This window comes from Chelonoidis abingdonii, chromosome 1, assembly GCF_003597395.2.
Source record: "Chelonoidis abingdonii isolate Lonesome George chromosome 1, CheloAbing_2.0, whole genome shotgun sequence".
Lineage (NCBI taxonomy): Eukaryota > Metazoa > Chordata > Testudines > Testudinidae > Chelonoidis > Chelonoidis abingdonii.
Window position 1 is genome coordinate 80,988,575 of NC_133769.1, and position 72,089 is coordinate 81,060,663.

At 41.1% G+C, this 72,089-nt stretch overlaps 1 protein-coding gene and 1 long non-coding RNA gene across 2 annotated transcripts; both read right to left on the reverse strand.

Annotated features, from left to right (window-relative positions):
* Nucleotides 1–2,856: 2,856 nt before the first annotated feature.
* SLC6A15 (solute carrier family 6 member 15) lies at nucleotides 2,857–32,802 on the reverse strand. Its single transcript, XM_032781376.2, has 11 exons — nucleotides 32,357–32,802; nucleotides 21,622–21,779; nucleotides 21,084–21,210; nucleotides 17,748–17,929; nucleotides 14,918–15,028; nucleotides 12,014–12,255; nucleotides 11,717–11,909; nucleotides 11,093–11,285; nucleotides 8,313–8,472; nucleotides 4,814–4,976; nucleotides 2,857–4,092 (listed from the first exon to the last, which is right to left on the reverse strand). The coding sequence occupies exons 1-11, from the start codon at nucleotides 32,643–32,645 to the stop codon at nucleotides 3,721–3,723; spliced, it is 2,190 nt and encodes a 729-aa protein (XP_032637267.1). The 5' UTR covers nucleotides 32,646–32,802; the 3' UTR covers nucleotides 2,857–3,720.
* Nucleotides 32,803–32,810: 8 nt separating this feature from the next.
* Nucleotides 32,811–56,357, reverse strand: LOC142046959 (uncharacterized). Its single transcript, XR_012656045.1, has 3 exons — nucleotides 56,204–56,357; nucleotides 53,029–53,140; nucleotides 32,811–32,836 (listed from the first exon to the last, which is right to left on the reverse strand). It is a non-coding gene; the product is annotated as an uncharacterized LOC142046959 (long non-coding RNA).
* Nucleotides 56,358–72,089: the final 15,732 nt, after the last annotated feature.

The following is a 72,089-nucleotide window of genomic DNA, read 5'->3' on the forward strand; positions in this document are numbered from 1 at the left end:
AATCTTGCATGGACGTGTGACTTGCCCGTGTGACTCCAAACACCATCTTCTCACCTGTAATTTTCCACAGTGAGAACAATGGATTTCCCTTCACTTGAAAGAAGCTATAAAAGGTGCTGGAAACATCTCCATTTTGCCTCTTTCCTCCTCAACCCTCTGGACTATGGACTTAAACTAATGGGAGCATTCTAACCAAAGGACTGAGGACCTTCCAGTGATTTGGAAGCAACCAGTACGTATTTGATTCCTTTAAACAATTTTCTCACCTTTCTTTTTCTTTCTTTCTTTCTTTCTATAAACAAACCTTTAGATTTTAGATACTAAAGGATGGGCAACAGCATGATTTTTGGGTAAGATCTGAGTTATATATTGACCTGGATATGTGGCTGGTCCTTTGGGATCAGAACACTTTTGATTGACGAAATTGGTTTTAAATAACCACTCATCTTTAAGTCTAGTGCCAGGATGTTGAATCAGGACTGGAATGCCCAAGGACACTGCTTTTCTGACTTCTTGTTAGCCAGTGTGGTGAAACCAAAGGTCTTTTTTGTTGCTAGTATGGTATATCTTATGGGAAAATGACCACCAGTTTTGGGATGTGTCTGCCCTATTTCTCAGCAGTTTGTCCTGAATTTGGTATTCTGAGTTGTGACTCATGGAGGCACAGTGACAGCATACAATTACTAACATCATCTGCTGACCACAGAGATCTCTGATGAATGACCCTTTTGAACAATTTCAGTTGCCCTGTGTAAGTTCCAACAGGTAAGCTAGACCTCATAGACCACATTTTATGCAGATAAGAGGCAGAACAATATTCAAAAAGGTTAAGTAACATGATATGTTTTTTTCTCTGAGCCACTGTTAGCTGACTTGAGAAGATCTTCTTCTTCATCATGATTAATGAAAGTTATTTCAGAAGATCTTAAGGGAGGTGGGGGACAGGCATGGGGTGGAACTATTCCCAGAGACAAATAATAAAATAATAGTTGTTCCTGGGCATGTTGTATGTTGCATAGCTTACTCTGGACCTTTATTTTCACATGCAAATATTTTATTCTGAATCACACACTGTTGTAGTATAGCTTACGGTTCAATTTTGAGCCACCTTATGCACCTGTGCAAAGAAATAAGCAATCATAATGCTTACCTATGTGGGCTATCAGAAGCACAGGTAGCAGCAGAGAAGCAAAGTAACCTTCATAACTTACTCTCCTATCTATGTAGACATAAAGAGGGGCAATCAGGGATAGGATGATAGCTGCAAGACAATCCCAGAGGAAGTGGGGGTGGGAGGAGAAGAAGGTACCAGATAGTGGGTTCTGACTTTCTTGCATTCCCCTCCCAGAGTCACAATCTGATTCCTTGTTCTACTCCTGGCTAACATAGCCATTCTCTACTCTTTGCTCAGGACTTGTGTTAAAAGCATAATTGATTTTATAGTTTATAAGTTCCTCGGAGCATGTAATATGTCTGGATTTGTAAAATGCTATGTACATTTACAGGGCTACATAAATTATTGTAGTAATAATAAAAAGCCTTATTCCTGATGCAGTAATTTAATGAAAACATGACCTCCCAGTTAAACATATTTTTGCTTTTACAGGCTTTGAGTTTGTGAACACTGTTCTTTCAGCTAGCCCAGCTGATAGGCAAGAGTGTTACACTATAAAAAACATATCAGGAGATAACAAATAAACATCTTTTTTTCACTCTCTTTATTCATAGATTAAAATGTAATGCCATACAGTTCTTAACAATTATTCACTAAAAAAAACAAGGATTTCTTTTTGCATAAACCAGAAGCAAAACAGAAAGAGACTAATTAAAAAAGCCATCTTGCTTCAAGTTTTGAAACCATTACATACAGTATTAATATACATATTTACATTACAAGTATATTATATAAATATAATATATATGTAATATTGTAACCACAATAAATATCAAGAAGAGTTTTTTCAGGCACACAGCTTAGAAAAAATGCAGAATCTGCATAATCCTTAAGAGTCTTGGAGTGACTCGCTCTTACATTATTTTCACACTGAAAAAGAAAATATTTTACATAAAATATACAGCCATAGCTTAAGCAGTCCTCAGTGAACTGGGAATCTTTCTTGTATTCCCATTAGAAGCCTCCTCCTTGGATTTCTAATACTACTTTTTTATACAGCTGTTACATAAGAAAATAGTTTGCAAGATTTTGTACTCAGCTAATAGCCTAAGTAATTATCAGTGCTAACAAAATAAGTACAGCATATCTACATAATGTATATACAATTGTGTGAAGAAATATGGGTTTGGTGAACTATTTTTGAGGCTCACTTCTAATATTTGGGAGTTAACCTGAAATCAAAAAAGAGATTTTCAGTTAAACCAAGTCAGAAATATTACATCAATTGAGAAATTGCTGCAAACTGAGATAACAACTGTACTTTATAGACAGAAAGCTTTCAAATTAAATTTAAAAAAAAATCTTGGCTATCTTGACAGACCTAGGCCATCACTGATTTTTTTTATGTGGTATGTTTTCCCTTCAACACTCAAGATAGTCAAGTCCAAAGCAGACTGCAAAGAGTTACAAAAGGGATCTCACAAAACTGGGTGACGGAGCAACAAAATGGCAAATGAAATTTTATGTTGATAAATGTAAAGTAATGCACATTGGAAAACATAATCCAAGCTATACATACAAAATTATGCGATCTAAATTAGCTGTTACCACTCAAGAAAGAGATCTTGGAGTCACTGTGGATAGTTCTTTGAAAACATCAACTCAATGTGCAGCGGCAGTCAAAACAGCAAACAGAATGTTGGGAATCATTAAGAAAGGGATAGATAATAGGACAGAAAATATCATATTGCCTCTATACAAATCCATAGTATGCCCACATATTGAATACTGCATGCAGATGTGGCTGCCCCATCTAAAAAAATATATATATATGGGATTTGGAAAAGGTTCACAGAAGGCCAACAAAAATGATTAGGGCCATGGAACAGCTTCCATATGAGGCATGATTAATAAGACTGGGACTTTTCAGCTTGGAAAAAAGACAACTAAGGGGGGATATGACTGAGGTCTATAAAATCATGACTGGTGTGGAGAAAGTAAATAAAGAAGTGTTATTTACTCCTCATAACACAAGAACTAGCAGGTCACCAAATGAAATTAATAGGCAGCATGTTTAAAAGAAACAAAAGGAAGTATTTCTTCACAGAACGCACAGTCAATCTGTGGAACTCTTTGCCAGAGGATGTTGTGAAGGCCAAGACTATAACAGGGTTCAAAAAAGAACTAGATAAATTCATGGAGGAGAGATCCATCAATGGCTATTAGCCAGGATAGGCAGAGATGGTGTCCCTGGCATCTGATTGACAGAGGCTGGGGTTGGGTGACTGAGAATGGATTGCTTGATGACTGCCTGTTCTATTCATTCCCTCTGGGGCACCTGGCAATGGCGACTGTCAGAGGACATGATAGTGGGTTAGATGGGCTTGTGGTTTTGTATGGCTGTTCTTATGTTCTAATGCAATATAAAACCAGAAGATCAATCCAAAGAGAATTTTCACTCTGTATGTACCGTCATGATATTTTAAAGAGTGTAGCTAGGGGGCACCTGAGATCGCACTCTAGTAAGTGAAGCAGACAACTTCTCTTAGAGACCCAATGCTTAGTGATACAGTATAAACAAAAAAAGAAGTGATTTTGTTCTCTAGCTACAAGTCAGACTCTGGCATATCTGGCATATCTGCCATTAGATAGCCAATACCATAGCGTCCATTGGGAGCAGTATCCAGAGTTGGGGATCCAGTTTGTTTCCGATATATGTTTTTACCAAAAGTTGGAGATGGCTGCTCACTTGGAATCTTCCCATGAATCAGACTTGCATCATCTCCTTCTAGATTAACAGGCTCCTTTATTATCCGTCCTCTTTTGTAGGATACAGCAGCCAAACTACCAGAGCTATCATCAATAAGATTGCAGCGGCGGACTATGAAGACTATAGGGACAGGAAGTATGGCCAATATCATCAGAGATATACAGACAATCATTCCCCAGGGTGGATAGCTCAGGAACTCCTCAGTAGCCTATGCGGGACAAGAGAAAGGATATTAATACGTTGTTACTTAATAAGAGACAAAGCTTGCAATCCTAACCCAGGCAAAACTCCTATTCATATCAAACATTAACTTCCCCCACATTTTGATTAGCTCTCAACCCCGGATTTGGTGTTGCTACATGAGATGAAATAAGCACTAAGAGCAGTGCTAACGTTGCAAAAAAACCCTAGAAAACAGAACATTACCAATTCTTTGCTGAAAAACAACATCGCTAGATTTCCTAGAAACTGACTGTCCTTATTCCACTATACTAGACAATCACAGATTGTTCTATAAAGTAGCTGTTCACTGATAGGCTGTCCCAGCTTCCAAGGGGAGTGGCCATTAAATGCCTAATCTGAATATTTAGTTCCATGATGAAACAACTGATGCTAGCTCAGTGCCACCACTGTGTATTCTGCTTTAATTCAAACAAACAAATACTTCCCCCTTTCACCCTATCTCTCACACATGCAACCCAACAAATCAGCACTGAGGAGTCAGCCAGTGACGCCCTTTTTTGGAAATGAAAGAACCAATGCTTATTAAAGGTAGTGATGGTTTTGTATCAGTATAACTAGAAACAAAAGTGGCTTTGTTCACATTTGTAATGAACTATATGAATTACAAAAGTGTCTTTTCATGGGCTAGCAAAAGCACTTTAAATACATGTTACATTATTCTGGTAATGGTGTATGTTGTTACGTACCTTCTCTTCAATCCATGCATTGTAACCAGGAGGACTTAATCCCATTTGGACAATACTAGCTACCAGCAAAAATAACAACACTACAGGGGAAACATACTTCCATATGTAGTAATAATACCGGTTTGGAAAAAAACCAAGCATATCCTTTAGGTCCTCCATAAATCTGGGGGGAAATGCACATCATTAGTTCAGAAACTGCGGTTTTGAGTGTATGTAGTTGAGACATATCAGCTAATTTGCAACAATCAGCACACACCAATAGAAGGTAAAATAGAAATATCTGCACTTAGATCAATTGTATGGTTTACAAACAGTACCTATGTTAATAAAGGTTGAATCAGCTCAGATCAGGTTCACTCAGAGTGCTAGAAAGCTTACGTTTGAATCCTGATTAAGCCACAAGCAGAAATGAGTGTGATCCCTAAATGATGTTAGGCCAATGTTTAGTTCCTGGTGTGTCACAAATATAGATTAGATGCAGCGGCGGATCCAGGCTCCAGAGCACCAAGCGTGTGCCTGGAGCGGCAAGCTGCAAGGGCCGCCCTGCCAGTCCCTGTGAGGGCGGCAGTCAGGCAGCCTTCGGCAGCTTGCCTGCGGTAGGTCCCCGGTCCCACAGCTTCAGCGGCTTGCCTGCGGGAGGTCTGCCGGTCCCACGGATTCGGCAGCAATTCAGCGGCGGGTACGCTGAAGCCACAGGACCGGCGGACCTCCCGCAGTCAAGCCGCTGAAGCCGCAGGACCAGGGACCTGCCACAGGCAAACCGCCAAAGGCAGCCTGCCTGCTGTGCTGAGGGTGGCAAAAAAGCTAGAGCCGCCTCTGAATAGATGACCCTAAAATAAGTAAGAAACGTATTTTGAATGTTGATGAATAATTGTGAAAATCCACAGTGTTCAGCTCAGAAAGATTTAACACTGGTGTTTAGGGGTGATACATTAGGAAAAAAAAACACTGTTATAAGCTTTTCCAACCCATTCTTGCAGCTGGCTGCTAGTTCTAAGATGCTACCCCAAACCAGTCTAAGTGTAAAAAGAAATATTACCCTGAACCCAACTCAAAACCTACTGAAGTGTTTATATTGTCCTGGGATATCTATTTAGGCACATGCCATTACTTTTGAATTCACATGCAAGTAGGGAACCAGAAAGGACAAAATAGATGTTACAAAACTAATTTTGAATTCATGTGAGCTATATATTATAATAATTTACATTATCAACAAGCTACCATTTTGCACCTTATCAGTTGTTGAATGACTGTGTGAGGTCTTGACTCTGCCACTGTTCCTTGGTAGTGCAACATATGTTCTGAACCAAGCCTATTGTTTTAGGACTTTCTGATGAAAAAGTACACATACTTCAATGCCAGCAGAAAATGAGAATGTTAACTTAGAACTGGTTCCTTTTGGGTTTGGTCAGCAAACTCTGATAGCATTTTAACTCCTTTGCTGTTTCATTTCCCTATTTGAATGTTACTGTAACAAAATGTTTCTACTGTAATTAACGTTGTGGAAGAAATGCCCCATACAAGGTTACTATGACATAAAATCTCATCTAATTCCTGGAAACATACCACTGAAAATATACTTCATTGTGAGCAAAGGACATAGTTAAAACTAGTAAAAATAACTGATTTCACAAATGGCTTTAACCCTTGGTATACAGCTCCTCTTTCTCCACTATAGCAAACATAAGCTACTTCTCTTCACCTTTAAGAGTCTTCATGACCTATCCCCACACTACCTATCATCTTTCATATAAGATCAAGATGTCATCTCCTGCCTCTGATCTGTCAATGATGACCAGCCTTCATCACCTACTTGTTACATTTTCAAACAATTTCTTACTTTCTCCTATGTTGCTCCTCATGCTTGGGAGGTGCTCCACATAAGCATCCACAAGGTCACCTCCCCGAAACTCTCCTTTGCTGTGATGCCTACAGAAAACTTGAGGGATAGGTGCTGTGCTGAGACCGCTGCCTATCAGGCTGATCAAATATTGTTTCACGTTTCCCTGTGTTCCCCCGTCAGTCTGTATCCACCTGTTGTCTCTTTTCTTACGCTTAGATTATTAGCTCTATGGGATAGGCACTGCCTTTTTGCACTATGTTTGCCCAGCATCTACCACAATGTGGTCCTGACCTTTGACTGAAGCTTGTAAGCCTGATAATTAATAGCTACTTGTCAATGACAGTTTGAGTGCTTCAGATTCAAGTGGACTCTGCAAATAATATTGGGTTCCGTACTAAGGTTAGTGCAGGAAAATATACACCATGAGTGATGTATAGAGCTTAGCAATGAATTCAAAGGTCCGTTGAATGCTGGACTACAGTACATGCCATGACTCACAGACACTTTCAGTTGAATCATCAGGATACCCTGTGGAACCACTACCAAAGTAATACCTTGGACTGATAAATCAAGACAGGAGATAAATGCATTTGACATATGTAGGGTCAATGCTTCATGATTATTAAATCTGAGACTAGATTTACAACAAAGCCATATTCTTTTAATCATCTGCGCTGACTGGTTGATTGAAACAGTTTTCTTTTAATTTGGATCTGGATACCCTGATCCATGCCTGTGACACCACAAGACTAGATTAATGCAATGCATTTTGCATGGAACTTTACCTTGACTCAATCTAGAAACTTTAGCTGGTGTAGTATGCAATAGCCAGTCTAAGTAATACACCTTGATGAGAGTGTGTGACATTACAGTTCCAGGATCTGCACTGGCTGACTGTTAGTTTCTGTATTTAGTCTAATTAATGTGTTGATTTTGACCTAAAAAGACTTAAATGAGCTGGCGCCTTCCAACTTGAGAGACTACCTCTCATGTCATATTGTCAAATAATTCAATCTGTTAAAAATCGTATATTTTTTCTCACCCGCTACTCTAAGTATGTTTAACTCTTCTTGAAATCCCTCCATTGGCTTCCCCTTGCTGTGTAGATCAAATTTATACTCCTCTTCCTTGACTTCAAGACCTTTCTCATCCTGCCCATCTCTCTGACCTTGTCTCTTGCCACTGACTTCCTCGTCTCTGTTGCACTGGTCTAATCAACCCTCTGTGTCCCTCTACTACTCGTGCTTGCAGGCCTTCTTCCATACTGCCCCATAGATTTATAACCCTTCTCCTACCCTGGTCCAATATATGCTCCAAATCCATCCTTAAAAATGCACTTCCCTCAGGAGTCCTACAAGCACAGGCTCACCCATCCTGACACCCATAACCTACCAGAAATAATGTACCTACACACACAAGAAAAAAACAACCCCAAGATGAAGGCTTGATTTCACACTTCAGTTCATCGTTCCCCTTCCCTTCTCTGTTTTTGTATGCTGCCTAGATCATCTGAAAGTTCTTTGAGGCAGGGATCTGTCTTCACCTCATCCAGCAGGCTGCTGATCCTATACAACTAAAACAATAAGGATAACGATGAATAGCATCAGCATATTAACAATCACCGAAAGGAGCGACTCCATTTCCTGAACTTACTTGTCTATCCCATAAACTTGAGAAATGGCAATATTCTCCAAAATGACCACAATAAGTAGAGGCAGAGTAGCAGAGTAATCATCAAACATTGTGACAAAATAATTTCCAGAGTGCTGCACAAAGATCAGGCCAATTAAAAATGCCACCAGACAGCAGATGACTGGAACAAAGGACAGAAATTAGAATTGTAACCATAATCATGCATCAGAAAAAGGAAGGAAGAAAGAAAGTTACCAAACATCAAAATAATTATTGTTTTGCTTTATTAATTATTTACACTAGTTTTCCCTTCTTTTCGTCCCACCTTTGCACTGGCACAGTAAAGCCATCAAAGGAATCTTAGCCGTTCCCTCGGCAGCTAGCAGTCAAAAATTTGAAGTAATTACCAGAATGTAAGGCAGCCCTGATTCAGCAAAATAAGTTCTTTGCTGAATCAAGGACTATTTATCATTAGACATTTATAGTGAATGTAAGGGTAGAATCCAGGAAAACGGTACACTTAATGCAGTGCATGCTGTGAACTGGTCCTTAGTTCTCTCTTTCCATCAACTAAAGTTAAGTGCGTCAAAATTTTAGACCACATTTTTCAAAACCAAACAACTATATAGGTTTACTAGGTAGACTCATTCACTGCCACCTTGATTCAGATTGCATTCACTTGCCATGGGAACTATGTTCATTTACTTGCTTTCAAAGCAACAGCATCACAACCTTTTCTTCTTCTAAAGTCCAGCTGGAAATCTCCATCCCAAAGTCAATGAAATTCAATGATGAAAGTCAATGGGATTTCTACCATTGGCTTCAGTGGGAACAGGACTGGACCCCACAATAGTAATACAGTGAGACAAATTCTGGAAGAATTTGAAGTTGGCTGTACTCCGAACAGAGAAGACTTGTAGGATTGGCCCCAAAGTGTAACAGTACCCCATAAGGGACACTGGTTATACTCCAGCCAATATATGTATTGACTTAAGTACTGTAAGGAAAGAGAACAATAATTTTGTAAATATAGTCATATAAAAATAAATTTATCTTTTTTTATCGTGTAACCACAGTTTACTTTATTAATATCTTTTGGAGAAAAAAGTTTTGAATTAAAGCATTGCAGAAGAAACATCTATTAAAATAAAAAATGGATGTTAATCATAGCATTCAGGGCCTAACACAAATTGACAAAAGCAGGGAAAGTTAGGGTGGAATCTTCAAAAGGGCTCAGTACTGGCCTAACTGCTCCCACTAAAATCAATAGGAGTTATCTTAGAGACTTCAGTGAAACAGATTTAGCCCCATACTGTGTGCTTTTGAAAATCCCACCCTCAGACTGAGATTATCCCTGAATCGTTAACTCTCCCCTCTGTGCCTTCATGTTGTATATAGCCAGAGTATGCAACAATATGTATAAGGAGACTTGGATAAGAGCACTAATGTCACTGAACACATACACCCCAAAGTATTTAAGCATGAGATAAGTCTCAGTGAAGGCAATGGAGATTCGGAGATACTTGAGTGCTTTGCTGAATCAGGCCCATAATGCTGCAAGTTACAAATGCAGGAACACTTTAATCAAAATTGCAGATTTGTGGGTATCTACGACTCTTCATGCCAAATTCTCCTGTTGGTGTTTATGCTGTGCAATTCAACTGGCACTGTATGAGACATAATCCAGAGGAGAATTTGGAGGTTAGAGATCAATTCTGAAAAAATTTTACTGTGAAGTGCTAAAACTGTTATTATGTGGCAACAAGGCATTTATATACACATTCAGAACAAGTAGCAAATTTTCAAACTATATTAATATTACACAAGTTATTTGATAGGGTTTTAAAGAAGCAAAAGAACTTAAGGGCTGTTTTTCAGAAGTGGTGAGCATTTCTATTCAACGGCTCAGCATTCATGAATATCTGCTGATTAGCCTTTGTGAAAATTGTAAGGCCCTGATCGAGCAAACAACTGAAGCACGTTTCCTTTTAAGCACTACTTATTAACTAAGTCCTCCAAGGCCAGATTTTTAAAGCTATTCAGGCACCTAAGATTTAGACAGGTGCCTAGTGGGATTTTCAAAATTGTATAGGAACCCATGGGAGCCCAGTTCATTACTGGTTGGGCCTAACTCTCAGTAAAAATGTATTTTTTGTGAATGGTGAGTGCAGGGATGCTATCTTCCTCACAAATATCTGACATAGAACATTTCTGGCAGTAGGCTATCAGAGTGAATGGGCAATTTGCTTAGTTCACTGTGGTAGTTCTATAGACTTTTTGAACTGCAAATTTCATGTCACTGTTGATTTCTTTACCTCATTTTTTCCTCTATTTAAAGAAAAGATTAGTAAAAGATGGTTAAGGATGCCCCATTAATCACTCATAAATCAGGACAAGCCACTATTAAGACTGCATGTGAAACTTTCATTCCTCTTTGTGCATAACTTTTAGCATCTTATATTTATTTTTTCATTCTTTTTTATTTACATTGTCATACTTGTCTATGCTTGAATGGTGAACATTTTGGGAGACTTAAGAATGACTGACTTTAAAGGAGCTCAGAATGGAAACTGTTATGCAACTTGAATTACACACAGTAAAAATTCTTTATGGAACTATGTTTTTGATGCTGGGGAATAGAGAGTACAGACTGGACTGCAGTTAAATTACACTATGCTATATTCTGTGGTGCAACTCTTCATGCCAATAAAAACATGAAATACCTCTTATTCTTCTCCAAAGAAATAAGCAGGAGACCTATTTTATTGGGCTAATGAGAGATGAAAACTTGTAAAACTCACCAGTAAGAATTTCTTTCCTCACTTTGAAGGCATCAACAATAGGTGTGATGATTCCTTCAATGGTTCCAAACATACTGCCAAGTCCCAGATTTACCAGCATGAGGAAGAACATCACTGACCAGAAAGGAGAAGCAGGGAAGTGGGTCATTGCTTCTGTAAAGGCAATAAAAGCTAAACCAGTGCCTTGAACAGCCTGTCAATAAGAAATCCACATGAGATGATTAATGGAGACAACAGAGCAAACTGAGTCAAAATAACAGTGGGTCAATATTTATTCACATATTTTTGTAAGCTTGTGTACACAAAATCTGCCTCCGTCCATAATATTGCATGTTCTAAATGTCTGAAAATCAGGCTCGTTATATTTTATGATCTCAGGAGCAGTATACTTTGACCATAGCATACAGTCGCTCAACGCAGAGACATTGATTAGGGGACTGATCCAAAAAATCTGATTGGGGCTTTAGATGATGCCCATTTGTTTACAGATGAAGAGCTGCTCAGAAAATAAAGCCAATTTTAGATATAGAATACTGCATTCTTTATATTTCACAGTAACAGATGGCTACTAAAATACCTAATCATTCATAATCTTTGCATTGAAGATACAAACATCATTCTAACCTTATTAAGTTCATCTTCAATCTGACAGGATTTCAGGCCAAGAGCCGGAAATTCTTCTTCTTTAACTTTTTGAATGATGTCATAAACTAAATTGTAATCATCTGCTGTGATGCTAGAGAAATTGATATGATGGGGGATCATATCCTGGCTCAGATTGCCTATTTTCAAAAGATTTAAAATCTTTTCTGAATTTCTGTAAAACACAATGAAATAGTGATAATAAATCAGAGGACTTCCTGTATGAATTCCTAAGTGAAATATACCATAAAAATGAAGAAAAGAAATGAATATTCATACTGGGTAATGCATTTCTCATTTATGATATTTGCTTTGAAGCCCAGAACAGCAAACACCACCAAAGTTGCCAGCACAGAAGTGAAAAAATTGATGAAGGACACCAGAACAGCATCGAAATGGCAGTTGTTGTCTCTCTTGTTGTAGCTTGAAAAGGCAATGACTCCACCAAATCCAAGCCCTAAGGCAAAGAACACCTGAGTAGCAGCTTCTCTCCAGACCTTGGGCTCCAGCATTATTTCAAGCTGTTTGAAATTAGACACAATATACGTCAGCTACAAAATACAGTACTTCTTTTGTATGGATAGACAACATACAATCTGGTAAGATAACCCATACAAACTAAAATGCTAAAGCACAAATTTATTTATACAGTATTAGAACAAAATCTGAATATTAATTATATCACTGGAGGAATGTATGGACCAAGATTTTCATTAGCTTTACACGCAGTCCAAGAGGAACATAATGAGCCACTGCTGGCCAGTTACGTTCATTGTTAAAATAGTAGCTAGTTGTACCCTGGTATTGGAGGCCACATTGTAGTATGTTTCCAATTTAACTGGATTAATTGATTTGAATTGCAATTGTTAAGATATTTTGGGATACGTTTCCTTATAAAATTAAAATAAAATATGTTGAAGATTGTTTGAATAGCAAAAATGAATTACATGCAGGATCATGTGGAATTGTGTTAACAAGGGAGAGTTCTGTGAATACACTTACGTTATAGTCTGTGTAGAAAGATTCAACGAGCAGAATAAACTCTGGCTACTATAACCTATGCTGATATCTGTGGATCAAATTCTGTCTTCAAATATACACATAAACCTCTCGCTGACTTAAATAGACCACATATCCAAGTGAAAATTTGGACCTGCACTGAAAATTGATTGTAAATTCCATTTGCATTGCTTCTTCAGCAAATCCAATTTCAATGAATGCCTTTGGTGAAACTAGATAATTTATACTCCATCACCTGTTTATCTTGGATCTACCCAATTAGTAGATCACAACAGAATAACAACACTGTCTAGTTCTTATATGTTGTTTTTCTTCCATAGATCTCAAAGAAGGTCAGAAGCTGATGTTAAGTTGGACACATTAGATTTGTCTACTGAGATCAAACTGAACCATACCTTCATAAATATGTTATGAAATTATATATAACATTAAAATACCTTAATTTTGATGATGTTTTGTATTTAAATTTCATTAGTTTTATAAGAAAATAAAAGCATCAAAATAGTTACATTAATTTATTGTTTTTCCTTACTTTAAGCAAAATATGCCTCAAGTTACTTCAATGCAATTTTAGAAAAGTTTCCAGCTTTCTGTAAAAATTGGAAAGATTACATATATATCATATGTAAACTGTAAAGGAGTTTTTTTCATAAATCTAATTATGATCCTGGAAGTCCTGATAAATGGATCTTTAGTGTGAAGGTGGAAATATATATTTTTCTGTAAAGATGCACAGTACTGTAATTACAAATGGTACAAACAGATATGCTGTACTCTACAGATACTTCAAATGTTGTGTGTTATCTATCACAGAATCATTTCTAGTGCTTGCTCACTAGATGGAGCGAAATATACACTCTTAATTCCTACCAGCATGTCAGAACATTTTTTTCACATTTTTATTTACTCTGTTAATACAAAGGATTTTCATTTCAGTTTTTGTAGGGTATAAGGAAACATTTCTCCACATAATGTGATATTTCTGCCCTAGTAACTGACTTTCATGGGCTTTGAATCAGGCCCATATATGTTTCGTTTGCTACTCTATCTACATCAAGCCAATGTTCAAGTGACAATCTTCTGGTTATATACACTGCAAACAACATTATCCCCTCCTGTTTTTACACCATCATTCAACAGTAATGAAAATCAGGTTTTGAGACACATATCTGGAGACCAATAGAAAATATTAAGAATACATTTTTTCTTTAAACATTATTTATGTGAACAATTTAATTACTGAACTCTTTTAATAAAAAAAATCATCAGTATTATTTGTAATGTACTCATCACTATGTTCAAATCATGATGGGACAACTCCTAAGAGATGCTGAATCCCTTTTGCTCAGTGGGAGCTGGGGAGCTTAGCTTCCTTCAGGATCTGGCCCCAGAGCATTTTTATGGTTAAAAGAAAGATAGTCCTGTGTTTGAAGCACTGAATTGCAAATCAGGAGTTCTCAGTTAAAGCACTGAACTATACCTCAGGAGCTCTCAGTTCAATTCCTGCCTCTGCTACAGGTTTTCTGTATGACCGTGGGCAAGTCACTTAATATCTCTATGCCTTGGTTTTCCATCTGTAGAAACTGGAATAACACTTCCTCACAATCACCCGGCAACTGTCTTGTCTATTTAGCTGGTAAGCTAATTTAGGGCACAGACTGTCTCTCACTATGTGTTTGTACAGTGCCTAGCATAATTGGCCTGGATCTCAGTTAGGGACTCTTAGCATTACTATCATGCAAGTAAAAAACAATATGATTGCTAACACAAGTCATTTTAACCTACTGATGGTGTTCCTGACATTCAAACAAGGGGTAACCTTCTTGTTATTTTTCTCTGGCCACAATGACCCCTTCAGTTTTCTCATATATTATTTAATATTCATCTGTGAGGGCCAGTCCTGCTTCCATTTAACTCAACTGTAGAACTGACTTGTACAGAAACAGGAACAGATCCCGTATGTATTTCTGAGCAGGCAGGCTCTAAGGGCTTGATCCTGTGCCACTGAAGTCAATGAAAAATGTCCCATTTATTACAATGGGAGCAAGAGCAGGCCCTGAAAAAAGGCTGCTAAGCCCAGTGTTTCATTATTCAAAGAATTCATAAATGAACAATTTGCCATTGAAGCAATATGTGCACATTCAATGGAAACTAAGCACATACCTTAGGTGTAAACATGTGACGAATTCCATCCATGGAACCATTTAAGAGCAGTCCTCTGACTAGAAAGCATATAAGTACCACATAAGGGAAAAGGGAACTAAAATACATGATCTGAAAAACATTAAAAGAACATTAAAAAGACATGCATGGCTTTTTTTTTCCAGAGTTTCATTTTCTATAGTCAATTGCATGACCAAGATTAAATTGCAAGACAGACTCTCTGTTCCCCTCTATGGTGCAGAAAGGAGCAAAAACAAGGTAACATTTCTCAAATGGTTCCCCAAATTGCAGAAACAGTTATAGTACAATATCTGCTCTGGTTGGTTGAACAACACAGAATTGGGGTTCCATGGAAATCCAATGAGTATGTCAGTCCTGATGAGAGGAGTGGGGAGCAGCCACTCTTAAGGACTTTGCTTCCGCTTCTAAATGTACTCTGTTTCAGGCAGAAATCATGATGAAGAAAGTGGCTGCTTTTTGCAGCATTGTTATTATCTGCAACTTGTACTCCCTTTGGAAGGGGGATAGCAGGTAGCTCAGTGGGTTCACCCGACCAAATAATGTGTATTGCCAAGAAGGAAGGGGAGCCCAAAACCGTGTGCAAATACCCCCAAATCCATGGGATTTGAGCCATGTTCCATAGGGATTGGACAATTCTGTCTCGCCTGAAGATCATATCTCACTAGGCTAGTAGGCACAGAAGTTAGTACACTTTAGAGCCCTAGAATACAATCCAGACCAACTTTCTGAGCTAGGAAAACCCTACTCCTACACTCTACAACACCAATGCAGCTAAGGACCAGGTTCTTGCCTTATACTTGAGGGCTGACTTCATTTGGTTTTACAAGCATATAGCTTAATTTTCAGGGGTACTTGCAACCCCTTGTGATAAATATCTTTTTGCTTTATTGTTAATTTATCTGATCTCATACTGGAAAGAAAACAGTATTCAATAAGTGAAATGCTATCTTTCATTCCTCATCCATTCTTGAAAAGGCTAGTAAATGGGTTTGGTGCTTGGAAAGCTCAATCGTTTCATTATGTGTCAAAACAGGCCACACTTAAATCATTTCTGTTACTGGAATATGCTAAAGAGGCATGTGATAATTCCCCATGACCTGATGTAAAATCCTATCACAAGATTTTCTGATCGCAAAGAACTAAGCAGATGATGCTGTCAACAATGAGGTGCCAGAACCAGCCAGTCTTAAGGGCAATTTTTCTTTCTTATCTGGGGCTGAATGTAGAGGAAAGATGAATTCCCTTAAATTTGGCTAGAATTTTATAATACAGTCTAACATTTGACTCAGTCCTCTTGCCTCCAGGGCAGCAGATTATGGGTGGAAGTTCTAGGTGAGTACTTCCAGTCATGTTAAATACAAATTTTGTAGACTCACTTAGGATCAGGAATAACTGGAGGACGAACCTGGGGGGAGGATTATTGCCATTGCCACCTTCTAGGTCCATCCCAAAATGCCCCTCCATAAACTTCAGACCTTCCTGCAGCATTCCTCAGGTGTCTCCTTCCTAAATGCTAGTTGAGACAGCCCAATTTAGGACCCAACCCTGTAAACATTTACACTCACGTGTAACTTTATTGACAGTCCCAATTTTAAGCTTTACTGTGATGCATAAAATTTCCACTGACCCCTGTAGGTGCCTAAACTCACTTGGCACCTAAGATTTTACTGTAAAGTATCCCTAGGCACCTATGATTCTGCCTCTGGAATGTACATTGCTGCCTCTCTCTAGGCACCTGCATGCCTATCTCCCATCTAATCCCCAGAACGATTCACATATCCGGGGAAGATTGGCTTTCTGTCTCCTCAGTCATGTGTGTGCCTGATGGTGGACAGCCTCCAAACACACTTAACGTATTGGGCCCTTCAGGTGAGTTTACACAAAATAGACAGGAGAAGGAGGAAGAGGACACGTACCCTCTTAACATTTAGCCCAGTGGTTAGGGTATTCTCCTGGCATGTGGGAAACTCACAGTTCAAGACCCACCCTCCCTGAGGAGCTGAAGGAATTTGAGCAGGGATCTGCCACGGGGCTATGGCATATTCTGATGGGGGAGCTCTCTTCTGCTGAAGCTGTGCACTCTGGATAATTAGTCATTAACACAGGAGGGCTGGACCCTCAGTCCCCACCTCCCAGTGCTCTAACTACTGGACTATAGGGTCATTTGCATGCTTGTGCTCTCTTTTACTTTCTTGCTGGCCCAAATGACTCTTTAACACAGAGAGTGCACATGAGAGAGAGTTCAAGCATGAGAATTACTCTGTGGCATCTATCGCTCTACTCCTCAGCAGCAGCAGCAAAAGGGGATGGCTAATCAAAAAGGTTGAAAAGAAAAAATGAAGGCTTCCAAAGGGAGCTGTATCTAGCCCTCATGATCAAGGATGTTACAGCCGCATGGACCCCTGTGAGATAGGGGAACAAAATGATAACGGATCATAAGGAAGCAATCTACCATCCTGTAAATGGGCATGGATGTGGTAGGAGCCATCTTATCTCTTTATCTGACACACAACATATACACATGTATCAGTGATGCAATAAAACAAAGGTGAAATTACCTGCATTATTTATGTCAAATAAAAAAAAAATGGGTTCTCAGACTTTAGCACTCTCTCTTTATAACCAAATATTATGTCTACAGTTTTGTGCTTAGGTATCAACAGTTCTCTACCTGAGATTATAAAAATGCTAGATGAGTCACAGCCTTTAGTCTGCTCGTGCAGATTTTATGAGACAGTAGGTAAAGGAAGTGGCAAGTAAGAATGTACAGAAAGTAAAACACTGTAATTAAGACAAAGAATATACTCACTTTGCCTGAAGACTGAATGCCTTTGATCATTGCCAGGCAAACCAGAATCCAGGCAGCCAGCAAGCACAGAGTCATTTTCCAGTTCAGACCCCCGCTCTCTGAGAGAGAGTTGGAAATGTTCAGTGCTTCTCTGTACCAGTAATAGGTGGTAGCAGAGCTTTTTTCACACTCAGGCTCCACAACTGGCAAAAAAGTCAACAAATCATTATTGATCTTTGGACGCTGGGTAAAAAGTACTTTCACAATCTTACAGCAAAGCATCACAGCAACCTTGAATTAGTTCTTATATATTTTATTACCATGGGGGCATCACTTTAAAGTCTATTAATATGAAAATATCACAGTTCAAAGATGGAATCTGAGACCTACTGAATGGAAAGTTTTGAATAAGGCCCTTGAAAAAATACCCAACTGTACTCCCCGGAAGAGAAATTCATTCATGTGCAGAACACCAACCCAAAGCCTATGAATCACTTAAATCCCATGTAAGTCCTCAAAATAGGGCTTTGAGTAGTGCATAGGCCTTTGACATAGTTTTCTGCACAAAGCTGAATTTAATCAATTATGCATAAATTAGACTTTCTGCATTATGAAGCTGTGAATCATGTGCCAGGTTTTCCATTATCATTATGGAAAGTAATTTACTATAAAGTTATTCTGAAATGTGGATGATGTTAATTTTGAAATAAATATGGTGAAGCCATTTTCAAATAAGGGTGTGTGATGAGATGTACTAGGCCAGGGTTTCTCAAACGGGGTCGACCCGCCACCCATGGAAACGGACTATACATGGCATGCTGTCAAATATGCAAAGCAAACTAACTGGAAAATACAGAGAAAATATATCTTTTTCTCTAGTCTCTTTCAGTTACATTAATCTTAGGTGTTACTTAAAGACTAGTAGGTTAAAAAAAAGTAGAGCTGTCAATCGCAGTTAACTCACGTGATTAACTCAAAAAAATTAATCATAATTAAAAAATTAATTGCACTCGCACTGTTGAAATTTAATATATATTTGTGGATGTTTTTCTACATTTTCAAAAATGTTGATTTCTATTAGATCACAGAATACAAAGTGTACAGTACTTACTTTATATTAATATTTTTATTACAAATACTTGCAATGTAAAAATGATAAAAGAAATACAGTAAAAGCTGTTTTGTCCAGCAGGTTGGGTGAATAGGGGATGCTGGTAAGTGAAAAATGCTGGTTAACTAAGAGGGAGGGAGTTTGGGTGGAAGAGGGGGTGTGGGGCACGGGCTCTGGGAGGAAGTTTGGGTGCAGGATGGGGTTTGGGGCAGCAGTTTGGGGCGCAGGACAGGGTGCGGAGTGCCAGATCTCAGGGCTGCTCACCTTGAGTGGGTCCCCGCAAGTGGTGACCTGTCCCAGCTGCTCCTACATGAAGGCACGGCAGGCAGCTTTGTGCACTGCTTGAGCCTCCACGCATGGGCGCCGCACCCGCAGCTCCCATTGGCTGCGGTTCCCAGCTAATGGAAGCTGTGTTGCTAGTGCTCGGGGAAGGACATGGGCAGCACACAGAGCTGCTTGCTCCGCCTCGGCCGAGGAGCAGCTAGGACAGGTCACGGCCCTCCCTCCCACGCCCCAAACCCCCTCCCACAACCAAACTCCCTCCTAGGGCCCACGCTCCACATCCCCTCCTGTGCCCCAAGCCCCTGCTGGCCCCACACCAACCAGATATAAACTGGAATTTCAATGAAGATCAGAAATGCTGGTTTATAGAGCTTTCCAGTTGGTGAAGTGCTGGATAAAACAGCTTTTACTGTAGTATTTTGCAATTCACCTCATACAAGTACTGTAGTGCAATATCTTTCTCATGAAAGTGTAACTTACAAATGCAGATTTTTTGTTACATAGCTATAGTCAGAAACAAAACAATGTAAAACTTTAGAGCCTACCCATCCACTAAGTCCTACTTCTTGTTCAGCCAATCGCTAAGACAAACAAGTTTATTTACATTTATGGGAGATACTGTTAACTGCTTCTTATTACAGGTCACTGAAGTGAGAACAGGCATCCATGGCACTTTTATAGCGGACGTGCAAGTATTTCGTGCAGATTATGCTACATCAAGTATTTGCATGCCCTTCATGCTTAGGCCACCATTTCGCTGAGGCAGCTTCATGCTGATGATGGTCATTTACAACATATGCATTAATTAACATTTGGTGACAGAACTCCTTGGGGGAGAACTGTAATGGTTCCTGTTCTATTTTACCGCATTCTGCCATAATATTTCATGTTTAAGCCAGCTCGGATGATGACTCGCACCATGTTCATTTTGAGAACAGCTTCAACACAGCAGATTTGACACGAATGCAAAGAAGGTACCAATGTGCGATTCTAAAATTAGCTACAAGCACTCGACTCAAGGTTTTAAGAATCTGAAGTCCTCCAAAAATTGAGGGATGAGGTGTGGAGCATGCTTTCAAAAGTCTTAAAACAGCCCACAACTCAGATGTGGAAACTTAGCAGAACCCAAATCACGCAAAGAAAAATCTGCGGGTGCACTGACTCAGACGATGGACATGACATGCCCTCAGTCCACTCTGCTCTGGATCGTTATCGAACAGAACCGTCATCAGCATGGACGCATGTCCTTGGATGGTGGTGAAGCATGAAGGAACATACGAGTGAGATCTTTAGTGTATCTGGCAACAATAAATATCTTGGCGACGGCTGGTTACAACAGTGCCATGAGAAACGCTCTCACTTTTAGGTGACATTGTAAACAAGAAGCAGGCAGCATTTATTCTCCTGCAAATTGTAACCAGACTTTTTTGTCTGAGCGATTTGGCTGAAAAGAAAAAGTACTTGTGGACTTGTAGGCTCTAAAGTTTTACATTGTTTTATTTTTGAATGCAGGTTTTGTTTATTTTTTTGCACATAACTCTACAGTTGTAAGTTCAACTTTCATGATAAAGAGACTGTACTACAGTACTTATATTAAGTGAATTGAAAATACTATTTCTTCTGTTTTTTACAGTGCAAATATTTGTAATAAAATAAACATAAAGTGAGCACTGTACTCTGTGTATTCTGTGTTGTAATTGAAATCAATATATTTGAAAATTTAGAAAACATTCAAAAATATTTAAATAAATGGTATTCTATTATTAACACTGTGATTAATCATGTGATTAAAGAAATTAAACGTGACAGCCCTAAAAATAAGTTGTTTTTTTTAAAATGCGATAGCCAAATAAGGGGTCTAACTCAAAGCCCATTGAAATCAGTGCAAAGACTGTCCTTGACTTCAGTGGATTTTGGATCAGGCCCAAAGTGACTATAAAAAAAAGACTATACCCAAGACTTACATCTGTGAGAAATATTTTTCACCAAAGGACACTGATCCCATGGCAAGGGGTGCTGAAATGACTGAGAAAAGTAAAACAAACTCCATCCAATGATGACATTGTAGTAGAGGGCCACAAAGAAACATACCTGAAGTATAAAACAAGATATTTTAAAAGCTTTATTAAACAATTGCATATCTTAAGTTAAGTAAATAAAACAAGCTAAATCTTGCACTACATAAAATTGAGTAAGGAATGAATAAAGGCTCTGTGATTTGGCCCTTGCGGATATACTTAAAAGTCCAATATTTTCCAAATCTTATTTTTTTGTGTGTTTATCCTGCATACCTTGCTAATATTTTAGCAGACTCTCTTTTTCCCAAAAGACTAATAGTTTTATATATTAGAATATGAGTTTTACGGATTCTGTAAACATTGTAAATTAGCCCTGGAGCTAGGACACAAATTATTAACCTTTGGTTAAAACTAAGCAGAAAGTCCCAATGTATTTCATTGTGATGTTCTGGAGAACATCAAACTATGTAAATTACAAACTTACTACACAGCTTGCAAATCCAATTCCACCGAGCGTGGGGCTGATGTAATTCCATACGCCAATGCTTCCTCGTCGGATTCTCTGGCCCACAGAAAGCTCCAGGAAAAAAAGTGGAATCCCTATTATCATCAGCAAAATTAAGTACGGCACAAGATATGCACCTATGAAAACAAGAGGACATCAATCACTATTAGAATAAGGAAGAGTCTTCTAAGACAGGGGCAGGTGTAAATTTCTGAAAGGAGAACAAATAATGGATGACACAAGTGGCTGACGTCTTTAATGTGTGTGGTTTTTTTCTTTCAGTCCCCATTAAAAGATTAATTGTGACTAGATGCTTAACATAATATTAACAAGTGAGAACAATTATAGATCAGAACAGGGAAAGAACAGATTAAAGATGTTCTCTGTGTATATATATCTTCCTACTGTATTTTCCACTGCACGCATCCGATGAAGTAGGTTTTAGTCAACAAAAGCTTATGTTCAAATAAATGTGTTAGTTTCTAAGGTGCCACAAGTACTCTTCATATTTTTTAGATAAATTAGATATCTTCAAGTCAGCAACGCCAGATGAAGCTTACCCCATACCACTTAAGGAACTAGCTGAAGCAAGCTGAGCTATTAGTAATGATCTTAGAGAACATTTAGAGGACAGATGAGGTTCTAGAGGATAGCAAACTTTAATAACTGTCTTTAAAAATGGGAATAAAGAGGTCCTGGTGAATTATACACCAGGCATCCTAACCTTGATACCCAAAAAGATACTGGAACAAATTACTAAACAATATATTATTAAGCAGCTAGCGGATAATAAGGTGATAAGTAATAGCCAACATGGACATACCAAGTATAAATCATTCTAAACTACTCTAATTTTCTTCTTTTTTTTTGACAGGGTAACTGGCCTAATGGATAGGGGGAGGCAGTAGATATGATATATCTGGACTTTAGTGAAGCTTTTGAAACAGTCTCACATGACAGTCTCATAAGCAAACTAGGGAAATGTGGTCCAGATGAAACTATTATAAGATGAGTGCAGGGCCGACGCTTCCATTTAGGCGACCGCACGATTTGGGAGGGCGGCATTTTGCGACCCTCGGCAGCAATTCGGCAGCAGGGGGTCCTTCTGCACTCCATGTTTTCGGCGGCAATTCGGCGGCAGGGGGGTCCTTCCGTGCTCCGGGTCTTCGGTGGCAATTCTGCGGCGGGTCCTTCACTCGCTCCAGGACCCGCCACTGAAGTGCCCCGAAGACTGGGAGCGCAGAAGGACCCCCCTGCCGCCGAATTGCCACCGACTGGGAGCACGGAAGGACCCCCGCCTAGGGCGCCAAAAACCCTGACGCTGCTCCTGAGTGGGTGCCCAACAGGTTGAAAAAACATACTCGGAGAATAGTTCTCTGTAGTTCTCTGTCAAATGGGGAAGACATGTCAAGTGGGGTCTCACAGCTGTTACTCCTGGGTCTGTGCTATTAAACATTGTCATTAATTACTTGAATGTACAGAGTACACATGTAAAAACTGCAGACATCAAGCCTGGAGAGGTTGCAAGCAATTTGGAAGGTGAGATTGGAATTTTAATTTATCTTGATAAATTGGAGAATTGGTCTGAAATCAATAAGATGAAATTCAATATAGACAAGTGCAAAGTACTGCAGTTAGAAAGGAAAAATCAAATGCACAAAAACAAAATGGGAAATAAATGAGCAGGCAGTAATACTGCAGAAAAAGAGCTAGGGGTTATTGCAGATCACAAACTGAATATGGGCTAAGAATGTGATGCTGATGCAAAAAAAGCAAATCTCATTCTGGGTTGTATAAACAGTAGTGTCATGTCTACAGCAAGGGAGACAACTGTCTCACTCTAGTTGGCCCTGGTGTAGACTCAGCTGGAGTACTGAGTCCAGTTCTGGACACCACACTTTAAGAAAGTTGTGGAAAAACTGGAGAGTCCAGAGGGGCACAACAAAAATAAGATGTTTAGAAAACATCACGTGAGAGGAAAGGTTGAAAGAATTAGCCATGTTTATTCTTGAGAAGAAAAACTGAGGGGGGTGGTCCTGATAATAAATATGTAATTTTCAAATATGTAGCAAATTGGTATAAAGAGGATAGTGATTAATTGTTCTCCATGTCCACCAAGCGTAGAACAAGAAGTAATGGGGTTAATTTGAAGCAAGAGAGATTTAGGTTAGATATTAGGAAATACTTTCAAACTATAAGGATAGGTAAGCACTGGAACAGGTTATCTAGGAGGTTGTGGAATCCCTGTCACTGAGGATTTTAAGAATGGGTTAGACACACCTATCAGAAATAATCTAGGCATACTAATCACGTCTCAGTGTCTGGGGATAGACAAGATGATCACTCAGTGTCCCTTTCAGCCCCATAGTTCTATGATTCTATTATAGCAGCTGATAACCTTCCAGTTTTAATCTCTGCCTGGCCTGGTCTACACTATTCGTGTAAACCGAATTTAGCAGCGTTAAACCGATTTAACCCTGCACCCGTCCACATAGTGAGGCCCTTTCTATCGACACAAAGGGCTCTTTAAATTGGTTTCTATATTCCTCCCCGACAAGAGGAGTAGTGCTAAAATCGGTATTACCATATCGGATTAGGGTCAGTGTGGCCGCAAATCGACGGTATTGGCGTCCGAGCGGTATCCCACAGTGCACCACTGTGACCGCTCTGGACAGCAATCTAAACTCGGATGCAGTGGCCAGGTAAACAGGAAAAGCCCTGGGAAATTTTGATTTTCATTTCCTGTTTGCCCAGCGTGGAGCTCTGATGAGCACGGGTGGCAATGCAGTCCCAAATCCAAAAAGAGCTCCAGCATGGACCGTACGGGAGAATACTGGATCTGATCACTGTATGGGGAGACAAATCTGTTCTATCAGAGCTCCGTTACAGAAGATGAAATGACAAAGCATTTGAAAAAATCTCCAGGCTATGATACAGAGCCACAGCACTCAGTGCTGTGTGACAAGCGTAACGGAAAGCCAAAGAATCAAATGGACGCTCATGGAGGAGAGGAGGGGGTACTGAGGACTCCAGCTATCCCACAGTCCCCGCAGTCTCCGAAAAGCATTTGCATTCTTGGCTGAGCTCCCAATGCCTGAAGGGTCAAAAACATTTTCCGGGGTGTTTCAGGGTATATGTCGTCAATTTACACCCTTCCCCCCCCGAAAGAAAGGGAAAAAAAAAACATTTCTCGCCTTTTTCAATGTCACCCTATGTCTACTGCATGCTGCTGGTAGACTGGGGTGCTGCAGCGCTGAACACACCAGCATTCCCTTCCGATGGCAGACGGTACAATATGACTGCTATCCATCGTCATCATCAGCCCGTGAGTGCTCCTGGCTGGCCTCATGGTGAGGTATCCCGTGGCTGGGCGCTGGGTAAAAATGGAATGACTCCTGGTCATTCCCGGCAGATGGTACAGAACGGCTTGGTAACCGTCCTCATCATAGCAACTGGAGGCTGAGCTCTATCAGCCCCCCCCTTTCATGTCTAAAGAAAGATTCTGTACTGCCTGGACTATCATAGCAGCTGGAGGCTGCAGGCTCTCCCCCTCATTTTATCTCACTAAAAAGTCAGTGTTTCTTATTCCTGCATTCTTTATTACTTCATCACACAAATGGGGGGACACTGCACGGTAGCCCAGGAGGGTTGGGGAGGAGGGAAGCAATGGTGGGGTTGTTGCAGGGGCACCCCCTAGAATGGCATGCAGCTCATCATTTCTGCGGGATCTCTGGGGCTCTGACACGGAGCGGCTGTGCTCTCTGGTTCTCTAGTACACTTGCCCCATATTCTAGCAGGACTGACTCTATTTTTAGACAAAACATAAAGAAGGAATGACCCGGGGAGTCATTCCCATTTTTGTCCATTTGCCCCCCGGCCGACCTCAGCGAGGCCAGCCAGGAGCACCCATGACAGCAGCAGACAGATGGTACAGAACGACTGATAACCGTCATCTCATCACCAATTGCAAAATGACTGATAATCAACTGTCATCACAATGGCAATGGCAGATGGTGCAATAGGGATGGTAACCGTCTCTGCTACCTTGCAAAGGCAAATGAATGCTGCTGTGTAGCACTGCAGTACCCTCTGTCAGCAGCATCCAGTACACATACGGTGACAGTGACAAAAGGCAAAACGGGCTCCATGGTTGCCATGCTATGGCGTCTGCCAGGCAATCCAGGGAAAAAGGGCGCGAAATGATTGTCTGCCGTTGCTTTCATGGAGGAAGGGGAGGAAAGATTGAGTGACAACATTTACCCAGAATCACGTGCAACACTGTTTTTGCAGTGAGATCTCAACCCAGAATTCCAATGGGCGGGGGAGACTGTGGGAACTATGGGATAGCTACAGGATAGCTACCCACAGTGCAACGCTCCGGAAATCGAGGCTTGCCTCGATACATGGACGCACACCACCGAATTAATGTGCTTAGTGTGGCAGCGTGCACTCGACTTTATACAATCTGTTTTACAAAACCGGTTTATGTAAAATCAGAATAATCCCGTAGTGTAGACATACCCCCTGTCACTTGCAGAAATGGTTTTCCATCATACAGATAGTGTAGTAGCCACTGGAAAATGCCCATGCATCTTTTAAAATTTAAAAAAACAAGAAATCTCATGTTTACAAAGCACGTTCTGTTAAGTAAGTGCATATCATTTCAAGCCAAACCTTGCCAAGGAGTGAGCACTCTCTGACCTGGCTACTTGATTGTACTAGATTTTGTGTGCATATAACCACACTCAACAGAGTAGTAGTGATGTAATCACATGCTAAATCAACCTATCTTCAGACACTGTATGTGTTAACTGCCATCAGAGCAGCAAAAATGGACATTTTTGACCCATACAGGGATTGTGTGCTGTTGCAGAAAACTTTCAGTGAGATTTAGGCTCCTAAGTATCTAAGTCACTTTTGAAAATGAGACTTAGCTGTCTAAATTTCTTGGGCCTTGTAATGATGAGTGGAGCAGCACTTAAATAACTTTAAAACTGGACTTAACTGACTAATGTTACCCAGGATGTCTGAATTAAATCAGGACCTGAACCCATGTCTTCAGCACCCCAATCTACAAGCTTAACCACAAGGCTTTAAAGTTAAGCACATACTTAACTCCTGTGCTCAATTGGGGCCCTTTGTACACCAGTTGTAGCTTGGAAGGTTTATCAGTTAAACCAATGGGCCAAATTTACCCTGGCATAATTCTGCATTGTCTTATACTCTGTGCAACTCTGTTACTTTCAGTGCACAGGTGTATCAGTATCAGGGTGTTCAGTATCAGGGTGTTCCAGATGTCCCAGTTTTAGAGGAACAGTCCTGATATTCAGGGCTTTGTCTTATATAGATGCCTATTACCCTCCACTCCATCCTAATTTTTCACATTTACTATCTGGTCACCCTAGTCTGCAAAGAATCAGAACAAATATGTTTTATTTCAGCTTCTTTCAGCTTCTTGCAGTGTCATCCTCACACTGTCACAAACTGGAATTATATGAAAGCATTCTTTCCAATGCATGAAAACTTGGCACATGGGTGTTGTAGCGTACATAGCAAATGAGGATAATTCCTATTCAATTTGGGCAACATTTGGCCATATTTACTAATAGCATACCAAATTAGCACAGTATATAGGTAAAAGTGGCTCTACATGCCAACTTTCAAGATAGCCCTTTGAGTATCATCGTTTGGTATGTTTCTGTATTTTCATGCAACAGTTCTGTTTTATATCTTAAAAATATTTTTCTGTCAAATCACAGATGCAGCATTTTATGTATGATACCCTGGCCCATACAGTTATGTCACTTTTAACAGGACCTTCTTTCTGTCACTCACTGCTGGTATGTGCTGATAAATCTAGAAAGTATATTTTCAGATTTATTTAAATTATTGCTGCTGACTTTTCCCCCTCTTAATATTAAGAATCTGATTCTGCTCCCATTGAAACCAAAATGAGTTTTGCCATTACTCTGAGTAGGATTTGGTCCAAAACTTTACGTCTCCTGCTTTCTGTATACTCAGCATCAGGAATCATTGGTCTGGCAGACAGAGATGTGAGCCAACAAATCTTAAATGTCTAAAGTCTAATTTATGCGAGTTACAATAAATTGAGGTAAACTATCAAATACTGAAGTTTAGTGTCCTACTGGATTATATATTCTAAATTTGGTTGTTCACTCCTGTAAGATTAATTTTGCATACACACATGCGCACACACACATATAGGTATTAAAAACTACTAAATGTTTCACTTAACCGATCTTTCACAGTCTTAATTTGTTCAGTTACAGCTATTATTTAAGTAATGCTATGTTTAGGGTTGAAACTAGCCTTGAGCAATTAGCTTTAATGGAATGAGAATTAAACTTGCAATATACTCAAAAGTTCATTGCAGCATGCTCATAAATTCTCACACTCAGTAATACAGTTCAAACTACAATTTGTAAAGTTGAAGTTGAGAGAAACTCTTACAGTCACATGTTATAACTTGAAACCATCTATTACAAGTTAGTGATCAAGAATTCATTAATGAATCCATCTGTACTCAGACTTGGAAAATTCAAGGTTGTCTGATTTGTAGTTTATTTTAGTAAGATTAGTCAACGGAACTGTGGATTTGAATTACTGATCACTAAAATTTCAACATTTATTTTTTTCATAATTCTCAGAGTTCCAGTCAGTACAGGCCTTTCAAAAAGTAATGATGAAGTAGATTCTATAGCTTTCCTGCTGCTGCTGCTTATAGCTATCAGCTTGCTCTTCGTTACTTGCTGCTCTTCCTACTCTTTAGCTCAACAGGAATATTGAAAGGAGTGACATCCTAAATGCTAGGACAAGCAAGTGCTTAAAATTCATGGCAACTGAAGCCTGATCAGGCTACTAATAAACACATACAACTCCCATGGGACATGAATGTGTTCAGCATGCTTCAGGATATGATTATCTTAAATATGCTTAATACTAGCAGAATAGGTAATCTATATTAGTTGTACTTGGTATCAAGATGTACATATTAAGCAATTGAATTTGCTCGTATTTCCCCTAGAGAGAAAAAGTTGTGTTTAAATAATCATTTTGTTCAAAAAAAATACAGGAAGATCAGGAAGTAATGATAGGATAGCAGGGGAAGTTTGAGGCCCAAGACTGAGGTCTCGGTTAAGCTGGTACACCCTGAATGTGAGATTTGGACATTGAACTATAATCTATGAACTATTCCTGAAAGAACTCTTTGTAACCATAAAGTTCACCATCTTGTCTATGAATCTGAACCTCAAACAATTAACTCTACAGCTGTATGTATATTGATCTTTTAACCATACTCTCTCTCTCTCTCTTTTGTTTTTTAAAAAAATTTAGTTTAATTAATAAGAATTGGCTGTAGTGTGTATTTGGGTAAGATCTGAAACATTCATTAACCTGGGAGGTAACGTGTCCAATCCTTTGGGATTGGTAGAACCTTTCCCTTTATATGATGAAATAAGATTTATAGAAATTTTCATCATGGGTATCTGAATGGAGGCCTGAGGCTGGCTCACTTTAAGGCAACTGTGTTGTTTGGACTTCTGAGTAACCAGTAAGGTAACAAAGAATCTCTTTTATTCTGGCTTGGTAAATCTAAGTATTGGAATGTCCACCAGCTTTATGGGGATTGTCTGCCCAATTCTTTGCAGTTCACTCTAACTGAGTGACCATAGCTCCCGCTAGGAGCCCGGTCACAGTAAGTAAGGTGTCCTTAATTGACACTGACATTATTTTATCCCTGTAACCTTGATATCACTTCCCCCAATCAATTTCCATATTCTTTCTTTCTTCAAACTATAATGAAAAACAAACATTATAAGAACTGCCTCCATACCAATCTGTGGCTAACAGGGTGTGCTCTGTATGTCAACAATAATTCAAAATACTGATAAGTTTCTATAGACGAGTGCAAGGAGGGAGCATGCAAAAAAAGGTCTCAAACCCCAAGGTCAGAGAGAGAGAACTAGTAAACTAGGGAATCAATGTGAATAGGGAGATCTGGACCAGAAAAGGGAAAAGTGTTTGGAGGCACCCAAGTCCCATTGCCAGTCCCATCGCCAGTCTAGCCAAGTCCCATTAAGGAACTGGGATAAAACCAATATTTTCACTAGAGAAATGATCTGTAACCAGTTCAGCCTCATGCCTACAATTCTTTTCTATAGTTATTTGTATCTTTAAAGTCACAAGTGTCAAGAATAAAAATGTTGAAGGTTGGCCCATCATAAAAGTTTACATACTATTAATTATTTTAAAACACATTATGTAGAAGGAAATATGGTAAATTTATTATTCTAATGGAAAGCTTTTTAGTCAATAAATATATTATTTTTTGGTAGCTGGAAACTGATTTGGTTTACTTCTAAAAATATTCATGAGGATCTTGATTGTCTGCAGTTATTTGTCAAGTATAAGTAGTTTATAGTTAAAGAATAAAAGTCTGGATTAGACTAAAGTCTGTAGGTCAATAAATATTATCATATTGGAAAAGCTGTTCTATTGGAAAATCTACATGAAGATGTCTTGCTATATAATCAGAACTCATGCAGATACTTTAATCAAGTGATCTTAATGCAAGATTGTAGAGCAGTTCTGACAACGACATTTCAAACAGGCTTTGTGAAATTTATGCAAAAGCACTCTAATTGCAATGTAAAATAGATTGAACAGTCTTAAAATCTGGGTGCAAAAAGAGAAGAATCAAAACCTATGTTTGAGTATCCATTTATATCAAAGTCTCCCCATCTTGCTTTATTGTTATCTTAAATCACCAGGAAACAGATCAATATATTTCTCAATCTTCTTTACTAATCAGAATTTGACCTTGTCCACAAAATAATATAAAGTAAGTAAAGAAAACAGACTGCAGAAGGCACTGTTAAGCCATGCATTCACTGGTCCAGCCCCTCCAATAAACATAACATCTACCTATACTTAGAATAGGAGATACCATGGTATTGCATTCACTTCGGAAGGACAAATGTTGAGCTCTTAATCAACCACTGTAGATTTATTTTCCCAGACCGCAGCACAATCCTAGATTTGTATTGTTAATTAATTTAATTAAATATACATTTTTTTATTTTATTAATAATTTTGTGTTTCATCTGGATTAATTTGGCAAGTAGAAGCTGACACAGTACTTGTCAAGATGTCTGACCATATCAAACCAATCTTTCCTTGCTCTAAGGAAAGCAGCTGATAGACTGGTGCTGCTGGTTCACAGAATTAAGCAATGAGTTTGCAAAATTCATACTTGATTAGCACTAACCAAAGTTCCACAGAATAATGATAAGTTTGATAAACAGACTATTGTAAAGCACTCTGCATGGGACTGCATCTCGATACCCTTTGGAAACTGAAATGGGTGCAGAAAGTGGCCACTCCTTTACTGAATGTGAATTAGTTTAACTTGTTTGTTTGCCAGTGAGGATACATGATCAGCCCTACCCTACCCATATACTGCCTACAAACAGCCCTTAAACAGAAAGAATATAAGGTTTTCAAGTACACTATATCCAATTTCCACTTTCTCGATCAGAACCTCTTATTTAGCACAGAGACAAGGAAATGAGTCAGTTCCACAGGGACCCAACAATTTAATGGTTCTAGCTCCAAATTAAAGTTAAATGAAGGGTGGAAACTCTTCCATTGTTTGAAATGAATGAAAGCTATGCAGCTATGGAATGTGGGCCATTGTGACCACAGGTTAGAATTCAAATAACTATTTTAGGCCTGATTCTGTAGCCTTTCACGGCATCCATTGTCCCAGTCTGTACATTTTGAAGAATATGACCCTTAATGTGCACCATGAATAAAAGTTCTTGTTTGTTTTCAATTCTCTAGAACCTTCTCATTTTTGGTTCAGCAAATATGGACAGATTCTTTTTCAACTCAGCTGAGCAGTCAGCCGTACCAGGGTGTGGATTAATAGGCTATTGTTGCATAGCTTGAAGGAAGGCCCCAGCTCAAGCCTCGCAATGTATCTAAGACATGTATCAAGAGACAAGTAATATGCAACTTGATGTGGTTTATTTTTTATGTGAAAGGTATTAAGAAAAAGTGAAGCAATTTTATATCCTAGCATTTGTTCTGCTAACATCTAGATTAACTCCTTTTTATCTCATATTATACACTGTATAATTAAAGTTATTCATTACCTATAGAGACTCCATTACATTTCCATAATATTTTGTTCTGGCAAAGAACTGATCATGATCAAATTATCTAGGAAGTAGTAATCTAATTAAAAATGACCTAACACTCAGTTATTCTAAGTCTCCATTTGGTCCTTAAAGTGAGTGTACATTAAATATGTGTCCATTTAAATGTCCCTTTACACTGTCTGAATGATGTAAAGAGGCCAAGCATGACTGAGAATCAAGCCCTAACTATTTCACATTCCACAATCTGCCTATGGAAATAACAAATGAGAGGACCTTGCTTAGCAAAAATTTAAGTTAAAATAAAACAGTTACATGAAAAGAGAAATTCTACCACAACACACAAGGCCAAAGAAGCTTATCAGGATAATGTTCTGCTTCCTTCAGCAGATCTGTCTCTCTAAAATAAAGATGGGATGCTTTCTTCTCATAAACACTTGCCAAAATTAAAAGATAAATTTGAGACTCTGGAGAAATTTATCTGGTTTTTACAATGAAATCAGCAAGGCAAGTTAGTAAAAACCGACCCTTACCTCCACCATTTTTCTGACACAGATATGGGAATCGCCACACATTTCCCAACCCTACAGAAAATCCAACTTGTGCCAGAATATACTGAAGTTTGCTGTTCCAGGCTGGTCTTTCATCTTCTACATCTGACCCCTCTTCAACATCTACATCTTTATGTTCTTGATCATCAACCAGCAGTTCACTCTTCTTAAAGGCATCATCTGCAGAGTCTTCATTAGAGAGAAGATCCTTAACTGACTCGATAACCTCATCGTCTAGTTCTCTTTTTACCACCTTGCTGTTCTTAGGCATTTGCAATAAGGAAAAGGTGTACGTGGGTCAGGTTCAGTTCCGGCAGGCTGACAAAGAAAGCTTTCCTTCAGCTAAACCAAAAATGCTGGTAATTCACTGAACAGCTAGACTGAAGAGGATGTCAGAGTAGTCCTTCATACAGAGTGTTCAGGAGAAAGAAGACTGGTTCTAAATGTTTGAACTATATATACCTGTGAATTTAATAAAAAGAATAGATTATTAAATTATACAAGAAAATGTAATTAGGAACGTTATTTGCTCATTTATCTATTTCACTTTATTTTCACATTAGGTTACAAGAAAACTCCTAACTCATCTTTTGGTTGGTTGTTTTAATTTGACTGTAGACTACCATGATAGTTATATTCTTCTCCTTATAAATAAAATGTCAGAGAGACACCATCAATATGTGGCGGTCCAAATTCTGATTTACATTAAGTTATGATAATCCACTTGACTCTGCCTTTCAGATTTTAAGTGTCTCTTTAAGATATGTTTCACTCAACTACTAAGAAACTACCGTGTGTGTGCTGAGTCTAGTGGCCTGCTAGGCAAGACTGAGAGCTTCTTAACAAGGCTTTGATCCCTAAGCCCTTTAGCACCCATCAACCCTTAACCAGAGGCTGGGGCTATGCAGGAAGACCAGGGCTTTCAAAAGGCTGCTCCTAAGCAACCAGAGAAGCTAGCGAAAAGGAGATGCTAGCCGGTGAGTTTCTCAAGGGAGTGTTCCAGGAGAAGGATGAGCAATTATGTGACCATTAGGGTAAGTTGGTTATCTGTAGTGTGTGTGTTTGTGGTGTGCTTGCTGCCTGATTGAAATATACCGTGTGGTCTATTTGTTTGGGAGACCGTGAGCTGACTGTGTGTGTGCTAGGCAAAGCTGAGAGCTTCTTAATGAGGCTTTAATCCCTAAGCCCTTTAGCACCCATCAGGAGCAGCTAACAGGGAATTTCGCAAGGGAGTTTAGAGGAGGGAGTGTGAGCCAGGAGGCTAGATACACTTAACATTCTTTAAACTTAAAGCCAGGCACCTCCTGATAAAAGTAAAACAACAAAGGAATGAGTTGCAGGAGTAAAAAGATAATGCAGGCAGAAGTCCAGCATCAGAGTGGGGGCTATCCAGTTTACTGCATCCAATGCAGCATGTATGATTACTTGCCCTGGCAGGTGGCATATGTGTACATTCGGTGCAATCAGAGATTGTGTACAGGCTTTGAAGACCTGAGTGGCTGAACTGGAGGAGATACGGGAGAAAGAGGTATATAGATGAGGCTATCCAGGACACAGCAGAACGGTACCACTCTGACAGCTTTGATGCTATTGAGAAGGATGAAAGTCTCAGGGAGGGAGACCATCCAACTGGAGCAGAGGGAAATGATCCCATAGTTGGGACCTTCCGTCCAGAAGAGGTCATTGTATCCTCTCGCACTGGGGATACCTCTCCAGGGGAGAAAATTCCAGTTATTAGGAAGAGACAGGTAATAGTTACAGAGGATTTGATCATTAGAAACATGGATAGCTGGGTTTCTGATGACCGGGAGAACCTCATAGTGACATGCCTGCCTGGTGCAAAGGTTGCGGATCTCTCAAGACATCTAGATAGACTTATTTGCAGTCCTGGGGAGGAACCGGTGACTGTGGTACATATAGGTATCAGTGACATAAGGAAGGATAGGACAGAGGTCCTGGAGGTCAAATTTAGGCTGCTAGGTAAGAGATTGAAGTCCAGGACCTCCATGGTAACATTCTATGAAAGGCTTCCAGTTCCACGCACAGGGCCAGTTAGACAGGCAGAACTGCAGGGTGGGTCACAATGTGAGGATGAGACGATGGTGTAGAGAGAAGGGATTTAGATTTATTAGGAACTGGGAAGACTTTTTGGAAATAGGGAGCTTATACAGGAAGGATGGCCTCTACCTAAGCCAAAATGGAACCAGATTGCTGGTCCTTAAAATTAAAAAGATCATAGAGCAGTTTTCAAACTAAGGACTGGGACAGAGCTGATAGGCGTAGAGGAGCATATGGTTTGGACAGTGACATCCCTTAGGAGAGGATCTATAAATGGAGATTCTCTATGTCCTACTAAGGAGGAGAGAATGGAAGATGATAAAATAAAGGTAGGATCTGAGGGAAAACAGTAAAATAAAAAAAGTCCCATTCAATTACATCATGGCAGACAGCTAAAACGTGACAAGTTTTTAAAGTGCTTATATACCAGTGCTAGAAGTCTAAATAATAAGATGGGTAAACTAGAGTGCCTCGTATTAAATGAGGACATTGATATAATAGGCATAATAGGAAACTTGGTGGAATGAGGATAAACCAGGGTATCAAATATACTGGAAGGACAGAACAGGTCGTGCTGGTGGGGCAGTGGCACTATATGTGAAAAAAAGTATAGACTCAAATGAAGTAAAACTCTTAAATGAATCCAGCTGTACCAAAGAATCTCTATGAAGACTAATTTTGTGCTCTAATAATAAAAATATAGCAGTAGCGATACATTACCAACCACCTGACCAGGTTGTGATCGTGACTGTGAAATGCTCAGGGAGATTAGAGAGGCTATTAAAATAAAAAAACTCAGTAATAATGGGGGATTTCAACTGTCCCCATATTGACTGGGTACATATCACCTCAGGACAGGATGCAGAGATAAAGTTTCTTGACACCTTAAATGACTGCTTCTTGGAGCAGCTAGCCCTGGAACCCACCAGAGGAGAGGCAATTCTTGCTTTAGTCCTTAGTGGAGCACAGAATCTGGTCCAAGAGGTGAATATAGCTGGACTTCTTGGTAATAGTGACCATAATATAATTAAATTTAACAAACCTGTGGTGGGGGAAACACCACTGTGGCCCAACACTGTAGTGTTTAATTTCAGAAAGGGGAGCTATACAAAAATGAGGAGGTTAGTTAAACAGAAATTAAAGGGCACCGTGCCAAAAGTGAAATCCCTGCAAGCTGCATGGAAACTTTTTAAAGACACCATCATAAGAGGCTCAACTTAAATGTATACCTTAAATTAAAAAAAAAACACATAGTAAGAGAACCAAAAAAGTGCCATCGTGGCTAAACAACTAAATAAAAGAGGCAGTGAAAGACAAAAAGACATCCTTTAAAAAGTGGAAGTTAAATCCTAGTGAGGAAAATACAAGGGAGCATAAACTCTGGCAAATGAAATGTAAAAATATAATTAAGATCAAAAAAGAATTTGAAGAACAGCTAGCCAAAGACTCATAAAGTAACAGCAAAAAAAAAAAAAAAGAACATCAGAAGCAGGAAGCTTGCTAAACAACCAGTGGGGCCACTGGGCAATTGAGATGCTAACAGAGCAGTCAAGGACAATAAGGTCATTGTGGAGAAACTAAATGAATTCTTTGCATCGGTCTTCACGGCTGAGGATATGAGGCAGATTCCCAAATCTGAGCCATTCTTTTTAGGTGATAAATCTGAGGTACTCCAGATTGAGGTGTCATTAGAGGATGTTTGGGAATAAATTGATAAACTAAACAGTAATAAGGCACCAGGACCAGATGATATTCACCCAAGAAGTCTGAAGGAATTCAAATGTGAAATTGCACAACTACTAACTAGTCTGTAACCTATCATTTAAATCAGCTTCTGTACCAAATGAGTGGATGATAGTTAATGTAACACCAATTTTTTTAAAGGGCTCCATAGGTGAACCCGGCAATTACAGGCCGGTAAGCCTGACTTGAGTACCAGGCAAACTGGTTGAAACTATATTAAAGAACAAAATTGTCAGACACATAGATGAACATAATTTGGGGAATAGTAGACATGGTTTTTGTAAAGGGAAATTATGCCTCAACAATCTACTAGACTTCTTTGAGGGGGTCAACAAGCATGTGGACAAAGGGGATTCAGTGGATGTAGTGTACTTAGATTTTCAGAAAGCCTTTGACAAGGTCCCTCACCAAAGGCTCTTAAGCAAAGTAAGCTGTCATGAAATAAGAGGGAAGGTCCTCTCACGGATTGGTAACTGGTTAAAAGATAGGAAACAAAAGGTAGAAAAAATGGTCAGTTTTCAGAATTGAGAGAGGTAAATAGTGGTGTCCGCCGGGATTTTGTACTGGGCCCAGTCCTATTAAACATATTCATAAATGATCTGGAAAAAAGGGGTAAACCGTGAGGTGGCAAAATTTGCAGATGATACAAAATTATCAAGATAGCTAAGTCCCAGACAGACTGCAAAGAGCTACAACAAGATCCCTCAAAACTGGGTGACAGGCAACAAAATGGCAGATGAAATTCCATGTTGATACATGCAAAGTAATGCACACTGGAAAACGTAAACCCAACTATACATTTAAAATGATGGGGTCTAAATTAGCTGTTACCACTCGAGAAAGAGATATTGGAATCATTGTGTATAGTTCTCTGAAAACATCCACTCAATGTGCAGCAGCAGTCAAAAAAGCAAACAGAATGTTGGGAATCATTAAGTGAAAGATAATAAGACAGAAAACATCATATTGGCTCTATATAAATCCATGGTATGCCCCATCTTGAATACTGCGTGCAGTGTGGTCGCCCCATCTCAAAAGAGATATATTGGAATTAGAAAAGTTTCAGAAAAGGGCAACAAAAATTATTAAGTGTATAGAACGACTTCCGTATGAGGAGAGATGAATAAAATGGAGAGTTTTCAGCTTGGAAAACTCGATAGAGTATATAAAATCATGACTGGTGTAGAGAAAGTAAATAAGGAAGTGTTATTTACTCCTTCTCATAACACAACAACTATTAAATTAATAGGCAGCAGGTTTAAAACAAACAAAAGGAAGTATTGTTTCACACAGCGCATGGTCAACCTGTGGAACTCTTTGCCAGAGGATGATGTGAAGGCCAAGACTATAACAGGGTTCAAAAAAGAACTAGATAAATTAATAGAGGATAGGTCCATCAATGGCTATTAGCCAGGATAGGCAGAGATGGTGTCCTTAGCATCTGTTTGCCGGAGGCTGGGAATGGGCAACAGGGGAAAGATCACTTGATGACTACCTGTTCTGTTTATTCGCTTAGGGGCACCTGGCACTGGCCACTATCGGAAGATAGGATACTGAGGTAGGTGGACCTTTGGTTTAACCCAGTATGGCCATTCTTATGTTCTTAAGAAATCTTTACAGACTAACTTTCCAACTGCTAATATTTTGATGTAGTCATACCTACATATATTGTACCATCTAGTACATGTCTAAAATAAAATTAAAAATCTCAGTTCAGAATTTCTATTTGACTTGTGGCTAAAAACTTGAAATTATTTTTTTATTTCTTTCTGGAATTTATTTATTAAGAATCTTAATGGGGGCAGCCTAAATTTTCTGAAATTGTTTCCTGAAACTCAGACATCAGTAAGATTTTCAAATTTAATATACAGAGAAATGCTGTTGCTTTAATAGTGTGGACAGCCTATATTGTGTGCATAACTATGCAGCACAAGAAATGTAAGAGCCCCCAAATACATTTTCAAGGTAGGGCTTTTCACTTCTTCAGAGTGAGCTGAAATGGTGCTTTAGATACAATTATTTTGGGGAAAGAGGATATCTGAACATAGGCTGAAATGTCTGACAACCTGTGTTTTTAAAAGCCCTTCCCTTTTGAACATATATATTTTAGCATAGACATAAAAAGAATATATAATTATGCTTTCTTTTAACACAATAAGCCATTTAAAAAGATATTTGGGCTTGCTTGCAACTGCTTATAAAGTATTGTAGATATATCTCAGTGGCTATCTGATTTCTGGGAAAGTGCTTTGGAAGGAATTTTTCACTATTCTCATAGGGTGACGTTCAGCCTACTGCAGAGGACTGGTATAAAGCCATCTGGACAGTTTAAACCCCTAACAGAGGTCTTATAATTCAGGCTTAAGTGATGTGGAGAGCTTGGTGCAGGCCCTCTGAAGTAAGTAAATGTACCCAAAAGGCCTAATTTTGAAGTCCCAATTGATGGGGAATCATGATTTACATGATGCATGAAAACTCCTCTAGGCTTTCAGAGTTTCTGTAGCAGCATTTGGCCTCTAGCAGTAGGGCTCCACTGGAGTCTTAATGCCAGATGACAGCAATGAAGGGAGTTATTTTGCCCCAGACCTCAGCCTGCAGCTAATCAAGAGGAATGTTTGCCGAAAAAGAACTGGATTCACTGTTAATGTAAGTGCTATCATCTTGAGTGGGGAAGCCTGCAAGATTAGAGAGAGATAATGTCATGGAAAGTGGTATGACCCAGGTGTCTCATCTCCTGCCTCTCAGAAATTTCCCATCCCTCTTCATCCATGGAGTCCAAAATGTAGGAGGGCTCCTGCATGCTTCAGAAGAGGAAGGATGAGCACATTAGCACATATCTTCATGAGTCCTGCCTCTTTGTGATTGCTACTTACATAGACTCCCTTCCTCTAATACGGTCATCCTGACTGGACGATTAGATTTTTTTTAAGAACAAGTTCCCATGTAGACAATTTTTTTTTCAAATAACAACTGAATAATATAAGACCCAATGCACTTATAACTGTACTGGCCATGTTAGTATAAAGGCAACACACAACATCATTAACTGTACCTGACAATTCATATAGGTTTGTGAATCCAAAAGAATGGGCCAAGGGAAATAAATGCAGCAATAGAAATCCAAAGCTCACTTCAGCAGAATTAGAAAATGCAGTTTCTCAATGAATCTAGGTCAATGTGTGCACTGCCTGCTTTGCTACCTGAGATGAACCTACTGCTATGAAACGGATGTTGACTCTTAAAGAGGTAAAACAAGAACGGGTCATACATATCTCTTTGCTATTATGGTACAAAGCAGCATTGCCAATGAAGTGCACAAATCTACCTTTATCATAGATTATGTAACAAAGCCAATGCTTTGGAAGAGAAATAAACAAAACCTATTTGTATGCTTGCCTTGATAGAAAAACATAAACACTTGTTAAGTAGAAAAAGGGAAAATAAAGAGTATTTGTTATCAAGTCTCTAGAGGATACTGTAGACTATAAATTGGCCTCAAAATGTCCTTTTAAATTAGCATTAATGAATATATTACTCTATATTCTAAGATTCACATCCTGACAGGGCACCCACCAGACTCCCATACACAAAACAAAAGTTTTCCACTCCTATTTTGGTTTCCCTAAAAGTGGCAGCAAGGTTGCTCTGCAGGCTTTCTGTGTCACATGCCCCAGAGGAGCATCCTGGAGCAGGGTCTTGAAGATACCATTGGTGCATGTATGCCTCCAGGCCTGAAATTGGCTCCCATGCACAATCCACATTACCCCTTTAATGTCTACTTTGGCAGAAATAATATGCAAATGGGTGACAAAAACTGTACATGGGGTGACTGCTGAGTAGAATATTTTCCACACTTTAAGGCCTTGGCTACACTCACACTTTACAGCGCTGCAAGTTTCGCGCTCAGGGGTGTGAAAAAACACCCCCCTCAGCGCTGCAAGATACAGCGCTGTAAAGCGTCAGTGTAATCAGGGTGGCAGCGCTGGGAGCGCGGCTCCCAGTGCTGCACGCTACACCCGTTAAGGATGTGGTTTACATGCAGCGCTGGGAGAGCTCTCTCCCAGCGCTGCCACTCTGACCACACTCACACTTCAAAGCGCTGCTGCGGCAGCACTTTGAAATTCGAAGTGTAACCATACCCTAAGTTAAGGGGCATTCTGGCATGTGTTGAACTAGAAATAGGGTCTACAGAGGCATCAATTCTGAAAAGTACTTAAGCTCATGATGAACTAGCAGCAAACGCAGCAAAGACTGGTGGGAGAGTGAGGTGTTATATAAAGGGAAAAGTGGGAAGAAACAGTGTCACACTTTTTGTTGTTTATCTCTGTATGTTTGTTTATCTTCCCTTTTAGGGACAGGGTGTGTCTTCTTTTCCAGTCGTTATTCCAAACTTCAGCAACCCAAAGACCCCCATTTTGACTTTTTAAATTTTCACAGACTCCCCATCAACCTCCTGCTCAGCTCCAGACCCTTCCCCCCACTCCACCCCACCCCCAAGGTGCACCCCACCCCACCTCTTCTCGCCTCTGCTCCACTCCTCCCCCTCCTCTTCCCTGCCTCTTTCCATTCCCTCCCACAAGCGCGCCTCATCCCCTCTCCTCCCCCTCCCTCTCAGCGCATCCTGCATGCTGGGGAACAGCTGTTCAGCGGCACACAGGAGGCACTCGGAGGGAGGGGAAGGAGTTGATCAGTGGGGCTGGCAGCCCCCAGACATGATTCCACCCCCTCCTCCAAGCGCGCCTTGTCCCTGCTCCTCCTCCTCCCTCCCAGTATCTCCTGCACACTGCTGAACTACTGTTGCCCAGCATGCAGAAAGTGTTTAGGAGGGAGGAGGAAGAGTTGATCAGTGGGGCCCATGGAGTACCCTTGCAGACCCCCAGGTATCTGCAGACCCCAGTTTGACAAATTCTATTGTGTGTACAGTACCCAGCACAAAGGGGTCCCAACATGACTGGAATCTTTAGGTGCTCTTAGGATATAAATAATGAATAATAATAATATTTTAAGTACATGAGTCATCCCATTGAAGCCACAATCATTAGAGACACAGGTGTTTCTACTGATTTTTCAGCAGTATACCTTTGAACTATATTTTTAGCTTCCAGAGAATGAAATAGACTTCTTAAACAAGACTTTCAATTTTAAAATGTAACCTATAAGAGTAATTTCTTCTAGAAATAAATGTGAATGATGGAACAAGCAATCTTTCTCAGGGACTAAAAAGCTAGAATAGAATTATTTTCATAAACCTCTGGCAACTGTATGGAAGAGAAATTAAAAATAACAAAAACAGTGCTAAGTATCATTGCCCCTTCTAGTCCATTTCACTACTTCATTGAATGACCAACATGTCATATTCAAAATGTTCAGAATTCTCAGATGCTTGTAGCTTCTACAGGTTCCCAGATTAGATTTTCCTTACCTCTTAAGCCTTCAGGGAAATTTTTGCTAATATGTAACCTAATTCAATCTTCTCAAATTAGATCATGACCACATGTTTAACTGTTATCTTGTAATGAAAGCAAAATAATTCCCAGCCTCACTATCTTGGCTCCACATAAATTAGCCTATAATTTAAATTAATCTCTCAAAAACTTTTAATTTTAAGGAACAAATCTGAAGAGGAAAATACATATATGTTCATTTCTGAAGTATCTGAAGTATTTCTATGCACTGTTGGGGCATATAGGAATTATGACAGGTCCTAGCTTCTGCTACTTCTTTCTTTTATTATTATTATTTCTTGTGTTTCTGCTCTTATACAGATAGCAACGGGAATGCTTTTTCCATATATGCTATGTTCAGTCCAAGATCAATATAATCAAGTTGCCAGCCACATTTGCCCTTACATAATTTCACATTCACCCCATATATCTCATTGTAAACTATGCATTATTTCTTCCCTTTTTAAAACAACCTGAATTATTGCCTCGTTTCCTCAGCAACTTACTGTCCACTTAAGCAAACAGACAGAGCATTATATACGACATAACTAATTTTCTAAAGAAAAATCAGATTATCCCCAATGATTTATGTGATTTATTCCAGAATGGATCATTTAGGAGAGAACATATGCCAAGAATGTTACCTGTCACAACAGAACAAATATTATGGTAAATCATGTCCCGGACCCTCTGTCAAGTTAGATTTTCTTTCACCAAGCAGTTAGGTTCCCAACAAAAACAGAGAAAGTTGTAGCATAATGTGATATGTATTGTAGCACATCCCTAAGGCGAAAGGCATACGACAACCAGCAATAACATGCCACAGCAAAAAAGATGGGGTGTCTTTTCTCTTTACGTATCTGAGACAATAGGCATTTATAAGTAAATGCTACCACCCCTTCACATTTTGTATGAGCCATTTCCATTCTGTTCTGTCTGTTTTAAATCAAAATGGGAGTCTTTGGTTTGCTAAAGTTTGAGAACTGCTGGAATAGAAGAAAGACCCTGTCCCTAAAATAATAAAATAAAACAAAGAATACTTTAAACCAGTGATTTTCATAAGGCTGAATACAAAGAACCTGTGTGTTGTACTAAGTGTTGGGCTTTTATTATCTGGAGTCCTGGATGTAGCCAAAACTACTAAGCACTCTGACATGAGTTTTACTAGATTCTGAGGCCAGAAGGGAACATTGTGATCATCTAGTCTGACCTCCTGAGTAACACTGGCCTTCTGTTTACTTGGAGTGGGTTGGTTACTGATTAGGATGTAGTGATATGGCAAAATACAAAATGTGGCTCCTGATAGACAAGCAAACGGGGAGAGGGCTACTTCAGTGGTTTGAGCATTGGCCTACTAAACCCAGGGTTGTCTGCTCAATCCTTGAGGGGGGAATTTGGGGATTGGTCCTGCTTTGAGCAGGGGGTTGGACTAGATGATCTCTTGAGGTCCCTTTCAACCTAAACAATCAATGAAACAGGGAACATGGTGTTACCAATCCCACCCCTATGGTAATTTCCTTGGGATGGTACTGTAAGTGCTGTGGTACTGCATCCCATATTCTTGAGAGTGATATGATTATGGCATAACTATGATGTATTTTATGCAAGATCAGATCATGTGAGGTATCTTTGGAAAGGTTATGATTTACTGAATGTGATTATCCTATTTGTATGCATGTATCATTTTTGTATCTGAAGTTAGGAATATTGTCTATGTATCTATTACAAATGTGTTTATACACGGGGAACGCCCACCAGGCAGAATTCACTCAGTCTAGATGGCTAGCTGGGAAGGACCCATTCAAAGTTAATGAACCATTAGGAAGAATGATAGGCCTTAGGAAAAGCTTATCTCCCACCTTGGAGCCTTTCTGGAGACACTGTAAACAGCCTCTGAATCATGGCTGCCAGGACCCTACAGAGACAGGTGACCAGGTCACCTGGTACTGGACTCCATCTTGGAATACCAATGATTTTCCACTGACTTACATGGGAAATAAGCGTGGATAAAAAGACTTCCCACCATTTGCAAAAGCTATTTAAGGGAGGGGAGTGACATCATCTTCACCAACTCCCCACCCCAAAGAGACTCTTGGAAACACCCGAGGAACAAGGACTGAACTTGGGAGAAGTGCTAGACCCAGGCTAAAAGTGATTTTTAGCCTGTGAAAGAAACACCTGGGGTTTCTGAGCTTCAAGCAAGTGCAGCTAGTCCCTGAAGAATCTCTGCAGCCTGCTTGTTTCAACACTTAGAGAGAGAATTTGCTACTCATATCTAATCTCTTTAGTATATTAAGCTTAGGTTGTGTTTTTGTTTATTTGCTAAGTAATATGCTTTGATCTGTTTGTATCCCTTATAATCACTTAAAATCTATCCTTTGTAGTTAATGAACTTATTTTATGTTTTAATCCAAACCAATGTGTGTTTGACTAAGGTGTCTGGCGAAAAATCTCAGCTTGGTTACCACAAGTGTGCACGGTCCTCTTCATATTGAAGGAGAGGTGGACTGGGTGTTAAACCCATATTCTGGCCAGATTTGACCGAGGAGGGATGATACTGCTCTGGGGTCCTAGGCTGGAGGTTACAGTGCCTGTGTGTGACTGCAGTCAGGTGTATCCCTATTTGTGTGAATGCTGGTGAAAGTGCAAGCTTGGAGGGCTTTGCAACTTGTCACAGAAACACAGTGTGAGAGAGAGAGAGCCCAGGCGGGTGGGTCAGAGGGCTCAGTGGTATTCCAGTTCCAGGTGGCACCCCAGGGGGAACCCATCACAGGTGCCTACACTAGAAATGGACTGTGTTTGCATTATATATTGGAAATAAATCTCACAGGCTTATTTTTGGTTTATGATCCAAGTAGTGAACTCCTGAGTTTGGTATTACTGCCAGATAATCTGCTGTGTTGCCACATTAGGACCATTCCTGGCTACCTTCTAAGCAGGCTGATGAAGTCATATAGTACTGACTGATAGGCAAATTTAGACCATGTCACTTATATGTGTCCACTCTACTTCTCTTATCTCACATTAGGGGGAAAAACACTTCCCCACTAATAATACCATTACAAATGTAGTTAGGAGCTAATGACGTTCCAACACAAGGTACTATAATAGATTCAGCATTTCCCTGTAATCATTTTAAATCCTTCACCAAACCACATTGCTTTTGGGGTACATACTACCAAAAATGCAGATTTGGGAATAAGCATTTTTTGGTGTGTAAACAAAATAGCATCAGCTCCAGATCACTGCATGAAAGCTGAGGGAACCCTTGTCTGGCCAAATGCAGAAGACCTAACTGAGCACTGGCAAGTAGCGAGTTCATGCCCTGCTCAGACCTACAGGTGCAAAGGGAAAGTACTGCGGCAGGGCTGGGGACTTGAGGCCCCACTAGAGAACATCTAGGACACTCTATACAAGTAGCTTGCAGTGTCACACACAGTTGCTATATGGCTGGGTTTCAACCATAGGTTGAGGTTGTTGTTTTACTCCCTTCTTACTGACTATTTGCTTCCAAAAATCTGTGTGACACAAACCACAAGAATAAAGCCTTGGGGAGAAAATCATTGTTAGTGAAAGGCTTTGTGGTGTTGCTGGACTATGAGGCCTACTCCACCAGTTCCTACCTCCTACTATATTAATTATTCAATAGCCTGGAGTTACACATTTATAGATTTAGGACAAAATCGAGCCTTAAATATGTTCATCATTCTGAAGTTTTCCTAATAGGACAGTCACTTCATAACCCCAGATTAGTCTTGTGGCAACCTCTGCAGTTTCTTGAAGGCTTAAAAGATACTAAATGGCAACAAAAAAGTTTTTGCAGTGCAATTCAAAAGCAATAAAAAAGCAAACTTTAGTTCTAATATAAAACTAGCTATTAAAATATTTCAACTCAGTGCAAGTTTAAAGGGACAATTTAAAATCTTGTATATTTTAAAAAATCACTGGCTCTACTATTAATAAAACCTTCCCACTGAAAGGATATCTAAAGTCTAATTTTCTCATCATTAATGCTGTTTGTCTAACTTGATCTGGACAATGAAAATAAACTAGTCAGTTTAATTTTTGTTTCTAGTCAGTTTTACATGCTCATTTTCATACACAGGCTGTTGTTGCATCGTTTAGCTTGGAAACGCTACAATAGAGGACTTTTTCTTTTTTTTAAATGGGAAAAGAATTTTTGCTTTGGAATTTAACAGCAACAGAAAACCACAGAAACTCCCTCCCCCCACCCCACGCCCTTTTGCTGTGTAAATCCCTGTTTTTAAAAATCTAAATTTGATCTTAAATCGACTGGACAAGTGGCCTTTGATGTCTCAGAGAACTTAACAGAACGGAAATTGCTGGTATAGGTGATGTGTGACCCAGTGAAAAATATTTTAGAACAAAATACACAAATAGGAACATGTTAATAGTAATTAATAATCTGAACTAGCACAATCAGAATTCTTTGGAAATCCCTTCACCAATCATTTATACGCAAGTCTTCTAAATTAAAACAATACCCAGCTAGCAACTGACTAATGATTATCATCTCTTAGACATGTTTTAAATTGGTTAAATTAAAATGTTGCCTTTTCTTTCTACTACTGAAATATCAAAACCAAGAGAATCATGTTGACATTTGCATCATCCAAACTATGGGCCCAATCTTTCTCCTGGAGAAGAGAGTGGGAGCTTTATTATTTACTACAATCAAGGCATAATGGGTATGTCTACACATCCCGTGGCAGCAAGATTCCCAGCTCAGGTTGACAGACTCAGGCTCACAGGGCTCACACTACTTTGCTAAAAATAGCTGTGTAGGTGTTGTGGTTAAGCTGAAGCCTAGGCTCTAAAGCCAAGCAGTGGGCCCTTGAGGAAGTGGGCCTCAGAGCCTGAGCACCAGTCCAAGCCACACTTTCAAAGCATTGGCTAAACAGCAGTTTTTAGAGTGCAAGCATGATCCCTGCGACATGAAGTCCATCGACCTGGCCTGGAACCTCGTTGCTGCAGGCTGTATAGACATACCCAATAAGTCTAAATTCAGAAAAGAAAGTAACCTGCTTAGATTTTATCTACGTTAGGTACTTATATGACCCCCTATCACCAGAGTATCAGAGCCCCTCACAATGTTTAATGTACTTATCCTCACAACCCCCTTGTGAGGTAGTGTGTACTATTATTAATATCTTTTTTTAAGATGGGGAACTGAGGCACAGAGACGCTAAGGCCCTGAAGCAGAATTCTTAAACTATGAAGGGAAACGCATTTCTCAGCAGTGGGGCCTGATCTCTGAATATGCTCAAGACCTGATACCTATCAGACCCCACAGCAGGAAAGCCAGATGCAGGCCGCTCATAGGTAGAGGAGGCAACATGGGACTCACGGAAATGTAGGACAACTGAGAAGTATCAAGCATGAACTGGAGGCAGGGAGATGGTTTCAGCTGCTAGAGCATTGGCTATTAAATAGGCCAAACTACAGAAGAGGATTCATGGCTGAAGATCCCTAGCACAGGGAGGCATGAACCAGATCAGACACTTAGATGCCTAAGCCTCTCTCCTAAGCATTTTACTCCTGGCTATCTTAGACAGCTCCTAGCTCAGCTGATCCCTTTTTAGGCACCTGACTCTCCCCATGCATTGAATGGGGAGGTTGAGTGTCTAGCTTTAGGCTGAAAATTCCCCTAGCCAGCAGGCTGCTTAGAGGTTAGTCATTGCAATGCTGAGTGGAGCAGTGCCTAAGTGACTTGCCCAAGGTCACATAGGAAGTCTGTGGAAGAGTAGGGAATTGAACCCAGGTTTCCTAACTACTAAGTTAGTAACCTAACCACCAGACCTCTCACATTACTGTAAGCTTGTTAATGACCGAAGCAATACTAATACCTTCAGTGGGGAATTTAAGCTTGAATGTACTCCTTAATTGTCTTATCTTCACGGTATACAGAGTCACAACTTTTCTTTCAAGTTCACAGCCACATTCAGAAAAGCTGGCACAGGCAGATGGGAAGTATAACTCTGGACCAGTCAAGCATATTGCCTCTGATGAAAAATTCATCCCTTACTAAAGCCAATGACAGACCCAGTGGAATAGAGCCACATTCCATAATGGTGGTAAAGGTGGATGAGCCATGACCATGGATGTGTGTACCGTATAGGACACAAGAAGAGCTAGATTTTCATAGTGGTCTTCCACATGCTCAGAAACCGACCACCTGAAAACTGTCCAGACCTATGTGACCTGGCAAATAACATGGCTGCAGGGAAGGCCAGGGCTGGCTCTGACCCCTCCATCCCCGTCCCTTCTGCCCAAGGCCGCGCCCCTTCCGGGGGCCAGAGTCGGCCCCAACCCAGCCCCATACCGGTTAAGTCCCTATTTCTACTTTCACCAGATCTGGGAACTTCACTACACAATACATGGTGTGACACCATCAACTGTGGTCACTCTGGCTGGCACAACAGTCCTTGGTAGACTACAGACATTTAATGATGATGACAAGCAGATGGAGTTTGTCAGGAGGCGGAGAGGAGTTCAAATTTCCAATCAGACACCTAGGAACTTCACCAGTGGGAGAATCTGAATAGATACATTCTCTAAGTAGCCTGGCTGGACAGCTTTTTCCTGCTGGTCCTGCCCATTTAGGGAGGGTTCACTGCCATCCATTCCTGTTCTCTCATTAAGAGTTGTAGCAGCTTTGCACTGTCTTCCACCATACCAGAGACCATCACCAATATTTAAATCCTTTTTTTTTAATTTAAACTTGAATCTGACTCAACAATCCTTTTCAGGCTTACCCAGTAAGATGTATATATTAATATATGAGTGCAACTGACTGGATATAGACTGTTTTCCAAGAGCAGTCAATTATGTAGTATGAATAAATAATTAAAAAGTGATGATGCTGGAGACTTTTACAATCAGTAGGGAAAAAACATTCACAAAACATCTGTAGTATTGCATACAAATTTGAAAGTAAAATGAACATAGTTGACCCAGAAATCCTATAGCTATAATCACAGTATCAGCCTATATGCAAATATATATGTAAGGCAATTTTAGTTTATAAAGTACAGTACAATATTATTACACTGATTGATGTAACTCAACAGCAAAGAGCCATAGCAAAGATCTATTTTGACATAAAGTAAAACATAATTGTTTTCAGATTCATAGCTTTCAAACATATTATCATCTGAAAACATATAGATCCCAACATGCCTTTAATGGAAGGTGTATTGTAATGTATTTTATTTCTTTTTCATTTTATGTTTATACATTTTATTTTGTATTTAATCAAAATTAAAAGCATTTATCAAAAAGAAAGTGAAAGAGCCTAAACACACTAATTAATACATTATATTTATTTGGTTTTGGCCCTCATTGGGACATTTACGTAAAGGAAACAAAGACAAAATGAAGACATCACTTTTTAAAGCTTTATAAAAGACTAGCAATAAACATCAAATAGAACAGAATTTCTTTTGTTTGTTTGAAAAGTCTCACTTAATCATAATATAATATACTATACTTACACATTCAAAATAGAAAAAAAGGAAAATGGAATCGATTTCCTTTTAAATTCAAGATTACTCTTTAAGAGGAGTAAGAGATTCATTCTCTTAGAGCTCAGTATTCCTTTCAGGGGTAGCTCTGTTCATAACTTTGCAGAGTTAGGGAAAGGCGGAATGCATGGTGTGAAAAGGTATATGGAGTTCATGCCATATTCTCCTAACTTTGTGAAGAAGATGCCAGAACAGTTTAAAGTCCAGTCTGCAAGGTGTTAAGCGCCTTCTTCTCCCATTCACAAAATGTCCCATTGAATCCAGTGAAGGATAGTGTAGTTCTGCAGATAAGATATTGGACTAGTCGTCAAGATTCTATCCTCACTCTGCAACTGAGTGGCTTTCTGACCTCAGTCAAGTCACATCTCCATGCTTCAGTTTTCCCATCTGTAAAATGATGATGATACTTACCCACCCCTGAGATTTATGTGCAAAAAGCTCTGAGCAAAGGAACCTTGCAGGAGTCAATCCAAATATAGAGCAGGACAGTGGAAGCTGATGCTGGGAGAGGAAAAGAAAAAGAGCAGGAGCAGAGGGCCTTGCTGAACTGAGAAGAAGTGGACCTATGCTGCTGATAGGACCTGGGGGAAGATCTGAAAGACATCAGTTCTGACTGGGAAATAGGAATGGGAGGGGAAAGGTAGCAGGATTGATCAAGTTTTGGAGGCAGACTGTGACTGTGAAGAATGGCTAAAGCTGGTGAAGACCTGTTTGCATGCAACTAATTACATAAAGGAAGAGCTACACTACATTACAGTACTCTGTTTAGTAGACATTGAACTACTGCTGCAATGCAGCAGCATATTCCTTGCAAGTATCCAGAGTCTGCACTGTCTTCTTCCTGCCAAGTCAAGCTCATTGCTACCCTTCTGCACACTACAAGATGGAAAAGTAGAGGAGTGGCCATTATGTTGCTCCTCAGTAGGAGCTGCATGTTATAGCATTTTGTCCTAGTTAATTAATGTAGACATGCATACCAAAAATTTAATACAAGTTTCCCATCATAAAACTGTTATACAAGTGTTCATAAAACTGTTAAGAAATTTTAATCTATTAGGAAAACATGGCGTTCTCAGTTTCATCCATATTGTCTCTAAGGCTAGACTCCAAACAATTATCAACCAGTGTGGTAGAAACAGATGAAGACTCAAGCTGCATCTGACTTGATCTTTCCCTTATGAAAGATGTGAACTCATCCATATAAAGAGGGACTCAGTTCTATGTGTTCCCTTGTGATTCTACCTGAGATACGCAGGAATAAAACAGAAAATGTAACGTTACAATTTTGCTTATAGGCTCAGAAATGAACCTTTGGTTTGGAGGCATGAGAAATAATGAGTATCTCCCTCTTAAATACCCCCACCCCAATTAAATATTTTGACCCAGGCAAAATAATTTAAAGACTCGGGACCAAATTTACCACTCATGTAAGTAGGTGCATATCTGCTGACTTCAGTGAAGTTATGTTTGCTTATTTTAACAGTGAATATAGCCCTCAATTCCTAATAAATGTTCTTCCTGGGATCTCTCTTAGAACAAGGATTTCTTTCACAATCTCAAATACAGGCCAAATAAGTCCTTCATTTCTCCCTCTTGTTCTCTCATCAGAACACTCAGGTCCATTGGAGGATTCTTTCTGTAATTATTAGGCAAACAATATGGCTTAGCTAGAGGTTGAAACTATTCTTCACAGAATCATCAGACTTCAGTAAATATTTGTTGATAGTTGGTTCATTAACTCAATGGCAACTTTCTCCTTGCAAATCAGTGGCACAGCAGGGACTTATATTTGGGCATCTCCAATTGGACACCTGGAAAATATCTAAGATTATTTTATTTTGGAATTCTTGAGTGCCATTTTTGTTCTGCATTTGTAGGTTGTCTCTAATAATCATCTCAACTGTGGCCTGAACAGATCATAATTTTATCTCTTGTTCCTCTAATCTTCTCAGCAGATTCTATAGACTTCTCAACACTTGTCACTGTGACAGGCAGAGATGGTGTGTAGTGCCCCCTTCAGGGCCTCTCCCCACCTTAGTCTGCAAAGTTCTTAACTGGCTTGCTGGTTCCTGAGTAGTCAATATTTTCTCCTGACCCTTGGAGGACTGGCTTGTTGATCGCCTGTTCTTAGAAGATTTTCCTTGGGCTAGGAGTTTTGGGCACTGATGCCTGCAGCAGGGGGCAGAGAAGTTCTAATAGACCCCATCACACACCTCCGCCCCGCAGAATGGGCCTATTGGCCCAATCTCCCTCCTCTGCAATAATGCCACCCTCCCAGAAAAAGAAATCTGCATTCTGATGCTGTGAACCTGGCTGGTGTACACAAAAGGCACAGGGTTCTAACTCCAGATACCACCAAGTAATATGAGAGTTAGTGTCTTTCATTGACTGCCACCATTTGAGGGGGTGCCTTCTGGGTTCCATTGGGAGGGTACCCCTCATTTTGGGACTTCTCTGGGAGCCCCCTGGGCCTTTTCTAGTACCTCAAGTTGACTCTTCAGGAGGTTGGGGCCAGACTTCACCCGACAAGGCCCATTCACTCTGGCTGGACCAACCTGCTGCCATAAAGTCCTATGTGAGTTGAACTGTCACCGTGCTGAGATTGTATCAGCGTATCCAGGTTTGGATGGCAGTTGGCAGAATATCTAGGTACTGTTCGAGCATCACCTCTAGAATCTTGGCTGGAAAGTGGGATGCCAGCTGGAGCTGGTGGGCAGCTTAGTCTTTTAGCCGCTAGGCCACAGCCTGGGGTTTTACCCCTGGCGGGAAATATTCTGTCTAGAATCGTCTTTGGCAATACCCCTCATTGGTCGAGACAGTAGCTTTCAGGGTATCAGAATCCTTTGCAGCTTCATCATCTAAGGACAGGTAGGCCGCCTGGGCTTCAAGGGGCTAGTCGTGTGGCCTATGTGGCCTTCTCCCACTGTGTGGCAGCGCCTATCAGCTCAAACATAACAAGATATGTCTCAGGGTTAGCAGCAGGTCCCAATTTGGAAAGGACAACACTGGGGCTGTCTGAGTCACTTCAGAGTGGGAGCAGCTGGTGATCCATTCCAGTATTGCCCCCTAAAACTGCTGCTGCCATTATTGCTTGCTTGCTGCTATTGGGTGGCTCGCCAAGTCTCCCGCTGCCCTTCCGAAAAAGCCACTGGGCCTCTGCCTGGACCTGCTGCTGCTGAGCTAGGAGTTGTATGATCTTCTCCATGGTTCCCCTTTACTAAAAAAGTCAATCCCACTTCGGGGTCCAAGTTGTGGCAGGCAAGGCTGCATGTGGTACGGGAGCTGCTCCATGCCTTGGTCTGAAAAGTTGGCCACCTACTTAGGGCTGTAAGCTTGACATCAAGCTCTAAACAAAAATAGCAACTCAAGATTTGTCTGTCTGCGCCTTTAAACAACGAGGGGGGAAATTCTTTCAAAATGCAAATGCTTAGTTGCAGTGCTTAAGGCAAGCCCTTGGGCTGGTTTCCCAGTTAGCCCTGATGAGCTCCTCCTCTGTCACAATGTCACCCAGCTCTGCCCCTGAGCAAAAGCAGGCTAGCCTTCTTAACTGGTCTGCTGGTTCCTGATCGGTATTTCCTCCTGGTCCTTTTAGGCCTCTGGAGAACTGTCCTATTGGTTACCCAATCTGCGTGGATTTTCATTGGGTTGAGAATGTTACGGCTCTGCACCTATGTCCCTGCCTTTGAGCATGTGCACTGCTGCCTCATTCTAGACATCCAGATGCTTAAGCCCCAGTGTGATACACCAACTGAGGGAAGACAGGCCTCTTCCACTTCACTCACCTGTGGGGGCGACCCTGTAGGTGTGCAGTTCCACACAAGATGACTTCCCTCATAACTTTTAGCCCAGTGTTTAGAGTACTCACCTGAGATGTGGCACACCAAGTACAGTGTGTTCTGCTGCTATTTGGTGGTGTGGGCCCAGGTCTTTGGAATGTTGGTGTTCAGTTATTATTATGGCAGGTTGCTAAATTTTCCCTGAGGAATAGAAGTGAAAAAGGGAAAAGGAGTTAAATCTGCATGAAATTTCAAAGGACAAAAGAAAAATGTACTTCTCTAGCTGGGTGTTTCTCCATGCAAAACTTCAAAGGCCGGCTGCAAACAGTGGATGTGTTAGCATTTCTAAAAAAAGATCACAAGAATCTTTTTATAATAGAAGCTACTAGGCAATGCAAATATAGTGATTGTTACCAACTCTGCCTATAAGGACCAAAAGTGCTAAAAGCTTGCATTAAGTAAAGCAGTTTTGTCGGCCATCTTAATTTACTCAACTGTAAGTAATTTCACAATAGATTTTATAGAACTTAATATTTAATTGGTGAAAAGTTCAGATATTCTTTTGTATTAGAGAGGATTAAAATGAAAAATGTAGTAAGTGGAGAGAAAATAGTCTCTGTAAGTAACCAAAAATAATTTAACAACTTCAGGGAACTACAAAGCTGCCAAATCACTTGCCTGAAAAATTGCTCCTGATCCTTAAGTCATGAGATAATTACCAAAAGAAGAAGATGACAAAGAGAAATCTGATAGGAAGAAACATGAAGGAACATAATATACTTTAATATTAAAAGATTCCAACACTTTTAAATAATTTAAAATACAGAGAACACAAATTCAGACAGGAAATAAGGCGTATTTTTTTTTAAAATGAGAGTAAGTAACCATTTGAACAACTTATCAAGGTTTGTGGTGAATTATCCATTAACAAGAATTTTTAAATCAATACTGGTTATTTTTCTAAAAGGAATTATTTTGGAGGAAGTTCTATGATTTATGTTATACAGTAGGTCAGACTGGATGGTCACAATTGTCCCTTCTAGCCTTCGAATCTATGACTCAATGAATCAGCTGTATTCTGAAAAAATAACTTGGAATTGCATCAGCAACTTCTTAATTCCGCTGTTGGTGGCACATCTGAATTTCTATGAGGGGACCCAATTCTGGATTCTAAGACCAAAATCAACAGGAAGGCTCCCCTCTCCTTGTACTTGGAGTGTAATATTCATCTCCCAAGGAGTTCTGTGTGTGTAAGGAGCTGTTTATTTAATAGCTCCTATGTATAAATTCAATCATTCAATAATGGCAAAGACGTCCAAAATGGAGAAATCCTGATTTGGGTTTTCTAACATTTAGTTAACTAAATTTTCATTTTAATGCAGAAAATAGCAATACAAATGGTTGTCTGGTAAGTAAGTTGCAACATACAAGGATTTGGGGAAAATTTTGTCATTTTTATCAAAGGGAGAAAGTTGTCTGGAGAGAACATATCTGAGTGCACAAGCATAATGGCTGATGTAACACCTGACTCTTATGAAATCACTAGTACTAATTTATTCATTTTTGAGGGAAAAAGAAATTGGGAGAAACCAGCATCTTTATCCTCTATTAAAAATAATAATTGCTTCTTAAGAGGAGGACTGTGTTTTGAAAATAGTTAGGGTCACTTATAAACCAATGCTACTACAATCACTGTGATTGATATGTAGCAAATACTAAATACCAGATAGTCTAAAATGGCTGATCCACATGGTAATATAAAACTTTGACTGCAAAATTTAACAAATAAAATTAAATTTTGTGCAATGGAAATCTACATTCCTTTGCATCCCTAAGGGCAGGGAGACAATGATACCTTTTAAAAATCCTATGTGCTTCCTCAACCAAAACAAAGTACTGTATGGCAGAGAAATGCTGAACCTCTGCATGGCTGGCAGTTCATTCTTATACTAGCAACAGCCAAAGGAAAATATTACAGGAGCACATAGGCAATGAGGAGGATTATAAAAGGAATCCAGTAGCGCAGAGCCCAACCACAGCATGAAAATTACAGGCGTGAATCTCTCCTCTCTCTGAGATACATTGTTGTACGTGTGCTGGGGAGAGGGGATGAGCCTTAAAATGCGGGAGGGCGAAAAAACCAAAGACCAAACAAGACTGGGGAGAGATCCTCATTAACATACCCACCCAAACATGGCTGACATCACAGGAGACCAGCCTTGTGTGCCCCCCCACCCCCAAGTTACTCCAGCCAGACTGAGATTCGGAAGGCATGGGAGAAGGAGGAATACGCACTGGCCATGGCCATTGGATACACAGAATGAGACACACAGAATGAGACAGCATCCGGATCTCTTCCTCCCTACCACCGCTAAAATGATCTTAGATCCCGGCCCTTAGCCCCCGCCTCCAAAATAATATGACAGTAGCCTCATCCGAGCAGATCCTGCCTTCTGAGGATATTTCCCTAAACCTCGCATCCATTCGCCGCCCTCCAATTAAAGCGAGAGAGAGAGAGATGCAGATTGGGAACCGCTACAGGCGCAACCGGCGCTATTCATCCTCTTTCATCCCCTACATAGCTTAAACGATTAAGATCAGGCAGTTCCCGCGGAGCCACCGAAATAGCTAAATCCAGAAAGGCAGATCTCCAGATTAAATGCTCCCTTCCGTGTGCTGCAGACACGCAGGCAACCAAGGCGTTTTACACAACCCGAGGGACCTGAATGAAAAGCTTTTGATCTACACAAGGAAAGGAACTCCCCGCCAAAAGAGAAAGAAAACCCAACCCCACCGAATCAGAGCACACGGCGCCTCTTGCCATCTGGCCAGACTATTGTTTCCCCAAGGACAAACACGCTTCCCTCGGAACAGGCGATATTCAGTCTAGCAAAGAGAATCTCCCAGGGATTGATGTGACAATGCCCCTGGCTTCTGCGAGAGGGGAAACACCGGGTGGAGAGAAACCACTTCCCCTCAGCACCCAGCACACACGGATAAGCGGGGGCAGGGGGACTCTCTTTACACCCCCAGCGTGAGTTCTCTGGTGCCCATTACTGGTACTAGCCTACCAGGCAAACCGTGCCCCCGGTGATGTGTTTCTTTCCATCCCGCCAGATCACGACCCACACAAGATGGCTTGGGAACACTAAAGCCTGGAGCATCCAGTGGGGACTCCTCCTGATTCCTCTCTCCCCTTCCCACACATCCCCACACCCTCCCCAGACATGCCCCCTTGCCCGGCGATGCGGCCGCCTTACCTACCTTTCTTTGGGGCGTCCCGCGTGGCGAGGCCCTGCAGCGGAGGCTGGCTTCGCCCTGTGTGCTTGGCGTGAATGAATGAGCGTGTTTGTCGTAAGGTTTGTGTGTGAGATGCAGGCGCACATGTGCCCAGCCCTCTATGCAGCGGCGGCTTAAAGGCGGACACAAAAAAAAAAAAAAAAAGAAAGAAACACGAGGGGGGGAGCGGCGCCGGTGGAAAGAGGGTAGGCAGGGCTGAGCAGGGGGAGCCGCGCCTCCCTTGACGCAGAGGAAACTCTGCAACACCCGCCCGCAGTTGCATCCTTGCTCAGCCAGTGATGGGTGTGGGGCCGGGGGCCCAGTGTTTCATTCCACACGCGCGCCGCTGCCTGGTGGTCCTTCGCCCTGTTTGTTTAAGGCTCTGCTGTTTGTGTTCAAGAACTATCAGCAGCCCCCAGCTGGCCCCACCCTGTCTCCAGCGCTGGAACGGCCCATGGCATCTGCAGTATGCTCCTTGCCCTGCCTCACAAAGGCAAGAAGCGCCTTTTTCCACCCTCTTGCCCTCCGCTACCACCACTGCACGCCTAATGCACACATGCAAGGTACCTGTCTGCCTAAGGGTTATGGGAAAGCCAAGCAGTTATGGCTCTTACCATGCCCTTGGGGCAGGCCCAGCGCTTCCACTGCAGTTGAGCAGGATGGAGAGTTAGAATCTATAAGGCAACGGATGGGAGGGGTGTGTGCATTTTTGTGTGTTTTGTGGTTGACATGCTGATATAGGAAGGGGAGAGGGCACAGGGGTGAGGAGCTAAAAAGTATATGGAAGGGAAAGAGGATATGGAGGAGCTGAGCTGGGTGGTGGGAGAGCCCAGAGGCAGGTGAGGAGCCCAGCTGTATTTTGAAGAATTGGATTGGATGTAGGGTGGAGGTGAGGAGTTGTGCTGGGAGTTGGGGGCAGGGCAGTTAATGAAGGAGTGAGGAAGAAGAGCTTTCTGAGGGATAGGAGAGTGGGAAGATGGAAGAGTGGAGGTGAGGAGGTGATTTGGGAAATTAGTGAGATGAGGGCCTGGGAATGGGGATCTGATCATACATTTGAAAAATTGAGATCAGGAGTAACAATGTATGAGTCCTGCAGCCGCATTGTGGATGACTTCTAAAAGGACTGCAAAATGTTGGAGGGGAGATATTTCCCTGTGCAACCTTAATTCGTTCCTCTTGTGCATATGCATTATAATACAGTTTTTAATTATATTATCACATACTGTTTTTCCCACAAGACCCTTTGCTTCATTCAGCACACAGGACAGACAGTGGTCACTTAATGAGCAGCTTTGGAATATTTTGTTTTTTCATCTCTGTTCAATGTGTTGTTCTGGACCTTATCTACTGCACACTATTCAAACTCTGCTATGAAGATCAAATTATTAATTTCCTCTTGGCTTTCAATGGTGTTTATTAGTATAGTATCTGAGTGCTCCACAGTTAATTTATCTTCACAACACCCCGTAAAGTGATGGGGTGGTATCCCCATTTTACAGATGGGGAGCTGAGGCACAGAGAGATTAAGGTAAATTTATCCACTAATTTTGGGTGTGCAATTTGAGACACCTAATACATGGTTTTTTCTGAGTACTTAGCATCATATAGCACTTTGAAGCACAGCTGTCAGTGACTGTAGTGGCATTTATGAGTACTCAGCACTTCTGCAAATGCAGCAAGTCACACCTCAGGAACTCCAGTCAGGCATCCAGAAAATGAGGAGCACATAGCTAGTGACCACCTCTGAAACATTTGCGTTAAATGATTTGTTTAACATGACACAGGAATTTTGTGGCAGAGGTAGGGATAGAATCCAGTTCTCCAGGGCAGCAGCCCACTGCTTTAGCCATGAAACCATCCTTTCTCTTCCTTTCAGCCCTGCCTCATTCACTACACAACCTTCAATTTCTGCAACAAATGAGGGAGACAACCTCCTTTATTACATAATTCCGATTCATCCTTGCAGCAAGACCATTCCATACACTGAATAAGACAGGAGTCCTGTGGAAAAAAATCATATGTGATCATATTATTAAAGACTGTATCACAAGACATAAACACAAATACAGACAACTTTAAATCTAGCATTTCCTAACTTTTGAGTGCTTGACTGTGCAACCTTAATTGTGTTTTTATTAGTTTTTTCTGTGTAATTTACTAGGTTTTTAGAAAATCATATTGAAAAAATTGAAATTCCATTGTGTGGCATCATATTGACACCCGCATCAGCAGGATTGGAAACTTTAGATTCACCACATATACCTCTGCACTTGAGCTAACTGAGCAACGAATAGCAATGGTATGTTATCATCCTTTACCTGGACTAGCACTAGTGGGGAGTGAGACACATACTTTGCCAGTAGGTTTCACTGACAGTGGAGGAATGATGAGACTCAAGAATCTTGGGTTCCATTCCAAGCTTTGGAGTGAAATGTGTTCTAGCGTGCACAGATTCTTCTGCTCATTTCCCCGAAGCTTGACCCCATCCCCTCTAACTTGTCCCTTTTCTAGTCCTGACTGTTTCCTACCCCAAGATCCTTATACCAGACCCATTCTCATTGTCCACCTAGTGCTAGTCTTCACTCCTCAGGCTTCTCAAACCAGACCCAGTCTCCTTGTTTGGTCAGTCCTAATTTCCCCCTTTCAGCTCGCTGTCAGAGTCCAAGTCTCTGCCCCTCCCCACACTTAGTCTCAGTTTCCCCTCCCACCTTGTCCCTAGTCTCCTTGTCAGACAGTACCAGTTCCTCCATCTGGCTCCTCATCCATTCTGTCTCTCGTCTTCCATCTCACTGGCTCACAGTCCCAGTCTCTCTCCTTGATCTCCTCATCTGATCTCAACTTTCCCTTCAACCGCTTCCTGGCTCCTTGTCCCAGTCAATCCCAGTTACCTCACACCTCAGCTCCTTGTCTGATATTTTGCTCCTCCTCCTTTTCCTTTCCCTCTCCCACTGATTCTTAATTCCAGGCTCTCGTGCTCCCTCCAGCTCTCGTCCGATCTGAGTGTTCCCCACCAACAACAGCCAACTGGCTCTCAGTCCCCCTCAGTCTTGTTTTACTCACTGTTTCCCAGTCCCTGTCTCCTTGCCCAACTGGGGAGCAGCTTTCACAGGTACAGCTCTTCTGAGCCCTCATAGTCCTGGGCTGGAGAGAGGGCTGGAGAGAGCATGATCAGTCGCTCTGTGAGGACGGCACATGTGCAGTCTGGTCAAACATAGGAGCTGTGAGGGCTTGGAACTTGCTCAATTCCTGTGTGGGGTTGGCACATGCATAGTCTAGTCATCACTTTATGTTGTGAGAGGCTCAAGCATGTTCAGAGAGGATGGAATCTTCTGAGATTTTAGCTGTTAAGCTCCAGCCAGTCTCTATTGAGCATATGCTTATGATTTTTCAAATGCTTATAACTTGGCCAGATTTGGACAGATTTTCATGGGTACAGCAAAAAGCACATCCATGACAGAAAAGAGACCTCACTGCCAAATTTAAAAACATGCTCCTAAACAAGGGGATCTAGAGCATTTCAAAAAAAGGTTGCCAGAAGTTTTTAACAAGGGAATAACGTAATTTTCTCCACCATTGTTCTGGGAAAAGTCTGAATTCTCCAGAAATATTCAGCCTGAAGCACATACCTAGCTTGGAAAACTTCAGCCTGAACACTTTATGTTTGACAAGTTATAAGCAACAGAAAACTGGATCTTATAGTGGGAAATGCTCCGCAACCTTAATGATATTTAGAAAGTGCTACCAGCCCTGCCTGTAGTGTGTGTATCTGTGTGCATAATTATTGCAGCTACTTAAACGTAACATATACAGTGCTATGTTTTCTCTAAGTGGAATCTTCTTTATTCTATTTTTTTTAATATCCTAAGAAGCCTTTTCTCTCTTTCTCTCACTTTTCTTTTTTATAACTTTTATCTTGCAAAGTGACTTACAAATTAAAACAAAAACACCAAAACAATTTTTGGTAGTATTTTTACAGTACAAGAACTAATCAGATATTATTCATTACAAAGGATTATAAAGTTGCTGTTTTAGGGGTGCTGTGTTGGTCAGAATGTTTGAATGGAAACTTAAGTCCATTTTCTTACTTCATTTTCTTACAAGAGGTTGTCGTGAAGGTTTTCTGTATTTTTTTCTGTTGTTGATCCACATCTAATTTAATTCTCAAACAAATTCTGTACGTGTTTTTGTAACCCTCTCTGGAATTGTTTGTTCCTGACATATTATTCTAAGCCTTGAGGGGACTTGCCCCTGGAATACAGCAGCAATGGATACAGAGGCTCAGGACTCGCTTTTCCAGATTGCCTAGCATACAGGAAGGTGACAGAACAAGCTGGAAGCTACTACCAGAATCAGTCATAAGCCAGAACTCAGAGACAAATGATTTGTTTTTATTTTGGATTTTGGTTGTTGTTGCAGTGGAGAGGAGACTGGAAAGGGGAGAGAAGCATCACTGCCTGGGAGGTCCCCATTAAGCTTCCCACTTCTACCCAAAGGGAAACTTTGAACTCTGTTGGTGGTTACTGGGTCATTGAAAGGAGTCAGCTTGGCCCTCCCTGAGGCCTTGCAGCAAGGGGTCATGGCCTCCCTCTGAGATGGACGGAGGGTCAGCTGTTACCACCTTACAGTTACTTAGACTAATATTTTCATACTTGTGTCCCTAAAAGTAGGTACCTAAGTCCATAGCCTGTAAAGATATAGGTACTGCTTCTTCAATATGTAGCAGGAACCTGAGCAGGAGAAAGCGGAAGAGCATATAAGGCATCAGCATCCTCAGTGAAGCAGAGAAAGAGAGTAGTTTTAGGGATAATTGTGCTAATAATTTCCAGCAATATTCTTGAAAACTCTATTGAATTACATTTAAGTATCTCTAGAGTCCATTGTTTTGAATGCAAAGTTTGTGTATTATTGTGGATTTGGATGTAACTTCTCTGTGGGGGAGATGTGGCCAATGTAAACCTTGGGAAGTGTTATGAGCTTCAAAGGACTATTTTAAATAATGTGCCAGACAAGAAGGAACTGTTGGTACAAAGTTCAGTGAGTTTCCTGGGAAATATCAGAGGAGAGGTGAATACAGATTCCCATCTCTGTACCCAAACTTTTGAAGCTATGCCCTGAGGAGAAATCCATTGCTTGATGATTACCTAGTTTCTGAATCTGAAAATCAAAGGACCAGGTTATACAAAGGAGAGACTCACTTATTCATGGATGTGCTTCTTCTGAGCAAAAGCTCTTATGAACTTCTAACCACACAAAAAAAAACCTGTGTAGTGTTTGAAGGACTGATCACCTACAAAAGCCCTTGTTGGCGCTGTGGGTGATCTCAAGTGGTGATGCGTTATTTCTGAGGCCATGTCTACACTACAGAGTGAAGTCAACTTAAGTTACGGCGATGACCATATGTCGCTTTAATAACATGGGTTGTGCATGTCCACATAAAACGCTGTGTCAATGGAGTGCATCGACAGTCGGTGCTCTTGCATGAACAGAAAAAGCATTGCATCATGGATAGCTATCCCATTGTGCAACTCGCCACCCTCTGTTACTGGGAGCTCTGGGCATGGATCACAGTGCATCATGCAGTTCTTTTTGTCCCATTATTCCATGGGCTTCCAAATTCATTTCAAGCTGTTTTCGAACAGCCCCTGTAAACTGTGTGCCCGCCATCTCTGCCTGAAAGCCTGGATCCTGAACTCCTAACCTGTCTGGTGATGAGCGTTATGAACACAATGTGGATGGTCCTGTGGTATTTCATGAGATGTGGAACAGAAAATGAATTTGTGGTGCCTGCCCTGCTGTGTACAATGGAAAAAAACAATTCAAGATTGCTTCTGGTATTCACGGAGAAGCTGCACATAGTGGACCGTTGATACTGGGTTTGGGAAACCAGCACTGAGTGGTGGGATCACATCGTGATGCATTCATGGGATGATGAGCATTGGCTGCAGAACTTTTGGATGCGCAAATTCACCTTCCTGGAACTGTGTGCTGAGCTCAGCCCTGTCCCGTGGAGCAAGGACACCAGATTGAGAGCTGCCCTCATTGTGGAAAAGCAAGTGGTGGTCACTGTGTGGAAGCTGGCAACTCTATACTGCTAATAGTCAGTTGCAAATCAGTTTGGAGATGGAGAGTCCACAGTGGGGGTTGCCATGATTCAAGCATTCAGGGGCATTAATCACCTCTTGATATGAAGGACTGTGGCTCTGGGTAATATGCAGGAAATACTTGGTAGCTTTGCGGCAATGTGATTCCCGAACTGCAGTGGAATGATAAATAGCATGCATATCCCCATTTCGGCCCCAGACCATCTTGCAATGGAATACATCAACTGAAAGGGCTATTATTTCTCTATGATATTGCAGGAGCCAGTGGTCATTCAGGCCGTTTCACTGACATCAATGTGAGGTGGTCAGGGAAGGCTCATGGTGCATGCATCTTTAGGAATACTGGACTGTGTAGAAAGGTGTATGGGACTTTCTTTCCAGACCAGAAGATTCCAACTGGGCATGTGCAAATGCCCATAGTGATCCTGGGAAACCCTGCCTATTCTTTGCTCCCATGGCTTATGAAGCCATACACCAGGAACCTAGATAGCAGCAAGGAGTGTTTCAACAACAGACTCAGCAGGTGCTGAATGACTACTGAATGTGCCTTTGGTTGATTTAAAGAATGCTGGCATTTAAAGAATGGTTAGACCTCAATGTGGAAAATTTTCTGATGGTCATAGCAGCCTGCTGTGCACTGCATAACATTTGCGAAATGAAGAGAGAAAAGTTTCCCCGGAGTTAGCGTACTGGGGTGGATCAGCTGGCTTGCCAGTTGGAATGACCCCCTGTAATGTTTGCTTTCTGAACTTAAATTGCGATGAGCAAATGTTCTTGCCTACAGCCACTGTGTTTGAATTTTAGCAGCAACTACCATGTGCATGACACAAATAAAGACTCAATTTATTTCAAAGACTTCACTTTAATTAAAGGATAAAACATTTATTTATTTTGCAAACAGGGGACATGCCAATGAAGAACAGTCTCTCGGTTAAGACTCTCTCAGCTGTGTGTAAGTCCATCTTTCATCACAAAACCAGTCTCTAGGAGTAGAGTGCAAGATGTACTGTGACAGAATGGGAACACGAGAGAAATGTTTTGGATGAGTTTGGGGAGGGCATGGCATAGTGTTCTGTATTGGCTGCAGGAGGGATGGTGCACAGATGTGCTCAGACTGCAGCACTATGAGGATCTCTGTCTGGCCCTCCAGGCACTTTGTCATCTGTTCCTGTCCTTCTATCATCTGCTCTTGCCTCAGTCTCCTTTCCAGGCTATCCAGCCTCAGTTTTTCATTAACTGTCTCGCTCCATGCTCTTGTTTCACTGTTATCTGTTGACTGCAGCACTTTGCAAAACATATCCCCCTTACTCCTTCTGGTTCACCTCCTTATCTGATGGAGGCACTTCACCAGTATGCAAAGTTGTTCCTCAAAAGCACATCTGCAAAAGCCAAAGAAACAAAGAACAGGATTGTGAGTGCACTCACAGCCGTGAATCACAAAAGTTACACTCACATCTTTCTCACTGTTTCTTGGTTAGCACACAGCTTGAGAGTCCTAATAAGTTGAATTTGGTGGGAGAGGTGGTGGTGGAGGCAGTTGGAAGGGGGAATGGGCAAGAAAGGACAAAGAGTCTCGGTGGTTTGCGAAGAGGGTCACTACACGCACCTGCAGCAAAAAAACTTCAGGACCAGACTTCAAAGAGAAACTGCTGAGCTTCAGTTCATCTGCAAATTTGACACCATCAGCTCAGGATTAAACAAAGACTTTGAATGGCTTGCCAACTACAAAACCAGTTTCTCTTCCCTTGGTTTTCACACCTCAACTGCTAGAACAGGGCCTCATCCTCCCTGATTGAACTAACTAACCTCATTATCTCTAGCTTGCTTGCATATATATACCTGCCCCTGGAAATTTCCACTACATGCATCTGATGAAGTGAGTATTCACCCATGAAAGCTCATGCTCCAAAACATCTGTTAGTCTATAAGATGCCACAGGATTCTTTGCTGCTTTTGCATGCACCTAGGGAGATTATTCTGAACATTGGCACCCTTTTCCACAGGCTAGGGAAATCTAAACCTATATCTCACTCCTGAGGATAACCCAGGATTCAAGAATGCATCTCTTGCATTCATGCGTCTTCAGACCAGATCTGTATGTTGCTTGCCTGTGTGCCACTTTGGTCCTACAGACATAATTGCCGGTTGGCGCAGCAAAGTTTTCTACAGCAGTAGCAGAAATAAGGGAGCTCTGTCAAAGTATCTTCAGCGGAGGATTGCAGAGTACCTACATGAAAGTTTCCTAGAGACCAGTGGGATACATAGCAGGGTGCGTCAGGAACAACAGGTGGCATTGGATGAGGAATTTGTGGAACTTCTGGCAATTCCCATAAAATCTGTGTGGCAGAGGAACCTTTGGGCCTTGTTCTATGATATTGCATCTGGCTGCACTGGGAATACTGGGACTGCTGGGATCTGTGAGTGAAGAGAGGCATTCCTCAATTGCAGCTGGGCAACTTGGCTCTGGAGGCTCTGACTTAACTCTCACATCTCAGTAGCAAACATGCCAGGGGGGTCCATCTTGACTGCTGGATCAAATACAAAAAAAAGGGAGTTGACTCAAACTGTCAGAATTGCCAGACAGCTGGCTGAGGTGGGAGCAGATGGAGCCTGTGGAACAGGGGCTGGCTAGTGAGGAAACAGGCATGGGCTAGAGTAGGCTGGAGAAGGATCAGGCTGGAGCAGGGACTGGCTAACAAGGAAACAGGCAAAGGTGAGAGCAGGAGCAGGCTGGAGCAGGAGCTGGAGCAAGTAGCAGGAGTAGAAGTCAGGGAAGACTTGCAATAGGAGAGTCCCAATCAGATAGTGACATTAAGCAGACTGGAGAGACTGCTTCCCTAAGGTGCCTGTATATCTACCTTGGGATCACGTGGGTAATCCTTGCCTGTGAATTGGCTGAACCATGGTCGAATGGTGTGGCCCTATCACAGCACCTTTTGGTAATTGCCTCTGAAGACATCATACTATCTAGCTCAAATTCAAGGAGGTATGGCCATTTTGAATAGCTCATCATGCCCTTCCAGCTTTCCAATTTCCCAGCCACATTCCAGCATTTTGTCAATTACATCTTTAGAGATGTTCTGGACCAATTTGTAGTGATCTGTTTAGATTACATCCTCATCTTGTCAGAAAGCCAAGCCCTTCATAACTAGCTTGGTACTGAAGTGTCTTCAAGAGAATGGCTTGTATGGGAAATCCAAGAAGTTTGAGTTTGATCACACATATATTGCCTTTTTAGGTTACATTATTTCTCTCGATAGGATAAGTATGGATCCCCAAAGGTGTCTGCAATTGTGGACAGGGCAGCACTGAGAAACATCCACAATGTCCAGTGCTTCATGGGGCTTGCCAGCTTCTACCAGTGGTTCAACAAGAGGTTTTCAAAGATGGTGAGGCCAATTATCCACGTATCTAGAAGGATACTGCCTGTTTTTGGATGCAAGAAACACAATCTGCTTTTGAGCAACTGACAGAAGCACATACATCAGCATCTATCTTAGCTCATCTTGAAGAATCCTTTCATTTTCAAAGTAGATGCCTCCAATTATGTAATTGGAACAGTGCCATCACAGCAACATGGGTCCCTGAGCATTCTCCATCCCTGTACTCGTGAAAGTTGACTCTCATGGAACAAAATTATGAAGTCAGTGACCAGGAACTGCTGACCATCAAAGCTGCCTTTGAGGAATGATGTCATCATTTGGAAGGTGTGCATTTTCTAGTTCAGGTGTTCGTGGATCACAAGAATTTGGAATACTTGTGAACTGCAAATGCTGTTAATCGTCACCAGATCTGTTTGTCCCCTTTTTTCTCCTGATTTGATTTCACCCTGAGCTACCAGCCTGGTACCTAGAATGGTAAGCCCAACAAATTATCTCACAAAGGCAAGTATCTGGACAAAGAGAATAGACTCCCAGAGCCTACCACAAGCTTGAAGCCCTGCCATTTTGCTGATTTACTGTCTTTTATGAAGTCTTTCCTGCTCACAATCTGTTTGCAGTTAAATTGATGCCCCCTTGCTCAAACCTTCTGGTCAAGAATGGGATTATTTTGTTCAAAGATTGGATTTATGTCCCTGATTGTCAACCATGTTTGACAAGAGAGGAAAGTGATCAGGAACAGTCAGCATGGATTCACCAAGGGAAAGTCGTGCCTGACTAACCTAATTGCCTTCTATGATGAAATAATTGGCTCTGTGGATGAGGAGAAAGCAATGGACATGTTATTCCTTGACTTTAGCAAAGCTTTTGATACTATCTCCCACAGTATTGTTGCCAGCAAGTTAAAGAAGTATGGGCTGGATGAATGGACTATAAGGTGGATAGAAAGCTGGCTGGATCATTGGGCTCAGCAGGTAGTGATCAATGGCTCCATGTCTAGTGGACAGCTGGTATCAAGCGGAGTGCCCCAAGGGTCAGTCCTGGGTCTGGTTTTGTTCAATATCTTCATCAATGATCTGGAGGATGACGTGGATTGCATCCTCAGCAAGTTTGCATATGACACTAAACTAGGAGGAGTGGTAGATATGCTGGTGGGTAGGAATAGGATACAGAGGGACCCAGACAAATTAGAAGATTGGGCCAAAAGAAATCTGATGAGGTTCAACAACTTTGAAGGACAAATGAAGAGTCCTGCACTTAGAATGGAAGAATCCCATGCACTGCTACAGACTAGGGACCAAGTGGCTAGGCAGCAGTTCTGCAAAAAAGGACCTAGGGGTTACAGTGAAAGAGAAGCTGCATATGAGTCAACAGTATGCCCCTGTTGCCAAGAAGGCTAACAGCATTTTGGGCTCTATAAGTAGAAACATTGACAATAGATTGAGGGATATGATCATTCTCCTCTATTTGGCATTGGTGAGGTCTCATTTGGAGTACTGTGTCCAGTTTTGGGCCCCACACTACAAGAAAGATGTGGAAAAATTGGAAATAGTCCAGTGGAGGGCAACAAAAATGTTTAGGGGGCTGTAGTACATGATTTATGAGGAGAGGTTGAGGGAACTGGGATTATTTAGTCTGCAGAAAAGAATAAGGGGAATTGGCATAGTGCTTCGCCTTCCCCCTGGAAAGGGGTTCCAAAAGAGGATGAATCTAGACTGTTCTCAGTCGGTTACCAGACAGACACAGGAGAATGGTCTCAAGTTGCAGTGGGGAGAGGTTTAGGTTGGATGTAGGAGAAACTTTTTCACTAGGAGGGTGGTGAAGCACTGGAATGGGTTACCTAGGGAAGTGGTGGAATCTCCTTCCTTAGAGGTTTTTAAGGCCTGGCTTGACAAAGCCCTGGCTGGGATGATTTAGTTGGAAATCGGCCCTCCTTTGAGCAGGGGGTTGGATTAGATGACCTCCTGAGGTCCCTTCCAACCCTGATATTCTATGATTCTATGATACTGTAGCTATGTTTCAACTCGCCCCATGTATTTCTGTCACTGGTAAATGATGAAGCTAGTCTCACACAATTTGTGGTGGTCAAAACTACATTGGTTTGTAAAATGTTACATAACCTCTTGCAATGTATCTGCTTGGACAACCGTCCTTCCCCCCACCATGCCCATCCACTGGGCCCTTTGGTTCCCCTGCCAACTCCATCACAACCCTGGTCATCTATCTCTATGGACTTCAACATCGACATCTCCAGTTCCCAGGGCCACACAGTCATATAAGTCATTGTTGATCTCCTCACAAAGATGTCTCACTTCATACACTGCTGGAAAATCCCAACTGTGGAGATGACAGCCTAACTGTTTTTCAATCGTGTCTTCAAGCTCCATGGCTTAACATTGGACAATATGTCTGACCAAAGATCACAGTTCATTTCCCACTTCTGATGGGAATTGTTCAAGCTCTTGGATGTTAATCTACAAGCCTCCTTGGTTTACCACCCCTAGACTGATAAGCAGATGAAACAAGTAAACAAATTCTGAAGCAGAATCTCCACTGCTTTATCAATGACCATCATAATGATTGGGTGCTACTCAGGGCCGGCTCTAGCCATTTCACCGCCCCAAGCACAGCGACACACCATAGGGAGCGCTCTGCTGCTCGCTGGTCCCGCGGCTCCGGTGGACCTCCCGCAGGCGTGTCTATGGATGCTCCACCGGAACCGCGGGACCAGCGGACCCTCCGCAGGCATGCTTGCGGGAGGTCCACCGGAGCCGCCTGCCGCCCTCCCAGCAACTGGCAGAGCGCCCCCCGCGACATGCCGCCCCAAGCACGCGCTTGGCGCGATGGGGCCTGGAGACGACCCTGGTGCTACTTCTTCCTTTTGCTAAGTTCACATACAGTAATTCTGACTTCAAATCAATCCACCAGAGTCCTTTTTTCCCCTCCTACTGTGGTTTTGAGACTTGGTTTCATCTGTCCATATTGCCAGTTTCCCACATTCCCACAGCCTCCAACCTGGCTAAGTGTCTGCATCAGGTCCACAAAGAATTTAAAACCCACCTAGAATTAGCCAAGAGAGATTACAAAAGATATACTAACCTCCATCCGGGTTGGATATGGCTCTCAGCGCAATACCAGGACATTGCTTATCCTTCAAGGAAGTTGAACTACTGCTATTTTGGCCCACTCCCAATCATCCAACAAATTAACCAGGTGGTCTTCAAATTCCAGCTACCCAATACAATGAAGGTGCAATCAGTGTTCCATGTTTCTCTGCTGAAGTACATTGACAACTCATTTTGTGGATGGATACAGCCACCTCCTCTCCTCCTCATGGTCCAGGTGCAAGAGGAGTATCTGGGGAGGCAGATCTTGGACTCCAAGGTTCTTGGAGAGAAGCTCATGTACCTCATTGGTTGGGACAGCTGTGATTCAACTGATTGCTCATGGGAAGCAGCGAACAATATACATGCACTGAACATACTTTGGGAATTCCATTGGTCATACCCTAACAAACCAGGCCCAAAGATACCAGGAAAGTGTCTTTTTAGAGGGGTGATGTGAAGATTTACCTCTAAACGTGACTAAGCTTGAGTTGCCTCTGAGCCCAAGTGTGCTTAAACCCAGTGAGTCATATCTGAGTTACCTCTGAGACTGAACCTGCTTAAGTCTGATGAGTTCTCCCTCAGTCAGATGCTGTGGTGAGTGGCCAGGGACTATTACCTGCAGATCTTGCGATAGACCTCATGCCATCTGAGCAGGGTTCAGCCAATCCCCAGATGAAGACACACCCAGATGATCCCAAAGCAAGTATATAGGCTCAACATCACTACCTAGTGAGGAACACTCCCATTGGCAGTATTTTCAACAGACTACCCTTACTCCTGCTACAACCAGCTCCTGTGCCTGCTTCTGCTATTGCTCTTATTGTAGCCTAAGCCTGTTTCCATGCTAGCCAGCCGCTGCTTCTGCCAGCTGCCTAGCGATTCTGACATTGGTAAGCATATTAGCATGAGTGTAGTTTCTTGCATTGTTTTTAATATGTTTTTTCTGTAATGTTTTTGCCTTAAGAAGAAATGTGTTTGCTTAGAAAGAGCCATGTGGTAACTTATAACTGTGGGCAATTATGCCTCTGCAGAGAAAGCAAAGCACAGATACTGGTGCTTTAGGCCATTTGACTTGCTGGGAATAACACAGTTTAGAGTGCGATGCAGCCTGGAAAAACTCAAGTCAGGAGGGAGAGAGACACAGGTCTGCACCCAAGAAAGGTTATGGCTGTGAAGCCGAATGCCTAAGAGTGGGTGCCCTTGATGGTTCACAAGGGGGAATACAGGCACAGTTATTAAAATATATTCATTGTTCAAATAAAGCTTGTTGTTCACTGTTAGAAGAAAGCAAGTTCTTTCTTTGATTCTTTAGCATCGTCACCTTATGGTGCCCAAGTATTGGCTATGTAGCTTTAGGCATCCAAGTTTGACAATTTTGACCCAACTACTTTTTAGAAGAATTGATACAATGTGCCAGTTGCTCGTGTACATCAGTTTATTTGAGCAGTTTCATTCTTTAGTAATATTAGAATAGCAAACAAATGCATGGAATTCAGGATTAGGAATAAATGAGGATGTTTCCATGCAAAGAATGCAAAAGTAAGGGAAATTGTTAAAACAAAATCCAATGTCACCTTTGCACCAATCCATGGTAATCTGGTAAACAGCATGTTTTATAAAGCTTTCATTTTGTATCTACTTACAGTTAGCTCTGCTTAATACTCAAAAAAGGCCAGATAAAAAGGCACTTATTTTGAATATCAGAGTACCATTATTTACACTGAGTAGCACTTTACTTTTAGAATAGGCTCATTGAACACAATGTGATGATTCATGTGGTTAACTCTCCACTGATAGGACCATGTTTTTGTACAGAGAATTTGAAAATATGAGTAAAGCATTCCAGAACAAGCTTATTACATTTGTTGACCATATTTCCCTGAGAGAGGTTACTAGTCATCATAATGCTGCAGGTGCTTTCTTTAATAATTAAGATAGTATTATATCCTGTTTAATATAGTAGCTTCATCAAGCACTGGTGAAGTAGGAAATGTTAGAGTATGTATTAGAATTCTTTTGCAATCCCTAGAAATTGCATTTCAGGAGGATTAGCTTTCATTTCTTGTGCAATTCCTTTCCAATTAGACTTTTTTTTAAAGGTGACTCAAAATAGGCAAAAAAGTCATGGAATCATAAAACCACAGATTTGGAAGGGACCCAAGAGTCATCTAGTCTAACCCCCCTGACAAGATGCAGGATTTGTTGTGTCTAAAAGATAGGTCATGCCAAAAGTCAATCACAGCACACAGGAAGAAAATGCCAGGAAAGGGTAGAACATAAAATGTATTGATTGTTGGAGATTTTCCAACAGATTTGAAGGATTTAACTGTCCCATATTTCCATATCTTTGACATGGCCCCTTGACCTAGTGATTATAAACCTATCACGGTTTACAACGTTTCACAAGTTACAGAATATGCTCTAAGTATAAGCCTGTTCTGATAACAGTTGAGTGATTCTTGGAAGTAGAGAGAATTTTTTGCTCAGACAGCAGCTGAAAGATTACAAATCCTCCAGTTTTTATCATGGTGCCTGTTTCCCTAGCATTTTGTTATTATGATTTATGAATCGAAAAGAGAACAGTAAAACTTTAAATAAAAGTCTTGCAAATGTTTGCTTTGAGGTGAACATGTGGTGTGAAGTAGATATGAGCAATGCTGAGCTGCTGACACATTGTGATAGCATGATGGCATCTCCTTTCTGAAGAGCTGTGCTAGATGTTGAGAGAACTGACTTCCGTGCAGTGACTCCTGGACTGGTTATTGAAGCTACCTCCTTCCCCTTGCTTGTTGACATGGATCTCAACAGGCTTTGCTCACCATTCTTCTTCCTTCAGTGGTGTCCAGAGACCTTCAGGGAAGCATGTTATTATCATTAGTGATGGCAAAGAAGAAAAATTGCTTTGCAAGACCAGAGAACATGTGGACACAAAGCTGGCAACACCAATTCAGAAGAATGAGAGAATTTAGTTGAGTGAGATTTTGCAAATCCATCTTTTTGAAATTATGCATGGTGTGCACAGAGAGTGTAAATAAAGTTAAAGTAACACTAAGCGACATATTTGATCATTCTTCCATTAATAGAGTGAAGCTTTGTTTTCACTTTATGGGAAGAGTAACAGAAAATATTTCAATGGTAGCTGTGTTAGTCTGTGTGTAAGGGCAACAACTTCCCTTGCAACTGGGCCTGCAGGGAATCCCTCTCCTGCCGCAGGCTCTTCACTATATGGAGCCACCTGCCTCCCTCTTTCATTGTTTGGGTCCCCACCGTAGCCCGCTCAGCT

Excerpts from the sequence above, each read along its gene's own strand:
- SLC6A15 (XM_032781376.2), bottom strand. The coding sequence starts at position 32,645 with ATGCCTAAGAACAGCAAGGTGGTAAAAAGAGAACTAGACGATGAGGTT. Across the intron at positions 21,211-21,621 it reads TTGGATTTGCAAGCTGTGTA|GTATGTTTCTTTGTGGCCCT; the intron begins GTAAGTTTGTAA and ends TTTATACTTCAG. Across the intron at positions 17,930-21,083 it reads GAAAAATATTTCTCACAGAT|TTGTGGAGCCTGAGTGTGAA; the intron begins GTAAGTCTTGGG and ends CTTTTTTGCCAG.